Raw genomic sequence first — 72,089 nt, 5'->3', positions numbered from 1 at the left:
GTTAGTCTACCAAGCTTTTCGTTACATATTTCATAACGTTTTTTTTTTGTTTTTTTTTCCTAATGTTTTGTTCACATTTGACGTAATATATATCTTCTATCTTCTATCTTCTATATATATAAAAGGCAATGTGTGTGTGTGTGTTTGTTTGTTTGTTCTCTATAGAAATCCAAACCGCCGGACCGATCTCGATGAAATTTGGCATGGGGGTAGTCCTCGAGGGGGAGAAGGTTCTTAGCTGGGTTTTGACCCCGTACCCCGATCCCCGGGGTCAAGGGGGCCCAAAAATGGGCCCCCCTGACCCCGGGGTCAGGGGGGACCATTTTTTGGGCCGATTTTTTAGACCCATTTTTGGGCCCATTTTTGTGTACAGATATCAGGTAAGCCAGTTTAAATATTGGCCCGGGCAACGCCGGGTAACTCCAGCTATATATATAAAGGGCAATGTGTGTTTGTGTGTGTTTGTTTGTTTGTCTTCTCTTCTATATATATAAAGGGCAATGTGTGTGTGTGTTTGTTTGTTTGTTCTGTATAGAAATCCAAACCGCCCAACCGATCTCGATGAAATTTGGCATGGGGGTAGTCCTCGAGGAGGACAAGGTTCTTAGCTGGGTTTTGACCCCGTACCCCAACCCCCGGGGTCAAGGGGGCCCAAAAATGGGCCTCCCTGACCCCGGGATCAGAGGGGACCATTTTTTGGGACCATTTTTGTGTACAGATATCAGGTAAGCCAGTTTAAATATTGGCCCGGGCAACGCCGGGTAACTCATGCTAGTAATTTACATATTTTTCAAATATAAACAAGGCTTCGAAAAGAAGATCACAATGATCTTATCGTCAGAAGTCTTTTACAAAAGAGAGAACGTAAAATATTATAAAATCCCCTTTTTACAATAAGAGTACGTAAGAAATAACATTAAAATAATAAATCGTACTTAGATAAATGAAAATAAATTGTAAACAAGTATAAAACAAAACTTGAACATACATGACAATAAAAATTATTTTTTATCACAAGATAAATTAAAAGTATTCAAAGATATTTTTAATAGAGAGAATGAAATCTTTTATTTTATTTTTAAAAAACAGGATAAGTTAGGGGTAAGTCGAAGTTAGGCAAAATAATTTTGTTCCAGAGATGAGCTGCACGATGAGTGATACAAAATTGATTAAATTTTGTTCGACTGAGTGGTTCATTTAAATAATTATTGTTCCTCATGTTAAACTTACTTAATGGTTTCAAAATAAAATGGTCTTTAAAAATTGAAGGAGATAAATCATACTTCTACATACAAATAAAAGATAAATTTTTATATGCGTTTAGTTCATTTATTTATCGAGGACTTTCATTTGATTAAAAAATATTGAGGAACGTGCGAACCGATCCGCAGAATTAATAAACGGATCGCATGTTTCTGACGGCGATAGAGACAATGTAACTTGCTTAGTGCTACCCCGGGCAATAACTGCATAACTTATATAACTATGAATAAAAGCGTAATAAATTTTACTTAAATTATTTTTATCTAAATGAGTTTGCGCCTTATATAAAATTCCGATCCTTTTTGAAACTTTCAAAAAGACATAGTTAATATGATGTTTTCATGTGATGTTTTTGTCAATGAAAACCCCTAGGTATTTAGTTACAGAATCTCTTTTTATTTCAATCTGGTCAATAAAAATTTTTGGTAGATTTGGGAGTAGAGAACGTTTTTTGGAGAGCGGATGGAAAATAATTGATTTTGTTTTGCTTACATTTAATGTTAATTTGTTACTTTTAAACCATTAAAGTATGTTTTGAGGTTCTTTGTTCATCATGGAGAATAGTAGATAGATGTCACTGTTAGAGAGAAATAATTTTTGTCATCCGCAAACATAATACTTAGAAGAACTGATGCTTTATGCAAGCCGTTGATATATATTAAAAACAAAAGAGGGCCTAAGATGGAACCTTGCTGTGTTTTTTGACGTTCTTTGTTCTTTTCACCATAGAAAACATTTAAAAATTGTTTATGATTAAGTTCATTACAAGAAACAAATTGTTTTCTGTTAGGTAAATAACTTTGAAACCATTTAATTACTCTTTCATTTATTTTGTAATAATTAAGTTTATAAAGCAAAATATTATGACCAACAGTATCAAATGCCTTTGAAAGATCGATAAAAATTCCTAACGCTAATTGAGATGTTTCAAAAGAATAGGAAATTTTACGTACTAACTGAATAATTGCATGCTCAGTTGAGTTATTTTTTTTAAAACCAAACTGATCGTTGTATATTAAATTATTTAAACTAAAATAGTTCAATACTCTATTGAACATGATTCCTTTAGTATTTTTCAAAATATAGATAATAAATTCAAAATATAGGCCGGTAATTACTAATGTCAGATTTATTACCACCTTTGAATAGTGGAATAACTTTAGCTATTTTCAATTGATCAAAAAAGACTTCTTGTTCAATTGATGATTTAAAGACTTTAAAAAGAATATATTTTATTTGTTCAAAGTAATCTAAAATTATGTGACCATTGATTTCATCCGGTCTTTCATACAGCTTAACTTGTTGTTATAACAAAAGTTTTCATACAGCTTATAAGCTGTATGAAAACTTTTGTTTGCACTGTACATAAAAACATTCTCTATAACCTTGCAACATATCTCCAATATAATTTTTTTTTATTTATCATTAAAAAACTTTTCCTTATTCCAAAAATGTAAAAAAAAAACTTTTTTTATCGGGGGCCAAGAGAGAAATCACGAAATCTAGGTGAGTGCCCAGTATTTTTGTTGTTCAAGATAGGTAACTAAGAGCCATGTGGCATGTTCAATTTTTTATTATGTTGGTACTGGTATAAAATGAGGATGGCTTGCAAAATAGTTTAGGTAAATGGAGCAAACCCAACCCCGTCCCAACCCCTAATTGCCCCCTTCCTTAAACTACGTTTTCTAAGGTCATAAATAAAATTTTATCATATGAATAAGATTATTTTATATGATTAAGATTAAATTTCATCAACAGATTTCAAGTTTTATCAAAAAAATTTCCTTTCGTTTAAAATTTATGACCATAAGAAGTTTAAAAATCCTCTTATTTACCCCTGAAATAACTTAAAATGGTCGTAAATTTTAGGCGAGAAAATTTTTTTTTGACGAAATTTGATAGCTGTAGATAAATTTTGATCTAGTTTAATATAACAAAAAAAAATTGAAAATTCCCTTTAAGAAACATACCCTAGGGATGGGCTAATAGGGGTTCAATAGGATTAGCTATAACTATTTTATCGCTGTAAAAAAAATTTTTTGGGGTTGATGAGGTTACACTTTAATTTATATTTTCATGTCATATCATCATATCATATATCAAAAAATTATGTTAAATAATTGTTCATAGGAGGTTAATATTGTACTTTTTAAAAAAAAATATTTTGTCTACAACACCGAAAAGTAATGTAGACCGGTAATATTTAGAAGCTTTATTATAATCTGCAAAAAGATTCTAAAGAACAATAATCAGCTTTTTGAAAGTTAGGAGATGCAAAACAGACAAGGGTGTTTTGATATTTGTTTTCCAACCATTTGAAGATAAACTTTTAGATTTTTCGATACTGTGTAATCTAAGGAAGAAATGTTTAATTTATTCAAAATTATCTGCAGATTGTGGTATTTTTTGTTCAATTAAGACAAAATGGCTAGTATAATAGTTTTGTGTACACTTGAAACTTTGAACTCTTTGAACGCATATTCGTCACACTTTTTCAATTTATTTGGAATTTTATTATTTTCTAGCTCTGGTTTTTGGTGTTTGATAAAGTAACTTTAAGGAAACTCTGCCCTCCATCTACACCTAATTTGATATCAACATTATTTGTTTTCAAATGTCTGTTATGAAACACCATTTCTTTAAGCTCTTCAACGTCATTGAAATACACTATAGGAGTATCTTTTCTACCAAACATACATGCATAAAAAATCAAAATGAATGATACAAGTCGCATTTTAGTTATTTTAAAAAAATTTAGGTAATAGATTACTTACCTATTTGTTTTCATTTACTCCTAATAACAATTGGAACTTATCACAGTTAAACATTTTTCAATCAGCTTGTTGTTCTCAGTTAGTTTAATATGGAAACTAGATTCCACATTTTTCCGTTCTCCTTCACTCCTCAGAAAGTGTGCAACTTCAATCATATTGCGATTACCTTGAAGTCATAACAAAATTATTTGAAAAATTGGCTTTAAACTCAAAAGTAAATTATTAAAAAAAATTTAACCATCAAAACCTGACATGTAGTTTTAGTTAAAACTTGTTCAATTTATCCAAAAAAAAGAAAGGTTTCTTAACCTCAGCCTTTCCGACAGAGACAACAAGTTGCTTTGAACCAAAAGTTTTCAAAGCCAAAGTGTTCCCTGATTCATTTGTGCTCAAACTTTTGATAGAACTGGACAGAACTTTTCCTTGCGTTGTACAGGATGTTGATCTTACAATGACCGTCAAGTTCTTTTGTCTTTCTAACTACGCACAGGAATGTGGAATTCCTTGTGACACTTGAACATAGCAATGTGGACAAATAAGTCATTTTGCGGGTTTACTTGAAACATCTTCGGCGCCTTTTAAAACAGGTTTTCCCGAAACAAATTCAACTATCGGGGCCAATATTTTTTCCATTCTCAATTTGCGCCGATTTTCACAAATAAAACATTAACACTTTTTGATAACTCTGATAATCAGAACTAAATTTCACAGCGTATGTCTAGTAATTATAGTTGCTAAATAACCTTTTCTGAAACAGCCAATGCAAAACATTTTAACAAAATCAACATGTTCTTTTCCATGATTAGAAATTTTAAATAAATGCTTCAAATAAAAACTTCTGATATGCATTTAGAATAATGGCATGATATATCGGCCCCATTAATTAAATTTCAATGTAATGATCCAAAGTATGTTTTCAGTTCAGTTTCATAACAATTAGCAACGGCTTGCCGTTGCTAATTGTTAATGATTGAAATAGTAATTGTAATAGCTAAATTCTAATAATAGTAATAACTGAAATAGCATTAGTATTAAGTAATTAATAATATAGTTTAGTTTGTAGTTTCACTTTTAAAACTTGAAATACATGCTCACAGACATGATTTTTTAAATTTATTTTTGTGGAGAGAAGATCCTCCCAGCTCTCTAATCATCCCCTTCCCAACCCCAAGGGTATGGTTCCTAGAAGAAATTTTTCAACTTTTTTTTTGTTTTATACGAAATTTATTAAGTTTTATCATAAAAGAATTTCTCGTTTAAAAGTTACGACCATTTAAAGTAATTAAGGGGGGTAAATGAGAGGAATTTTCAACTTCTTATGGTCATAAATCTTAAACGATAGGAGATTTTTTAATGAAATTTGAAATCTGTTGATAAATTTTGATCTTACTCATGATAGAACTTTGAAAAAAATTTTTATGATGACGCAGTTAAAGAAGGCAATTTAAGGGGCAATATGGGGCAGTTAAAGGGGCAATAAGGGGCGGGTCGGGATTAGGTTAGTTTTTTTTACCTAAAACTTTTTACAATTCATCCTCATTTAATACCAGTATCAACATACTAGAAATTTGAGTATGCCCCATGGCTCATAGTTGCCTATCTTGTAAAACAAAATTTCTAGACACTCGCCCAAAATACGTGATTTCTCCGAAGGCCCCCGAAAAATAAAATTTTTTTACATTTTTGGAATAGGGAAAATTCTTCTGATGATAAACAAAAAAATATTTCTGGGGATACGTTGCAAGCTCTTAGAGCATGTTCCTATGCACAATGTTTGTTGTGCGTTGAAAAAATTTAGATATGAACAGGTACTTAAATTTTAAGTTAAGACTGCCTTAAAAGCAAAATTAAAATAATTATGTTATTTATATTAATTATTTCTTTATAGTTTGATGATATAAAGATCAATTTTAATGACTCCAATGAGTCGTAAGATAATTTTTTTGTCAAAGACATTGAAGGCTTTTAAAAAAACCAGTTGGATTTCATAGTTGATTATCACCAGTGACCAACAAATATATAAAAGTGATCTTAATAGATATAAATTAGAAAAACAAATCGGAGATTAAATAAAGCGATAGAAAGTAATTTTAAAAGCTTTCTTAACGTCACACTATTTCTAGTTTTAAAAAATTTAGCTTTGAAAGGATAAAATATTATTACCATTGCTCTAATAATAGCTTTTTCTGTTCATTATATAGTTGATAGCAAATACGTGAAAATTATAAGACATTGCATTATCGCTAACTAACAGTTTTTTTCAAAATTAGTTAAACCCTGAATATTTGAATAACAATTGGTCATTATTTTAACTTTAAAAAACAAATTGGTCATTATTTTAACTTTACCGTTTGAATCTATTCCAGCCATTCGTCATCCTAAACATCAGCTAGGTCTTACTTCCATCTTTCCACGGTTATCACAGCCTACTTTTGCAGATAAGTAATATCCTATTATTTGATATCATATCAGTTTCACGGGTTATTATTCATATACTCATTAAAGTCTATCGTAGAGCGATTTTTTGTAATGCAGTTTGTCTGGATAATAGCAATTCGTTTTTTATATAGTTTTTTCTTTCTGCTCATTAAAAATCAACTATTTTAACTATTTAAAGCTTCTATTCGGCAAATTTCCGATGTCCGGTTGTTAAGTTATTCCTGGGGTAATACCCAGTTTAAATGTGAAAGGAAATACTTCCAAAGTTTCACAAAAGTTATTTAAATGTAGAAGTGCTAAATTTTTGAAAGCTACACACTAAAAAAAAAGTACAAATTTCTACCTTAGGGTAGGATATGTGATAAACCCTTAGTAAGGTATAATTTTGTACCTTTTAAGGTAGAAAATTATAATAAAAAAAATTATTTGTCATACAATTTTGTACCTTAAAAGTATAATTTTCTACCTTAATAGGTATAAAATTACCTTACTAAGGGTATATCCCATATCCTACCTTAAGAAGAAATTTCTACCTTTTTTTTTAATGTGCAGGTGCTATCCGTTTGAGTTTAAATAACTAAATTGAATAGGTAGTCATAAGATTTATGAGGTAACTTCCGTTTCAAGCCAAAAAAATCTCTGTTGGTTCATAACGCGTTTATAGGATCTTGGCAAAAGCTTGTAACTGTTTTACTTTAGAAAACTTATTAAATTTATATAATTATTGTTTTTTAATAAAAATACACTTGTTAAAAATATATTTGTTTAATTGTTTCTTTTAACAGTGCAATTCAATCGCCTAACGAATAGTCTTCATTTTGCGCGGTCTAATGGCTCAGCTAATAATGCACTTCGGTATAATGGCATACAAGATCCAATGATTCAATTGGGTGTACACTACATAAGTTCACACTGTGAGCAAAGCAAAGAATGAAAATTGTTTGTGGATCATTCTGTCTAATCAAATTTTAACTCCATTGTAGATATCTGCAATATTAGCGCCTTTGTCTTAGCTTTGACTACGACAATTTTTAATGTCAAGCTTATTTTTTTCCAACACATTTATCTAATTTTCTTTACTAGCTCCCTTCTTCTTTTTGAAATTTTTTAACTTTAGGAACTTTTCTCTGACCTCCCATAGCAAATAATTGCTGTAATTGAAAAAATGAAAAATAAAAATAATTTGTTTGCTGTAGAACGAATCTTGTAACATTTTGTTGTGGCAAACAAATAATTTAGGCGGACCTAGGAAGTTTTCATTTCCATTTTTGCACAACTTTTGGTTAGATCCTACTTGCTAAAAAACAAAAAATACTGAAAAACATTACGAAAAACACAGAAATACTAAAGCTCAGGAAAACGCGCGGTGTTGCTGTGGGAGTCGCATATTGTAACGAAAAAAAATGTGCGGAACTTGTAGACTTTATTGATGAGCTTATTCTATGAAAATAAAAGAGAAACTTGATTTTCCAAATATTGTTTACTTGTACTTGTGAAAGTAACTTCTTTCCCAAGACAACAAATGTAAACTAAAAAAAAAAAAAGTCAAATGTGCTGAGTCAATGTCACTCTTTGTTATATTTTTTAAGATTCTTATATTATATTAGAAAACTTCAATGTTCGAATTTCCTGGAGTCTTAATTTATTGCTACGGAGAGAATAAAAAAAAAGCATTATATATATATATATATATATATATATATATATATATATATATATATATATATATATATATATATATATATATATATATATATATATTTATATATATATACATTTATATATATTTGTGTGTGTGTGCGTGTATATATATATATATATATATATATATATATATATATATATATATATATATATATATATATATACATTTATATATATTGTGTGTGTGTGCGTGTATATATATATATATATATATATATATATATATATATATATATATATATATATATATATATATATTAAGGTGCATCACTTTTCAACAATTTTTCAAATTAAATCCGAACTAACTGGGTTAGTTGACCGATTGGATAAAAATGATTTTACGCTCAAAAAAAATTTTTGAAACGCATTTTTAAGGTAGTATAATCTTTAACAATCTGTCACCGAACTTTCCTTTTTTTTACAATTTGTTCCCCCCCCCCCTATTTTTTTTAATCAAAAGAACTAAAAGAAATAAAACACCAATTTTTTTTTCTATAAACTCTAAAAGACCTAAATATTCATTTGAAATTGCTTGGAAAGTTAAGTTTTTAAAAAAGTGCATTGGTTTGACCCTGGAAAAATGGGCATAACGTTCTAATTTTAGGTAATTTTATGGATATTTTGTTTGACCGTTTTTTTATCTTTCGAACTCTCCGTGACAAATTTTATCAAACTCTTGTTTACGAAGGTTAACTTAAGCCAAAAATCAGTTTTTAAAATAATTTCTAGTATGAGGGGGCTATAGGAGGGCTAGTGGTGGGTGGCGAAAGGTTTGTATCTCCTCCCCCTCCATCTATTTTACTTATTTTTTTCTACAGAATATTTATGTACCATCTGCCCTGAAGTTTATTTTTACATGACGCTTGATTAAATTTTCATGCTGCAAAGTTTCAAAGAAACAATTTTGTTTTGCTTAATCTCATGTAGGTTAAAAAAATAAGAATATTGATATTGGATAGTTAAAAAAATAAGAATATTGATATTGATAAGGTAAAAAAATAAATTTTCTGCTAAGAAAAATATATAACGACATTGTTAAGGTCAGCAATGATAAATTAGTAAGCAATAAAGAAATATTTTTCTTTATTGTTTACTAATTTATCATTGCTGACCATAACAATGTAAAACAGTTTATAAAATTATAACTTAACAAACCTTTCTTCATGTTTTTGGTAAAAAAAAAAAAATAAGCAATTAATTATTCTCTAAATTACGCTTTGTAAACGCCTCTTTTTTTGCTATGCGCCGTTGTTTTTACATTATATCTTGCTTGTCCTCTTTATTGTAAACAGAATTAACAAACTCTAACACAAGCCTACTTTTCTGTCTAGAGCAATTGTTGATTACATTTCAACGAACAAATTCAATGAAAATTTTAAATTGATCAATAAAGCCTCAAAAAGGAGAAGGACATTTGAGCCAAGATTTATCATTGTCTTTTACTCAAATTTGACACCCTGAAAATAAACCACTAGTTTCTACCAACCAACTGTGACAGGTTTCTCCTGAGTGAAATCTAGACCTTTTAGAAGGGTTGGATTCACAGAGTTCTCATAGTGTATAGGAACAGGTCGTGAGAAAAGAACTTTTGCAACTTTTTCTTTCTCAACATCATCGAGATCTTTTTCTGTGAAAGATAATGGAATCAAGGTTTGATCCAAATACCACGTATATCTCTCCATTGATTTCAATATTGTATCAGTTCCTCTTGTACATTAGCTCCTGGATCATAAGATTCTACCCAACTTTTATACTTGACCATCTGCCAGTATCTGCATTTATATCTTGAAAAGGTGCAAAGGAAACTATAGAGGAACGCACAAACCACTCAGTATAAAATAAAGAAATAAATTCTGACATTTTACTATTTTCTTTTTGTAAACTAGCTGTCAATTGGTAGAGGAACAGATTTCTTAAAACATGAATTTAAAAATAATGTATAGATTTTGCCACAAAACGTACATGGGAAACTGATCTGGACATAAGTAGGTGAGTGTAAGTTCTACTAGTTCCTTATAATCACCTCTTGGAAATACTAAATTTGCAAGTGCATAATTGCAAAACTGAACAGTTTCTTCAATCTGTTTTTCTAGATATATTCCTTTAACTGCAACTTTGTCAAACCTTTTGAACTTTGATTTATCCATAATTTCCTGTGTTGCGTTCCAATTAGCTTGTAAAACTTTGAACATCAGATTTTCAGGAGCATAAGTTTTACCAATGTCAAAATTTTTTCCGAAAATGTTTACTGTGAAGCTCGTAAACATGTATTTGGCATGCAAGCTGTAATATAGTTGAACTGTGTGTTTGACAGAACCTAATGCTTGTGCCGGAATATTTTTCTGTAATAGTAGCAGTTGTGTCAAATCACAGATCCTTTAAATAAGTTCTTAGCTTATATTCATCCAAAACATTTACTAAAGTATCATATTGGCATTTTCCAGTACCGTGTTTAATTGCCAGAATGCCAAGAAGCTTTAAATCACAATTGATATTTACAAGAACAGATTAACGATTTCTTTTTTGTTTTGTTCCGTTAGAAATATACTGAAAAAATTTTCCTTCAAAGTATGCGATTATTGGAAAATTAATTTGACTTGCAGCTTTTATTAAATCTTCTAGATATTTAGAAGCACTTGTACTTACTGTTTTCTTTTTTGCGTGCCTGATGGTGGATTCAGAGAGCAAACCTGTCAAACTGTCCCCAGAAGTAACTACTATGTAAGAGAGCAAGTGAATCACATTTCTAGATAAAATGTTTTTAGAAACATCTGTAATTGCAACTTCTTTTGCAAATTTTTTAGGTAATACTGTTAAAGTTCTAGTACTTGATTTTATTTCGTTTTGAAAGGAAAAGACCTTACTTTGTTCTAATGATAAAAACTTAGCTTTCTCAGTTTGATCCTCTTTTCGCTCAATAAATGTTAAACATCGCAATATTCTTTCCTCCATCTTTTTCATTTTTCGGCAATATGCTAAATCTTTTGAACCAAGTGTCATTTTACGTTTCGTCATTTAATCTTTTAAGAATTGCTTTTCTGAATTGTATGAATCTAGGTTTTTTCCATGTTTCTTCTTTAAAATAGAACAAATATCAAATCTGAATAACAAAAATGAATAACAAATATCAGGTTTTCCAATCCAAAAAACTTTCTTAGCATTTTTTAAAAAGATGTTTTTAACTAATTCTGCTGCGTTGCCTTTTTTATTTTAATTTTTTTTTCAACGTTGCCTAATTTTCAACTAAATCATTTAATAGTTTTCTTGAGCACATGATTTTTATTAAATTTTTTTAATAAATATCATAAGTGCTTTAAAACTTTTTAATGTAGTTTAAATACCTGTAATGAAAACTAAGAATTATCCTCCTCATTTGTGGCAAACTTTGTTTCAGAAAGTTTGTTAAACATTTTTTTTATCTTTGAATAAAAATGTCTTTGAAAGTGATCTCGTAATTTTTGGTAGCATCTTTACTTTTTTATAATGAAAACAGTTTATAATGAAAAAAACATTCTTAGCTTAAGTAAAAGTATGTCACGAATTCCTTTTTTAATCTTTTTTAATTTTTTTGAAATAAATGGTTTGAATAGTAAAGTTTGTTTTTGTTAGTGATAGACGTGAGTTATATTTGATTACAAGTCTTTCTATTTAAATATATTTAAAAATTCATAGCTTCATAACTTTTTGGTTAAAAAAGTGGGAGTTTTGGAGCACAAATTGTAAAAGCGGGGACCTTAAATATGGATTTCTAAATTTTTTTTTCAGAGTAAAATTATGTTTATTTAACCGGTCAACAGACTCAAGTGGTTGGGATTTAATTTGAAAAAATGTTAAAAAATGACGCACCCTAATATATATATATATATATATATATATATATATATATATATATATATATATATATATATATATATATATATATATATATATATATATATGTATACAGTGCCGTGCCTAGTATGTATGGTCGCCCTTTGAGGTAACAAATATCAAAGAAAAAAAATTAAAATTTAATTTTTAATTTATATTTACAAAATTACATGTAACATTAACATTTACATATAAAAATGAAATTAAAAATTAACCCAACGATGGAAGCAAATTGTTCAATCGCTTTTTGAATATTAAACGAACCAGCAATAACACTTTCTATCGCAATTATTGAAACATTATTGCGATAGAAAGTGACATTGCTGTTTCAAAACTGAAAATAATTAAAAATTACCTGAGGGCATCCATGACACAAGAACTGAGACGTTCTTGTGTCATGGATGCCCTCTGGTAATTTTTAATTATTTTCAGTTTTGAGAAACTTCACTCTCCAGAAGAAACGGAAACTAGAATTGTTAGAAAAAGTTTTAAACTCGTGGCGACATTTGGAAGAGACGTCTCCAAGTTGTATTTATGTAAAAAAATTTAGGAGTTCTTTTTGTCTTTTACGATTATTTTCAAAGAAACCATTTCTTCATACAATTCCGGGATTCTCCATCTTTAAATTATTAACAATTAATTTTTATTTCTTTATTTTCCATATCAATAATTTTCTAAACAATTAATTTTTATTTCTTTATTTTCCATATCAATAAATTTGTGGAGAAATCCAAAACATAGTTCAAAATTTGACAAACTTCAAAATGGGTGCTAAGAGATGAAATAGCTGTATCTAGTATTACATAATAAAATTTTATTTGAAAATTTTCTTTTGGAGTAAATTGAATATCTTTTTCTCCCTCATAGCTAAATTGTTTTCGGTGACATCGACGACGTACACTAATTTCAGCAGAGAAATCCGGTTCTATTTCGACTGCTTTTACAAATTTTATTAGAAATATTCAAATAATTTTCGAAACAGTTATTGTTTCTAATGCTTTTGAAAAACTTTAAAACTTCTATTATTAATTCAGCACATAAACTGATATTCCAAGAAACTTTCTGCATCATTTTACTAATGACATCTACCTTTACCAAGAGTTCGTACCATATTAATAATGAACCAATAAATTTATAAGATTCAATTTTCATTGCCAAACATTCAGCCTTATGTCAAACTGTTGGCGTTGAACATTCTTCAGCTATTTCTATAAGGCTATCGTAAATTTCACCTAATTCATGTCGCAGTGGTCTAATCGCTTTAATTCTTTCTTCCCACCGAGTTTGACTAACCTGTTTCAATGTTAAAGATTTTACATTTTTATTTAAAACTTGCCATTTAAATGGTGAATCACTGAAGAAATTATATCTTGATGATACAGTTTTAAAAAAGTCACCGTTGGAAAGGAAACTTTAGCTGCATCATTAATCGCCAAACTTAATGTACGCGCGTTGCATGGCATAAACAAAGTTAGTGGATAACTGTCCAAAATTCGTTTTTGCAATCCAATATGTTTTCCGGACATATTAGACCTATTGTCGAATCACTGGCCCCACATGTAGTTAATATTTAGTTCAAGATTAATTTTTGAATAAGAAATCATAAAAAGGTTCACCAGTAATTTTTTTAGCTTGATAAAAACCATTAAAATTTTCTCTTACTTCAATTTTATTATTTTTAGTATGTACATATCTGAAAATCATTGTAATTTTCTCGGCATGTCCAGCATCCAGATACAATCTAAAATGACTGAAAAATATTTTGCTTTATTAATTGATGTTAATATATATTTTTTAATTTGATTTGCAAGGATAGCGATAATTTCATTTTGAAAGCGATTTCCCAGATAATGTGGTATGTGGTTCTTTAAAGCGATTGATTTTTGTAGGTGTTATATGTCGTCTGTTATTATATCAACAAATTTTCCTTTCATTTCAATTGCTTTTAAAAAAATTTCCATTATTTTTTTTGTTCAATTTGCTGGAACCTCTAAAAGCTAAACACTGCCCTACTAGAAATTGTACCACAGATATCATGCGTGTGACAATTTGACATCATCGTTTTTTCTCGGCATCATAATACCGTTGCATATTATAATCAATTGTAGTTTTTCTTTTTAAATTTAATTCCAATTCTTTCCATCGAGTGCAGTTTTTGATGTGCATCGATGTTTTTTCGTGACGAGATAAGTTTTCAGATGTGTGTTGCCAATTGTTGAAGCCTTCATTAACTAATTTTATTTCTTGTTAGCTAAATAATTTACAACAGAAACAAAATATGGCATCATTTTTGGGAGAATAAGTTAACCACTCACGTTTAAATTTTTCACCATTTGGCATTTTTCTATAGAAATAAACCTTTGAAAAAGATCTTCCCAATTTATTTTCTGGATATGTAGATTGTATATTTTAAATAGGACCTTTTTCGATTAAAATATCCGCTATTTTATTGGTAAGCGTTAACGGCCAGCAAGCTGGATCATTTAGTTTCAGACACATAGCAGAATATGCCTCATCAATTTTAGTGATATCTTCGATATTTGAAACTGCAATATTGTCACTAGCATTTGTATTTTCGGAAAAATCACTACTTGAATTTGCTAGGCTACTGCAAGTATTTCCCGTGACATCTTCGATATTTGTAACTGTATTATCTTCTATTTTATCGTTACTAATAATATTGTGATTTATATTTTCTGCTAATAATTTATTTTCATTTTTATCAGAAGAAATTTCACTGCTTAAATTTGTTTGGCTACTACAAGCATTTTCCGTCTCTGATGGTTTTGCTTTTCCAAATATTTTGTTAGTGAACCAAAGACTTTTTTAGCTTCATTTTATTTTTCTTCTTGCTTTATTTTATACTGTGCTCCGAACAATCTTTTCGTTTTTATTTCAGACATTCTAAGGATTTTGACGAAAATATTTAATAAGAATACAGTACAATCTCTCTAATTCGAATCTTTTTCTCCTTTCGAAAACCTCCGTAGTTCGATTAAATGCAAAGTCACCGTGAAAAGCGCTTAAAGAAACTCTTACGTCAAACTTTCTATAATTCGAATCTCTATAATTCCACAATTCGAATGGATTTTTTTGACCTGTCAGTAAGATTCTCTCTGTAAATCAAACTTTTTTAACTTCTGACGTGTTAAAAGCTCATTAAATCATCCAAAATCTTTTTTCAAATTTTGAAAGTTGAGAGTTTTTGAAAACCAGTAGTATAAATTATCTTCTACTGTTTAAAAAAAATCATAGCATCAAAGAGACATAAAAAAAATAATTTAAAGCGGAAATGAAAAATGAAATTGAAGAAAGGAAAAACAAGTAAAGATGTTTCGAAAATTTTTAATATCCTACCAAACACTCTTTCAACCTGGAAGAAGAATAAAGATAAAATTTTTGACGCTTTTTGTCAAGGAAATTTGACCAAACGGGTGAAAGTTTATTCTCTCTAATTCGAACTTTTATTTTTGCCCATAAAATTCGAATTAGAGAGATGTACTGTACAAATATATAAATATAAAAATATAAAAAATACATAAATATTTTTTCAAAAAATTAGTAATTAGTAAATAATTCACTTATATTATTAATTTTTTGGTTTATTTCTGATTAAATATTAATAAAATGTATATCAAAAATTATCATTTCTACTTAAACATAAAGAATTTAATTAATAAATATCTTTAATTATTAGTACTTACTTTTTAATGATGCTCACTACACACACAAAATATACAGAAATGAGCATGTGAAGTAAAATTAAAGAAATAGTATAGTATTAGCATTGAATTTAAACATATAAATTCAATGGTATTAGTGTGTGTAACATATTCGCTGCAACTGGCTCCCATAGATTGACGCCGGCAGCAATTTTAGTGGCATGTGCGCAAAAACAAAATAAACAGTTTAATTAACGTAAAATAAAAAAAATAATATCAGCAAGAAAGTGGTAATACTGATATTATACGTAACCTGTATATATATATATATATATATATATATATATATATATATATATATATATATATATATATATATATATATATATATATATATATATATATATATATATATATATATATATATATATATATATATATATATATATATATATATATATATATATATATATATATATATTCAAGTGTGAGATAGCTTGCGCACTAACCTAACATCGATTTCGAAAAAATTTTTATAAGCCCATTTTAAACCTCTTGAGAAGAATGGCAAGCTTGAAGAAACATTACTTCCCGTTGATAAGCAGATCGATAGTTTCAATTAGTGATCGACTGAAATTAAAATTTTTCCGGAAACGAACCTAAAATTGATTTTCATTATTCATAACCGGAACTGGAACAGAAAATAAACCCAATCCAGAACAGGAACCGAAAATCAATAATATATATTGTTTTTTAAAGTCAGTTTTAATTTAAAAAAATTTTAAATTAATCAAAATAACTAATAACAGAATCCAACAACTGGAAGATTTTCCCTACAAAAAAGAAGCTTTTTCCAAATTTTCTGGATGGATTCTGTTTCTTTCGTTTGAGAGAATATCTCCAACTGTAGAAAACAGTCTTTCAACATCTGTAGATGTTAGAGATGGTGTGAAATACTTTTTTGCCACTTTAGTCAACGCTAACTTGATTTTGGAGTTTTCACTTTTTTCATAGCTTTTCTATAACACAAGGCATTGAGAAGCTATTCGACTATCCAAAAAATAATTCAACGCTTCTTTTATCATTGGAAGATGACCGTGCATTTGGTTCTATTTGAAATTGAGATTGCGCAATAATTTTTGACATCGTATAAACAAAGGATGCGTTTTTTTCACTGTCGCCAGATAGAATTTGAGTTGCAGGAGCCAATTCATCTAGAGGTTCAAAGTTGTACATTTGGGACATGACAACGTGTTTAGCATTTTGAAAAGCTCCTTTAGATTTGAAAAATTACCATTTGTTTCGATCGAGTAGAGTAGCAACTGAATAATTTTCTGTTTTTTCAATTGCTGAAAAATGTTTTTCCATTGCATTTTTCATTATAATTTTCAACTCCTGAACACTGATATCGCTAGAAGTTGTTTCCAAAGCTTTAATTATTGTTGTCACAATTGGAATACAGGAACTGATGCAAGAGTCAACACCTGACAACATTTTTGTTTTCTCCTCAAAAACACTTAAAATGTTCACCATTTTTTCACAGAAGCTCCAATCTTGAACAGAAAATTCAATTCCCACTAAAGGAAATTTGATTTAGGTGGCAGCAATAGCTGGCTTCAGGTTTAAAGTTCTCTCAAGCATATAATAGGTAGAGTTCCATTTTGTGGCAACATCGCTTTCTAAGCCAAGTCTGACTTTTTTATCCATTCGGATTCTTGCTTTCTGTAAAGTTCAGTGTAGAAAACAGTAGAATGGAATGCGTAAGAACAGAGTTTTTGTTTCTTTGCAATCAGTCCGTCTATGATTGATGTGAAAATAGTTCTTTTTTGATGACAAGTTAAAAGGAGTGGTTAGGGCATCTACCTGACAGATAATTACAGCTTGGTTCATTAAAGGCTGCCTTTACATTTGCTGCATTGTCTATTAAGCAAACTTCAATTTTTGAAGAAATTTCCCACTCCTCTGCTGTTGTTTCAATCTTGTTGAAAATGTTTTTTGCAATATGCCTTTCATTAAATTTAGAACAAGATATTTGACACAGTTCCAATCTTTGGTAATAAAGTAAACCGTCATCCCCAGGTAGCCATGATGAAATGAGAACCATGCATCAAGACAGACTTTCAGCTTCTGATTGAACCAACTTTTCCCTGAGAGGTTTTTAGAGAAGAATTTCATTTTTTCATAAGTTGGATCCAGTAAACTTCTGTAGTATTTTTTGCTAGCAATTTCTTAATTAGGAGCAACAAGAGCATGGTGCCTCAAAAACCCAGCATCGATGACAATAGACCACGGTTAGGGGTCAAAAACCATCATTTTGAATATTGACTAGTGAAATATTAGGCTTTTTTCAGAATAAGAGTCAATGTTTGAAGAAGCTTGAACCCAGTTTGGAATTGCAAATTTTAACATGTCAATTCTTTGTTTTTTTGATCGTATAGTGAAGATGGGAACTGTCTTTCTCTTGTTTAATTTCAATTCAGCTTCATCGTTGGCTATTGGATTTCCTGAACTTTCTGGCGTAAGTTTGATGTCAGGATGATGATTCTTCAGGTGTGACGTTAGCCCGTATATTCTTTGTTTTTTGGGGTCGTCTGATCCTCTTGAAACTTTGCCGTTGCATATTTTGCAATGAACTATTCTTGGATTGTTTGCTTCAATTATGAAGTATTTTCATGCTAAACTTGTTTTTCTTTTTGAATCCATTTTGTTAGAATGAAATATAGGACGGTTTTTCGATGTTGCTGGTTTGCGTCAAATACAAATGTTAAAAATATAATTGACAAGTTATTTGTTATTTGTATTTCCAATGCTTATTGTAATGATTGCTACACAAAAGCTCCCTTTGGACAATAATTAACAATATGCTCTATTTGAATGAATATTAACGATTTCAACGTTACAATTCCCTGAAGGAAATTATAGTGTTGAAATTGTTGTCCAATTGAAATAGTTGTCCAATTGGACATTGCGTTCCAAGGGAAATTCTCGCGTGAATGTAATTAAAAACTGTTGCGCTAAACTTAAAAAAAAGTTGATTGAAGAGTAACAACAGGTAATTTAACACTATTATATAAAATTAGGATAAAAGTTGGATTTTTTTAATTAATTGTAGTATTTAATATATATAACTCTTTATATAAAAGTTATACTCATAACAACAGTATTATCTTTCAAATAATAAAGATAAAAAACTTGACAAGATATGAATATTAATTTAAACAAGAAAAATATTTCGTTTTCAAGCTAAGCAAAATCTTAAATAATACCGGAACAGGAACCGAAAAATCCGGTCAAAGTTATGGCCGGAACCGAACCGAATTTCGGTTGATCACTAGTTTCAATTGTGGTTTGAATGAAATGCCTAATCACTATATGAAATGTTTAACAGATGCTCACATATATCCCTTTACAACGCTCAAAAATGTCGTCAACGTTTCATGCAACAAATTTTTTTTATGTTTTATTTTAAGATAAGGGAAAGTCGGGTAATATGGGATAGTGGGTAATATGGGATACCCCTATTATCTACATATAGGTCAGTGCTATAAAATATTTGTTGAATTGGAAACGAGGCTAATGTCAGGAGGTTACTCCCGCAAGTATAAGTTGTTCTCTTTCGAATTATTTGCGTCTGATAAAAGTCTTGCAAGTTTTCACCAGTGAACCTTACATAACATCGACTTTGTTACAGGAGGCTAAAATAGTCTAAAAAGGTAAACTATCTCACTATATTTAGAATTTAATTAGTAACTGACCAATTATTAAACATAAAATACCTTTTAAGGGTTGTCCATTCCACGTGGTACATAAAAAAAAAAAAATTAGAAGTGTGCTATATAGTGGGGTAATATGAGATACCTAAATGGGGGTAATATGCGATACTATTCCATATTACCCACGTTATTTCCAATATTTTCTTTTCATCTTGTTATATTTTCAATGCTAATTCTGCTTTTATTGTATTGTCAGTATTGAGCTAGCCAGGAGTTTCATTGACATTAATTATTAGTCTGGGTGTGTTAAGTATTAACTTGAGATTAAAAAATAAACAATTTATAACCAATTTTGTTATTCATGATAAAAAAAAGCCTAAAAACTAACAACAGTTTCTCATTAGTATAAACCACCTTAAGATCCAACAGTTCTGTAAAAATGTTCAGAATTTTAAAGTGCATTAATTAAATAGACACTAACAACTTCCTTAAGTCATATTACACTGTAAACAAATAAAATTTTACTGTGCATATCTTGTTAACTAGGTGGTTTTTTAAAACAAATTAAATATGCTGATTTCAAATATGCAAACCATTTTTCAGAAGCATATTTTCATAGAGATTTTAAAAATGGTATTTGTTTGTAATAAAAATAAGTACTTTTTGTATTATTGCTGAGAAACATTTTGAAAATTTTTTTAAAAGTCTTTAGCATTTTTTCACATAATTTTTTTTGTTAATAAATTTTAAGTAAAAATATTTATCTTTTCTAAAATCTTTATGAAAATACGCTTCTTTTGAGACCCAGGTTGACATACTTTTGATTAACTTTTTTTTCGACAATATTAGGGACTTTACCTTAAATACTAAAGATTTGAACCCAAATATTTTTACAACTTGACGTGATGGTGAAAAATGGTTTGCATATTTGAAATCAGCATATTTAATTTGTTTTAAAAAACCACCTAGTTAACAAGATATGCACAGTAAAATTTTATTTGTTTATCAGTGTTATTAGTCATAATGATAAATGTGTTAATTTTTAAAATTTCTTTTTACGCTAAAAAAACTTTATCATTTTTAGATATTTTTTCTTTCATACATCTTTGATTGGGGTCGCATTCAGGAATAGCACTTTGAAAATAGACTCTTATGTGTTCAACTCTTTTCAATATACATTTTTATGTTTTTATTTTATAAACCTTTAAGAGGTTTAAAATTCTGGAAAATAAAACGTATAATAATTCTCACTCTTTTTTTTTTGGTTATTTTTTTAGATGCCGAGAACATTTGAAAAAAAAAAAGTGGTCAGCAACAGTGGTCAGCAGAAGCTATGACAGCAGCTATTAATGCGGTTAGAAAAAAAGAAATGGGCTATCTAAAAGCTAGCAAAGTCTTTAATGTCCCTCGGTCAACTCTGGAACGCAAGGTAAAATGCAACGATCATCCCGTACAAGAATTGACCAGTCTCCCACTTGGACGATAACCCATTTTCTCTTACGAATTTGAATCAGATCTGGCTGATTACATAGTAGAAGTGGAAGCCATGCTTTTTGGTCTTACCAGCGTAGATGTCCGTAGACTGGCCTTTCAGCTTTCAGCAAAAATTAACGGTATTCCCAACCGTTTTAACTCTGCAAAAAAAGAGCTGGGAAAGACTGGCTAGCATTGTTTTTAAGACGACATTCACACTTATCTATAAGAACCCCAGAATCCACTTCCATTGCAAGAGCTACAGCATTTAACAAAGTAAATGTGGGCAAATTTTTGACCTTTTGGAAAGGGAAATTGATGAGAAGAAATTTAAACCTCATCAAATTTTTAATGTGGATGAAAAGGGCATTACCAGTCCAATAATACCAAAATAATAGCACTGAAAGGGAAAAAACAAGTTGGCATCCTTTCTTCAGCTGAAAGAGGACGGTTGGTTACTACAATACTTTGCATGAGTGCATCTGGGACATATATCCCACCTATGTTTATTTTTCCTCGGCAGCGCATGAAAATAGAGTTAATGGACGGCGCACCAGCAGGATCTAATTATGCCTGTCATAAGACTGGCTAGATTCAACTTGAATCTAGCCACAAGTTCCCCTTACAAACAATCGCTTAGTGAGTAGCCTGAAAAACAATGACGACTGCGTTAATGGTTGATAATGACACTCCATGCATATACTGTACTGGCTTATTCTCGGAAGATGGCCAAGGAGAGCAGTGGGTCATGTGCCAAACTTGCAGAAAATGGGCCCACACAGAATTTGCAGCGGCTGATGAAGACGAATTTAAATATGATTTATGCATTGACAGCGATTAAAAACTGAAATTCTTTTTTATTAATATTTTCTTTTTTTTGTAATATTAAATCTGTTTTTATTTATTTTTATAAATTTTTGTTTTGTTTCATTGATTTATAAGATCTTGTATAACTTATTACCATCCTTAGCTGACATTGACCAGGTGTCCCATATTACCCCACCCTTGAGGGTAATATGGGATACCCAAACATTTTCTGTTTATTAAATTTTCTCAAAGGGTATTTAAGCTTTTAGACTCATCTTTTAGAGAAATGATATTTGATAGCTATTAAAACTAACTGACTATTAGCAACAACATTAATTTTTTAAATTTCATTTTTATAGGTCGTTAAAATTAAGTATCCCATATTACCCCACTTTCCTCTAAGCTCTTTATTTGTAAAACGAAATTTATGGTTTACTTTCATTTCAAGTTTCGTAGTGATTATAAAATTTTCCCTTATAGTAACAGATTTGTTAAGCTTTGCGCTTTTAGCGTCTATCGCTCTTAAAAAATTTATTCAATAATATTTTTTACAAGTGATATTTTAAACGTTTATAAAGTAAAATATTTGCGTTGATTACAAAATACGAAAAAAACCTTTTGCGATTCATTTATCCTTTGTTTACAAACAATACAAAAAATGCCTTGTGCGATTCATTTATCTTTTGTTAAAGAAGTATATAAAAATTCTTTTGAATTAAAATCCTTTACACGTAAGTTTAAATATAAAAGTGTTGCATATAAACCATTTTAGATTTACCATTTTAGATCGTTTAAATTTTTTTAAATTTTTTTTATTCAGGCACAAGTTACACTAGAATACTAGCATTGTGCAAAACTTCAATCTTAAATATTGATGTAAACTTAAAAAATTTATGTTCTTGACACGTTAACTTTGTTTTGCATTTTTTTGCTGAGTCAGCGATTATATTTTTTTTAAATTAAAAAATCTTTTTGCAATACCTTTTAGATTTATATCTAATATGCTAGTAATTCCATCAAATATATTTATTATAAGTAAAATATAAGAAAATAAAAATGATGCCAGGATACCACCTTAATCTTGTCATTCTTTAAAAATAAAATTTGTATTACAAAAATTTACAGGCCGTAAAAACTAAAAAATTGAAGCGTAGGAAATAGATTTTTTCTTAAAGTTAAAATATACTTTTTTAATTTATCAACCATTTTATAATAATATTACCTTTATAATAACATTTTATATTCAACGCAATTGTTTGTGTAATATACTTTTTGACTTTTGTTTATTATAAGAAAATTTTTAATTATGAGCTCACAATGAAATAGATTAAAAGTTTTAATTAAAAAATAAAAATAAACCATTACTAAACACGTTTGTTCCATCGTTTGTATTTTTACAATGAAAATCTTTAAATATATTACAAATAATTTTTTGGCATCACATATTTAGTTTTTAGAAGTAAACAAACTGTAACATCTACCTACAAACTCCCTTTCTACTCACCTCTCATTTTCAAACTGAAGCGATTTAAAATTCTGAGGAGACTTTTAATTCAATTAGAAAAGATTTAAATCGTCTACGTTATTTCTTATACTTATAATTTTTAAGCACATGACAAATAATAAAGTTAAGTTAATTTAAGTGTCTCTTTGAAAATAAGAAAAAAAGGCAAGAAAAAAAGGTAAAAAATGCTCGTGTAATTAATGAATGAAAAAGCTTTTAAAAAAAGACGCCTTTTTAAATTTTAGCAAATTTAAAGCAAATTCTGATTAATCTCTTGAAGTTCTCATTAACTTACTATCAACTGAAAATGAGACAAATAGGGGCGGGAACTATCTTTAACTAAAAATGAGATAAATGTGGGCGGATAATAACTAACTATCAACTGAAAATGAGGCAAATAAAGGCGGTTTAACTTTAATCAATTCAACACAATGATTAAAAGTTAGATAACTTTTTTCATAGAGATCATATTAAAAAAAAACGCATTTATAAAAGTGGCATCATCAAGAAAATGAAACTCTCGTAGTGCTTTCATAGAAATCAAATCCTCATTGTCATAAAGTTGTCATAGAGATGAAGTTCCAAATAATCATGATTTTTGAGTTTACTAATATGCAAGTTCATTTACAATTTTTATATTTTTTTAAAATGGTTTTTATTTCATTTTGTTGATAAATTTAGTTACTTATAAACATCATAAATCATTAATTAATTAATTAATGATGCAACATTAATTAAATATCATTAAAAAAAAAATAGTTATAATATTATTATATACAATTAAAAGAAGAAAATAAATATCAAAAGTTGAAAATTAAACAATATTATAATACTGAAACAAAAATTTAAAACAAAATTTATATAAACAAGAAATTATATTACAAAAATGCGATATAAAGAGAAATGATAACTCATTTGTAGTATTTATTTTCCTTTTTCTTCATCCGCTTGCTTTTTCCCTCTGTACCCTTTAACTCTTTTCCATTTCATCCTTCTATTTTGAAACCAAACTTTGACCTGTCTTTCACTTAAACTCAAACTGACCGCTATTTCATAACGCCGAAGCCTCGTCAAATAGTTGTTTCGCGCAAATTCATTCTCGAGATCACGGATTTGATCTTTAGAAAACGCCGTTCTTTCTTTACGAGGTTTTATCAAACTTGTTGTCGCCGTAGTATCTGCATAAATTCTTTATTAACAATATTCTGATTTTAAACAGTAATAAGGAAACAAAATAAGGAAAGTGCTAAATAAATACTTTTTCAATAAAGTTTTGAAAAATAAAATTTACTTTCAACTTTTTAAATATTTTGAGTTTAAAAAAAAAAACCCTTACCACAATATGGTTCTGAAAATGGAGAACATTCTGGGTTATGTCTGAAATCTAACATTTCTGTGTTTACAAGCGCGTTACAGTAGCTAGAGTTACTAAAATAAGGCGTCGTTCCAACGGAGATTTGATTTTCCAGAAGTTTATATGATCTAACCATGTTTGGATTAGCTTCATTTAACGAAGTCAGAAAAATATTATCAGCTTCGTAACAATATTTAGAAGTAGGTGATGAAGAATATATAGTAGCAAGTGTGGTATTTGAAATTAAATCGTAAAAAGGCACTTCAGTTTCGTTTTTCATTGAACGCATACGCTCTTGGGGATTGTAATTATACATAAGAAAATCATGGGGGGAGATGTAATACCTGTTAAGAGCGTTGATTTCATGAAAGTTATTTTTAAAAAACCTATTGAAACTTGAATGTTCAGGAAGGTGTGATAACCGGGGTGGTTTTTTATCATCAGTACGATTTCCATCATTGTCGGCTAAATACATCGTTTGAATGCAATTTTTTTCCGCTTTTTTAGCTCCTCTTTTCTGCTTTTTGATTTTTTTTATTTCTTCTAAATCTTTTTTTTAACTCTTTAAGAAAATAGGTTTACTATGGTTTTATGATAAATATTTTTTAATAGATAGTTCATAAGTGGTATATATTTTATAATATGTCAAAATCTATAGCTGCAATTTTCATTAGTGCATAAATGAAACAAATGAATAAGGTTTTAATGTCTAAAGAATTATTTTTTTTCGGATTAAGCTATCAAGAAATCAATTGTTACAAATTGACCTTTATTTTGATTTGATCGCTATTTCTATATCCTTTTTATTTATAAACTTTATTTTTAAAACGTAGTGTATTCACTTTAATGGACACTTTAAAAGACAAAATGTACACGTTTGCCATTGAAAGGAGTGTAAAGATTGATGAAATGTATAAATTTTTTATGATGATCATTCCAAGAATTGATTCTCAATTATTATGATTTAAAGGGATAACCAATATATGGTTGCTAAACATTTATTGGTTAAAAAGACAAACAGTCAGATTGTTATTTATGTTGAATAAATTACAACCTGAATGGCTTTTTTAACCAATAATATAATAATAACCATAATAAAACCAAAATAAAGTTTGAAAAACATCATCATTATTTTCTGAGACTAATAAATTTTTTTTCAACATCGTTTTTTAATGATAAACAAAAATAAAATGATTAGTAGCTCAAAAATCTTTTTTTAATTAATCTTTTAAAAGTTTTTTGACTTTAAAGCAGCAATTTATTTGCAAAAAACTACGCGTCATTTTTAATGGTTGAAACTAAAAATTTTAATTTTAATTTTATATTGCAATTTTATAGCACAGTTGAGAAGAGAAATGATTGAAAGTAGTCACAAAATAAGGAGATATATATCATAATATCTTATAGCAAAGCAAGTTCAAAGCATCATGGGATGTTATTACATCTTGCTAGTTTTTGAACAAGATGTCAAAACAATACACGTTTTTAATAAAAGCTTTTAAATAATAAGAGTTAAAACTCGTTCAACTTAGTCAATCAAGTGTCACGCAATAACGGATGCATTGCGCTATTAAGATAACGGAGTCTATGAAATTAAAGAAGAAAGACTTTCTCACCGAGTAATTATTTTTACATTACTTTTAAATCTAATATTAGTCGGAACAGTATTATTATAATAATAACAAATAAATAAAAAGTTTTGAATTTCTGATAACAAAAGAATATAGTAACAAAGATAAAAATAAATTACCAAAAAAAGTGATTTTTATCAACTATATAGTTAATCTGTCAAAGTAAACAATTTTTGAATGAGATTAAAATCTCATTAAAAAATTTTGTTCTACTTAAATTTATAACGTTATTGGTTACAAGTCGTACATGTTATTAATTAAAATTGCACAACGGTTTTACTTTATAAGGCAAATCAAAAAGTTTATTAAACAAGCTTTCAGTCAAAAGTAGAAAATTTTTCAATAAAAAAAAAAGTTGCAGCAAAAATGTTTGAAGAAATTTACTTAAAAAAATCAGAAACGTTGTTAGTAAAAATGACTTTTAAAGTGTTTAGTAAGATAACATAATTAAAACACTTTTTAAAATATACAACAGCTAAAATCGAAAAATTGTTTAAAATGTTTAAGAAATAAAAATGTTAAAGAAATCAGTGGCGGACTCATGATTTTTTCATGTTCTATTAATGACTTTATCAAGCGTTGTAAAGCTCAAAATTTAAGCATATTCACATTAATGTCAAACAAAAATGTTTTATAAAAAGTCGCGGAGATAGGAGCCTGGGACAAAAATACCAGAAAGTTTTGCAGCCCCAACCCTAAATTATCCTTCATTTATGAGGTTCCGGTAACAAAACATTAAAAGTATTATTATTACCAGGCTATAATCAACGCAATTTGATTGGAGCCTGGAACCCCTAAAATATTAGATTTAAAGATTTTAAAATTATTTTAAAATAACGAAAACCTTTAAAATGAAAAAAGTTTTTTTTTTACCAACAACTTTAGCACAACCTAACGTAACAAAAAGGTTCAAAAGTAATTTTTTTTTTTTTTTTTTACTAACAACTTTAGCACAACCTAGCGTAACAAGAAGGTCCAAAAGTAATTTTTTTTTTTTACCAACAACTTTAGCACAACCTAACGAAACAAAAAGGTTCAAAAGTAATTTTTTTTTTTTTCTAACAACTTTAGCACAACCTAGCGTAACAAGAAGGTCCAAAAGTAAAGATTTTTTTTGAATTTTATTTAAAAGAATCCATTTATTATATTTAAAAACACTAAAAAAATGTGAACAATAATACGATAATAAAAAAATTTATTTTTTAATGATATAACACTATAAATATAGCGATGACTCATTCATGCTTGTTGTCACTACCTTTAACCACGTATATTTATGTCTACTTATTATTTTGACGTTTAACTTTAAACGTTATATAAACGTCAATATTTGACTAAGTATTGACATTTAGATTCTGACTAATTTGCAACCTGTTGGTTGTTTTCTTATTAAACATTAAAAATTTAGAAGTTACACAGACATCTTTTTAACCCATTCTAAGCATTGATAAATGATTAAATTCTTTGTTTGTGGAATCTTCAAGTGTTTTGTCTCTATTATGCATCATAAGTTTTAACAATTTGACAAAAAGAATTTGGACGTAAGAAAGTCGATAGAAATTTGTTAAATAATATCTTGTCACAAAATTTTTCAACAATAAATTATTTAACAAACTTCTATAGTTTTGACGTTCAAATTAATGTTATAAAAATATAACTAACTAAATTTAAAGCTTAACTCGACAAAGTTTTTAATTTTTAATACACTCGAATGTTAGATTTGCTGATGCCAAATGTTTGACGGCGCCTGTTGCTCGACAAGATTAAACGTTGAAGACATTGAAAACGTTGAAAACTTATTTTTTCACTTTAAAAGGGGAAATAAAATTTCTTCATACTTTTATAGTTACATTTTGATTGTAAAACTTTTTGATTTTGAGTATGAATTTTTTGGCTGATTTTTTAATGAGTCCTAAAGCTGCGGTCATTTTTAAATTATTCTTCTAACATATTAAATTTTTTGAGGGCTGGTTTTTTTAATGAGCTTCTTTCTCTTTTAAACCTTGTCTAAAAAAGAGAGGATCTCATTAGAAAAGCCAGAGCAAAACGATTGCAGTATTCTATATAAGGGCGAATAAAAGTTTTAAAAAGTTAGGTAATGGAATCAGTTGTAAAAATATGACGAGCACGATAAAAAGAGGTAGATTAACAAGATTAAGAGATCGAATATATGGTTTCCGTTAGAGGTCAGTAGTGAATGATAATTCAAGAAGAAATAGATAAGAGGATTTAGTAATAGCGTTGATTTTTTCTATAATCAATATACGAATATCAACTATATTGCGATAAATAACTTAGTTTTGCTTCAGTTATAATTCAAAAGCTATTGCCAGCCCGAAGGTATCACAATAAAGCGATCAGAAAAAAGGTTTCTATAAGCATTTAAAAAATGACTTTTTGTCAAAACTGAAATATATAGTTCATCATCAGCATGTTCTAGATCACTGGCCAGTTTAGACCTAAGATTATTAGCAGATTATTTAATGTTCTATCCTTATTAACACAGGCCTAAGGATAGAACATTAGATGCTACCGCAAAATTTACTGGAAATGAAGGAAAGTATTATTAATTAAGTACAACTTTAATACTGCACTTGGAACGGAAAGATTTCATAGATTTTAAAATATTCCTAGATACATCATATTAAGCGAGCTTATGAAGAAGAACATGTGAAACTGTATCAAAGGCATTAATGTATCAAGTGCAACAAGTCTTGTCCTACCGCTTTCAGTGTAGAACATTTTTTTAATAACGGTTACGAAGTCAACAATTGAACAAGAAAATTGAAAGTCATATTGATTGCCAGTGAGTAAGTTGTTAAAAAAACTTCAAATATCTTAAGATTAGATGAAATAATATAAATGTAAATAAAATAAATAAGACCAAATTAAAAGAAGTAACTTTTATATGTTCCAAGGAACTGGTGTATCTAGTTTTACAATCATATGGAACACACTTGTTAACCATGATATTTTTCTTTTTTTATAGTAAATAGTTTAATACTATTTTATACTATTTTTTTGAAAAAAATAAAATCATAAAATTATTAAAAATGCTAAAGTGGGCAAAACTACGATAAAAATAGACCACCAATGAATGGAAACGTGGATCAACGTGTTTAAGTTTTAAATCTTTGGTTTCAAGATGATAAAACAGTGATAAAACAGTGCGTATTATCAACTGTAAAATATGGTGAATGTACTGTTACGGTGTGGGACTGTTTTGGTTGGATGCCACAGGTGTAAAAATAGGGAAAATAATGACAAAAGTAGTTTATTTTGGTATTTTAAAAAGTCATGCTACATCTTTGAAAGGTTAGGTTAATGGAAAGATATTCTTTTTTTTAAAAGAAAACAATCCAAAGCTTATTCCAAAACATATTCTTCAAAATATTGTAGTAGTTATGTGACTGAGTAAGAGAATGAATAAACATTCAACGTTGATATAAAACGTTAAAAAAATAAAGGGTAAAGTAAGGTATTGGCAAACAGCTAAGCTGCAAATATTTATTAACAATTAGTCTAACTATTCAGTCAAAAACTCTCAAAAGCAATTTTTATAAATCTTAATATAAAATAAAATTTTACGGCAAAAATTAAAGCATTCGTGTTCAGAATTACTCTATGTACGTCGGGTAACTTCGAACACGCCGTAGAGTAATCACAAAAACTGTAGTAGAATAATAAAATGCCAATTGTAATAATTAAGTGCAAAAATCACAGATAAAACCTTGGGATATGCTCATTTTTGCCAGGCCTTACAATTGTAACACATAATCCAGTCTTCCATAGGGAGACCATGAACCTTTCATCAAAACTCAATACAGCAACAGTCTTTTAAAATTAATCTTTTATTTTTTACGTGTTAAAATTAAAGAAAAATTGCAAACAAATACCACAAACAAAACTCCGGGACATGCTCTCACCAATTGTGCACTTCTCGTGCAACCAGAACTTGCATTTATGAAACATAGTCCAATGTTCTGTTGGCGGATCGTGATATTTTTCGTCACTTCGGGCACTCTCTATTTCTTTACATGATTATCTCTGACTTGTTAAAGTTCTTTTTTTCTATTTTTACTTTTACAAGCATTCTTTACTTCTTGTTTATTCCTACCTTTTTTTTGCTCTGAAATATTTCTCATTGGCGAACTAGTAATAATGGTGAAGTTTTTCATTATTAAACATGCTTATTTGTTTTTTGGTAAATTAGGTATAATGATAATATGTGAATAATTTATCTATTAAAATCAAACAATTGAAATATAGTTAATCTATTGAGGTTATACTAACATGCCTAAAATAAAATACGTGTTTAAAACACTTTCATTATGATACTATGCAACAAGAACTAAAAAAGGAGTAATTTTATATCCGTAGTAGCTACAAGAGAAATGTTTCTTAAAGTTTTTGAAAAAAGTTACATAAAATAATCAGAAAAAGCTAGAATCAACTTATTTTGAACAACAAGCGCAGCTTCATTACACTATGAATTCAAATTGGCTATATTGAAAATTGATTTTCTATTTTTGACAAAAGATGAACCGAAAAAGAGCACAATCGCTAACAACCTGAAAAGACATCTCTCTACTAGAGATGTCACTTTGTTTTCCCTCAGTAAGGACTATTGATAGGTATTTGGAAGACCCATCTTACCTCAATGTCCAGATGACGGCAAATTATCTTCTCAATAAAGACCCTAGTGATGTTGATACCGTGTGCTTAGACGATACAACCAAAGCTGTCAGTTACAAGTTGTACGATATTAAGACAGATCACATTACAATCAGTAGTTCAGACAGAGAGCAGAGAACATTGACCAAATATTGAGCATACTTCTCATTTAAGATCTTAGGGTGCAGTAGCCTGCGAATTTAAATTAAAGTTTTGCGGTGTTGTCGGACTCTGTGCTATAGATTTTTGGATGTCAGATTGTTTCGAGGATCGTAGCATATTGTTAAAAAACCTAGGTGCTAAAGACAAAAAAAAATTTTAAATGTTGTGCGCATTTAATACTGGGCATCGATCATTCTGTCGAGAAGTTATTTCGCGACACCGAGCAGAGAATAGGAGTTGAGAAACTGCCGGACATATCATATGGACAGAAAGCAATCACGTCTCCGTCAACTTCAATACACACTCTTGGACAACACCGTAACCAAGTTACTCTCGCCAAGTTATGCTAGTCATACACAGAATACAAAGGACGGATCTTTAAAACACTAAACATTGCGGATTCAGAGGTTTTGTTTCTAATTGCTTTGGGCGCATTGCTGAAATAGCGAAAGAGTTTGGAACCAGGAGACAATCAATCCAAGACCTTTTTGGTTTATTCTCTGTTCAGAAGTATATGCCGAAGTTGACGAGATGGTTATTTTTCCTACAATAGAATTACACGGAATTGACAAGGGAAGAACTGACAAACCGAGAACTACTAAATATGATTCAACACGGAGCGGTGTGCGAGAGTTTTTTAAAGATTATCACAACTGAAAGAAGCCTGAAGCAATACTGACTTAAACTGTGGCAGAGAAAAGCCTCTTACTGCTATTTTGGCTGAAATTATAGACACATTGATTCGACAGTTAAAAAAGAACGATTTTTTTTCTTCAGTCAATAATCCAGACTCTAATAACGTACAGAAAGACTCTGATTTTGAAAGTGATAGAACAGACGGCAAAATGGAGCACGCCTCACTAATAAATCTCGGATGTGAACCGGAGTTCGCAAAGCTGAACAACCGCATAAAATATGTGGTAGAACTACATCAATACAGACCGTCTCTAGAAAGAATGTAGTAACAACTAATGCTTACTTGGGTAATTCAGATTTTTTAGAATTACCTGGAAGTGAGAAGAAGAAACGTTGGAAATGGGCAAGGACTTCCTGCGAGGTAGGACAAGTCATGAAGCTGAAGCTGATTTCTTAGCTATTGCGAAACAGGCTTGTCAACTAGCGGTGAATAAACGTAAAAAAAATGAAGGTAAAAAAACATGGAAAAACTTTAAAGCTTCTTGAAAAGTGCAAAGAACACAACGGTCCCATAACTCCAAAAGCTGTCGATATTTTGGATTCGCTCAACGAGAAACAGCTGATCAATGAAACTTCATACATACGTCTTACGATAGCGCCTGAAATCAAACAGGATGACGAATAAAACTTTATTCTGGAAAATTCAAAATAGTGAATTTTACAATTGACGAACTAATATGTTCCATTCGTAACGCAATAAAACCAGAAAATGAACTTTCGGACAACATTGGTACACTACTCAGTTCAGTCCTGTAAAGAGTGATGACATGTGATTGTTTGTTCATGACATTGATTATTAAAGTGGTCCGAGTTTATGATTTTTAAACAGTTTGCAGAATTATTAGTTTATTCAGATGATTTGTGAGTTAAGTTACAAATTGTCGATGGAATATTTTATTGGCGCCTCATCTTTTTTAACATTAAAAAGTACAGATTATTACAATATCGGGCTTGTGATACTTTGTATGCATAAAACGCAGAATTGAATGTAGCAATCTCGAAATCCTATAAAAATTGGAGACCATAGTTGTGGCCGTGAATGGAGACCATGGTTGTGGCTTCAGTACTTGAAGCTTGAGGCAGCGGCTATTTTTAACAGCCATTTTGAAAAAATGCACTTTTCCTACATCGTCATGCTAGCTACTATTTTTTTCCAGAATTGAATTCTGCGTCAAGTTTTTCCTCAGTAAACACTTGATAGCTTTAACTTTTTTAAAAAAGTTTATTATCTGCCATTCTCTAAAATAATTGGAATTTTTCACGTGTGAAACAAAATGACTGAAATTTTTAAATTAAAAGATATCGATGTGAATGAGTTTATTACATTTAAATCTAAAAAATAAGTGCACAAACTTTGTGCAAATCTTCGCTTGAAAAAAAAAATTAATAAAAGAAATGAGGGATTCGTTTTGCGTAACTAAATTTGCAAAATAACAACTCAAACATGGTTTCTATGGCAATAAAAAACAAAAATTAAACAAAAATTTATTTAATTTTGAACTATTTAATCTTCGTCTTCTAGTTCAAGATCATCAAGATCTTGAAATAACGATTCATCTACTTTGATACCTTGATCGTTTATAAATAGAATATCAGAGTCAATCAACGAAGAATCTCTTTCAAATAATTGTTTGCCTGTTAATTTTCTATTTTTTTCAAGTAACTCTGTTTTTCGTTTTCCAATTATGCGCATCTTTTCATCAAACTGTATTTTCCAAGCTAAAAAATTCTCCATTGTTACCGGAGTACCTTTATACTAAAAAAATAATTATTATATCATATCAATAACAGTTTAAAGATTCTGCGGTCAATATTTATTGTATGATTTCAATATTATTTGTTGAAAGATCATATGCAGTCTTCACAGTGATTCCACGTAACTCATTATTTTTTTTATATCGTCAATAGAAAGTTTTATATCGTCAATAGAAAGGAGAATGGAGAATGTTAAAAAAAAAGTTTAACTGTATCATATTTAGGTAAGAAGTTAAATGATTTTTTATATGAAATTTTTATAATTCTTTTCCTTATTTATAATTTGAGTTATTGCTTAAAATAAGTGCGCTACGGCGTAATAAATCGGTATGACAAATCGATACGTGACAACAAACCGACTCGTGCCAACATATACAGACATATCGATATTACGCTTTAACGCAACTATTAAAAGCAAATTTTCAGAAATAAAACAAAATTATATATTTATTTTCATTAAATTTTTAGGTGATTAAAAAGTTAGTACAAAGTTTTAATTTTTAAAATCTAATTATCCTAAATTTTGATATTGATTAAAAATTATCCTAAATTTTGATATTGATTAAAAATTATCCTAAATTTTGATATTGATTAAAAATTATCCTATATTTTGATATTGATTAAAAAACGTATAAGGTGATGAAGTTATGAATTCGGTTATTCTGAAAAAAATTTGGAAAACATCTTTCAACAAACGTTAACAAACTGATTTAAAATAAATTTTTTGAGCCACTCAACAACAAGTTGAAACACGCACATTCATAAACACATACACACACTCACGCACAAACAAAAATAGTGAAACCTTCGTGAAATTTTGAAATTAAATTGTAACTTTTAAATTCTCAAATCTAAAAACAAAAACATAAATAAAATAAATAACTCGAATAAAATTTACTTTGATTTCGTCTAAACGTTCTTGCTCTAGTGCAATTCTGTCTTTTTCAAGTTGAATATCTTTTTTTATATCTTGAATAAAATCAAGAAGACGTTCTTGAGCTTCAGAAACCAATGTAAATATCATCACTGCTCCTAAATTTTCTTCTGCCTGCAGAAGAGGAAAAAAAAGCAAACCAAGAAAAATACATTAAACACAAAGTAGTAGAATGAGAAAAAGAAAAAAAAAATATATATATATATATTTTAAAAATGCTTTAGCGAATCGTAATAGTAATTAGTCTTCACAGTCGGCGTATGGAGGCTGTTGATCAAAAGGTTTAGAACCTTACAAGTTAACAATGGGCTTATAAGTCTTTTTAATTAATTTAAATTATATAATTTAAATAATAATTTAAATTATATAATTTTATAATTTTAATAATTTTAAATTATATAATTTTATAATTTTAAATTATATAATTTTATCTAAATTATATATAATATAATTTAAATTATAATTTAAAAATATTCCTATTGGTAATTATCAATAAGAAACAATTATCAAAATGTTAACCCTAATCATAATAGACTCCTAACTCAAGTTATAATAGGAGTCTTATTATGGTTGAGGCTAATATTTGACTGGGGCTAATATGGTTGAGGCTAATATTTGACTAATAGATATGTCATATCCCTATATACATATATATATATATATATATATATATATATATATATATATATATATATATATATATATATATATATATATATATATATATATATATATATATATACACACATATATATATAAATATATAAATAAATATACATATATATATATATATATATATATATATATATATATATATATATATATATAAAATATATAGCAATTTTGTCACTAATCATTAATTTTATTGCAGCAGTCTAACAATTGTAAACATATAAACTTGCCCTGTTCATATAATCAATTGTGAATATATGAACAGAACATTCATTAAAATGATTAGCCTGGGTAAAAATTCTACTATTATTTTTCAGACTATATTTTTCAGACTGGGAACAACTCGGAAAGTGAATGCTCTACAGCTACAACATTTTTTAATGAATGATTTCCATCTTTTATAGCTATTAATAAAAAGAATAATAATATTAATGTCAAATTAATAACAATAAAAAAAAGTAAAACAAATGACTTTGAAAATTATATTAATGAAATTTTATGCATTTATTTATTTGTATAAATTTATTGACTTTATTAAAAAAAGTAAAACAAATGTAAAAGTAAAAAAAGTAAAAAAAAAAGTAAAACAAATGACTTTGAAAATTATATTAATGAAATTTTATGCATTTGTTTATTTGTATAAATTTATTGACTTTATTATATTTATTATTTTTTCAATTATTCATAAATTCTATTCAAATTCTTTTTTTTTTTAAGTTTTAAATATTTTTTTAAAGCAAAATAGATTGCTGTTTATATTCATTAGCTTTACGTCTATAAATATCTATAATAAATAATCAGCAAAACAAATATTTTATTAAGATAAAACTAATTACATGTAACAGTTATTTCTATTTAAATTTGATACTGCATATTATATTGTTGTAGACAATGACCAAAAAAAAAAAAAATTTCAGTGTTCTGGGATTATTTCACTGTTGCCTTAGGACTTTTAAAAATGTAGAAACAAAAGCAAAAACGCAAGAAAGAAAAAAAAGTAATACAAATAATCAGACATTTTGATTTCCTGCATCATCAAAACATCATTTCCCTTTTGCAACTTTTTACTATTAACATAAGAATATAGTTTTTTCAGGATTTGATTTGCAGGCATAAATAATATTAGTTTTGAAATTTAAAATAACTTCTATGACAAGCTTTTTTAAATAACGGTTCTGTTTGTTCCAGAGAAACATAGCTTTCCAAATAAATTGAATTTTTCTCTTATTGGCTCTTTGATAATAAAATCAAATCATTTTAGATTGCATTTTCTAAACAAAAGATCACTTAAAGATATAAAGTTGGCATAATGAGCTGTATGTGTTTCTCAGTTTCAAGGCATTCCTTTGGCTACAACAAAGTGAAGGACTAACATAAATAAAATTATTATAATATTTCAAAATACTTGATTAAACCATTTACCATTTTTACATTGACACCTGTCACTGTCACCTGTCACCTGTCTGATATCACTTTGATAAAAATCATCAGCAATCAAATGCAAACACACGCAAATTTGGAAGCATCAACTTGAGCTATTTGATTGACTCATTGATATGTAAATTAAACTATATTGAGTGAATCAATGGCAATAAATATTATATAATAAAACTATATAATTAAACTATATTGAGTGAATCAAAATAAATATTATATAATAAAGGAGCAGCAACAAAACATTCTAACAAAAAGCCATGCCACCTTCATGAGTTGTTCTGTTTCAAAAATTCACAGTGTAATTGTATAAAGTGGTTTAAGATGTGACTGTGAACCACGTTTCTGTAACTGAAATAATGTGAGGGGAATTAGGTGATGCTATTCTAGTTTGTAAATTATCTCATTGGTTTTCCAAAAAAGTTGGATTAAAACAAAGACATTTGAGTTCAGATAAAAAAAGACTTTAGATAAAGAATGAAAGAACGAAAGGAATGAAAGTGTTTGTAGTTTCATTCCTTTCATTCCATGGATTTAAATCAATCCATTGAATTCAATCCATGGAATGAAGCCATGAGGTGACTGATTTATCTGTAGTTCACACTGAAAACTTTTGACTTTTATCTATTTATATTTATTTTTAAGAAAATCAACTTCTATTTGTTTTGTTTTTGTTTTCTATTTCTAAAAACCCAACTCTCATAATAAGAGATAACCAATGATAATATTTTCCACACCAAACATGTAATAATTTTAAAGCTGATATCTTGCTAAAACTCTTAATACCAGAGGACTTTTTTGTTGTTGTTAAATGCACTTACTCACTTTAGTTGACAAGGCTACTCAATTTTTTGTTAAAAACTTCTAAATCTGAAAATAAATAAGGGTTAACGGTTAAAGGTCTCAACTTTTAAAAACTCTCTTTAAGTATAAGTGACCAACCTAAAGTGACCTCTTATAACACTAATTTCATAGTTATCTCACTTTGATGTTTCAATTTATATAAAATTTTGAAATATACCAGAATTTAAAATAAGCATTTCTGAGATTATTATTGGTTAACTTTGTAAGCATCAAATACTCTGATTCTTTAAAATTAAAAACAATGAATTAATCTTATGTACAACAATAATAATCTTTAAGTCCTGCCTAAAATCTATGCTGATGACACATCTAAAACTTGTTATTTAATTAATGATATATTAATGGAAAATTAGATTGTACCAAAAGAATTAATTAATTAACAAGGCGCATTGTTCCTTAGGTAGAGAATTTGTTTTTTTACTTTATCAAGAATTTAAATTGCTATTTTATTTATTATAATAAAAGATTTATGTCCATTTATCGACAAACTTATTTATTGCATAAAAATTGTTTAAACAAATTATTGACTGCAGAAAAAGCACAACAATAACAGATTATAAGACTATTATTTAAGGTAAACATTAAAGATTTATAAAGGGTTTGTCACACTTGGAGTTTTAAACCAACTCTTGTTATTTTCAAGAATAGAAATGCACAAAAAACAGAGTTTAAGTTGAAACAAATAAAAATATATTTTATTAGAAAACAAATTCATGATGGGGCCTATGCATTTTAATCACTGTTAATCATGAAACCAATTTTAATTTTTTAATCATTTTTTAATCATTTTTACCTCAATCAAAATGAGTTTTACCTCAATGAAAATGAGACTTACCTGCAAATCATGGAAAATACCAAAACCATCAAAATATTTCTATTTTCCATGTAAACAAACAGAAGAATTGTCATACATGATAATTGTACTCACTTTTTTTTCAAGAAAGGCTTGTAAAGAATTAATGCGTTCTTCAGTCATTTCATCAGACCAATTTGTAACTTTAATTAATGGTGCAGCTTCAGGATAAGTTTCCACAAAATTGAACTGCAACTGTATGGAAACTAAATACAAAAAAATGAGTAGATCGTACCTGCCCAAACCAGGTAATATATATATATATATATATATATATAAATAAATATATATATATATATATATATATATATATATATATATATATATATTTATAAACAATTTTAAAATGTATTCTACAAAATAGAGTGCTCAATGCTCTTAAAAGAACAGAGCAATAATAAATTGGTAGAAAATCACTTAACAAAAATTTTTCATTTAACACTGTTTTATAAAAAAAGACTCATAAGAAATCTCTGATAAGCCTTTATTGATGAAACACAGTGTTAAATGAAAGATTTTTGTTAAGTGATTTTCTGCAAACTTTTAAGTCGACATTTGGCAATGCCAACTTAAAAGAGTTTAAGGTCAGTAAAAAATCGCTGACTTCAATTCTATGTTTTATGGTATCCCATTTGTGTAAAATTTTTTTTGCCAACTTTATGCTGACCTCTAACAGTTTGATGTTGGCAATAAATTGCTGACCTTATTTTTCCTAATTCAAGAGGGTTGATATATATATATATATATATATATATATATATATATATATATATATATATATATATATATATATATATATATATATATATATATATATATATATATATATATATATTAGGGTGGTCCTTAAGATCTATTTTTTCAGAAAAGTCTGCTTTTACCCACTAAAAGTTTTCTATATTTATTAAAATAACACTCAATTTAAAAATGTTTATGCAAGAACTTTGAACATTTAACAGGTCCCTAATATAATAAAAAAAAAAAAATTTTTTCAAAAGTATGTCATGTTGGGTCTCAAATGAAGCAAAGCTTTAAAAACAATTATTTTATAAAAAACATATTAAAAAAAGTTATTATCAAATTATCCCATTAAAATGGATATTTTTTATTTTTAGCTAAAAAATGTCATATTTTATGCAAAAAAATCTAAAATATTAATTTATCTATGAATGCGGTTTAGAAAGGATATCTGATGTCACACTGATTTATATATATATATATATATATATATATATATATATATATATATATATATATATATATATATATATATATATATATATATATATATATATATATATTTATATATAGAACTCTTATATGTTGTCAGAAAGTTTTTTCCATATTTTGTTGACAAAAAGTAAAAATTAAACTGCAAGACCGAAATTTTTTTTTTTATTAATTGATAGACTGCCTGCCCCACTCTCTTGCGGGTCAGGCTAAAAGATAATAGATGTACCAGCACTCCGTTGCGAGTCAGGCTATTTGTCAGTTGATATAGCAGCACTCCCTTGTGAGTCAGGCTATTTGTCAGCCGATGTAGTGGCATTCCCTTGCGAGTCAAGCTATAAGATAGTTGATGTAGCAACATCCGCGCATGATTTACAGTAAAAAAAATAAATAAATAAAAACATTTCATTAAGAAAAAATAAAAATAAAAACATTGTTTATATTGTTAAAAACATTCAGAATGTTTCAAAAACATTTAGAATGTTTTTAAAAACATTCTGGTCAATTAAATTTGTGTTTTTGTGGTTTTTTAAAAAAATAATTAATTTGTAATTAAATTAATGGTTTTAACTTTCTGACAACACGCTAATGTTGGACGAAAGTCAAAAGTAATTAAAAGTGACATAAGTGTTGGGGTAAGAATCATTTTTTTCCTTCCGCTCTTCCCAAATGCAACCAACTATAAAACTATATATATATATATATATATATATATATATATATATATATATATATATATATATATATATGTCTATATATATAAAATATATATATGTCTATATATATAAATATATTAGTGATATGCCATCGGCTAATGCCGATTGTGGCTAATAATAGGTTTAATATATTTATTTAAGGGTATTATAATAATATTAAGGATTTAAATTACATATTTAACAAGTTCCTATTTATCAGAAGTGACTCGACCTACTAGCCTATGCTATTGGTAACCAGCAACCAATTAATCAGCTAAACCATTGGCCGATTAATCGGTTGATGGCATCGGTTGATTAATCGGCATTGGCCGATGCATTGGTATTGACGTTTCAGCCAAACTAAACAGGTGCATAGGCACACCTTATATATGCAAGTTGCATACCTAATATTAAGATATTACTTTTATATACATTCATTAAACTCTATAATTAGCCTTAATCGGCGATTGCCGATGGCACATCACTAATATATATATATATATATATATATATATATATATATATATATATATATATATATATATATATATATATATATATATATATATATATATATATATATATATATATATATATGAAGGATGCAATGGGAAAACCAGCGATGCCACATTTTTGGATTTTTCGAGTTATTCATATAGCAAATATGTTGCTGAATCATTGCAATTAAATAAATCATTAAAAAAAAAAGTAATAGATAATACTAAATTTAAAACCTAAAAAGAAATTATGAAACTAAGCATAGCTTCTTCAAACTTTCTTTTGTCGTTTTCTTAAAATGAAAAAATTGTGAAATCACCGGTTTTCCCCTTGCACCCTTCATATATAAATATATATATAAATATATATATATATATCTATATACACTGCCGCTCACGGAAGTTAGGGCAGTAGAGATTTTTTCGAAAAAGCAAAATTAATATATAATTACGTTATACAATTTTTAATTTATATTTATAAAAATTATATTTTTTATACATTTTCAATATAAAATATATTATTAGTCAGTTTTATGAAATAAAAATGTAAAAAAACCATTATAATAATTAGATTTTTTTTTCGTCAAAAAAACCACCCTTTGATTTAATAACTGCTTTAACTATTCTCGGCATTCTTTCAATTAATTTTCTAATTTTTTTTTTTTTGAATATTATTCCATTCCTGTTCTATAATGTTCCATAAATGAGATTTTAATGTTGGACAGTTCTAATTTTTCTATCCAGTTCATCCCATAGTAACTCAATGGGGTTGAGGTCTGGGCTTTGGGGAGGCCAGGTCATTACACGTAATACATTTTCAGCTTTTTTTTATTCTAAATAATTTCTACATAATAATGCAGTATGTTTAGGGTCATTATCATGCATCAGAATAAAATTATCTCCGATTTATCGAAGTCCCAAAGAGATTGCACTTGTTTCCAGGATATCTCTATAATGTTCTGCTCTCATTATACCATCGATTTTATGCAAATATCCCACTCCATCCAGAGAGAAATAACCCCAAACTATCACCAAGCCTTCACCATGTTTTACTGTTGGAACCAGACATTGAGTTAGCATTTTTTCTTCAGCAGATCTTCTAACGTAAACTCTTCGCTTATTTCCGAAAACTTCAATTTTTGACTCATCGGTCCAGAGTACTTGTTTCCATTCATACATTGTCCAATTTTTGTAGAGCTGTGCCCAACGGAATCTCTTCTGTCGATTAACTTTTCGTAGATATGGTTTTCGGATAGCAACACGACTATGCAAATTAGCTTTTTGCAATTTTCGTTTGATTGTACTGACAGAAACTTTTTTTTCTCAATCACAGTTGAAAATAGCTGTTATTTGTGAAGCAGTTAACATTCGATTACGCTTACTGATGATTTTTATACGTCGGTCATCAGTTTTTGCTGTTATGCGAGAAGGACCTGGACGATTTCTGTCTTCCAAACTTCCAGATTCTCGATATCGACGAATCGTATAGCTAACTGTTGATTTACTCAGATTTAGTTTTTTAGCTATTTTTCTAACTGTATAGCCTTCTTGAAGCAAAGTGAGTATTGCTGTCCTTTTTTTAACACTTATTGGCTTACCTTTAGGCATATTTTTTCAATATTTTAAATTTACACTAAAAAAATAATTTTTAAATTTACCTTTGAACTTCTGCACTTGAAATTTTTAAAACACTAACACAAAATACACAAAATATCTGCAAAAACACAGTAAACAATAGAAATACTTGTTAAATGACAAACTTAAAAGATTTGAGTTGATAATGTAAAATACAGATTCATACGTGACCTTTAAAATGTTTCTGCGTTCTCTGTTTATTTATTTAAAATGATAAGACTTTTACTTGTGAGTACAATTTATGTTATTTTAAATGTTAGTTATTTTAATATATTTACAATAAAATAACTTAATTTAGAATTTTTTTGATACAAATTTTATTTAACTTGATTTATTTTTATATAAACATAAATTTTACTAATATAATTAAATAATTTTATAACGTAATTACATTTTAATATTGTTCTTTTGAAAAAATATTTTCTGTCCCAACTTCCGTGAACGACAGTGTATATATATATATATATATATATATATATATATATATATATATACACACACACATGTGTGAAAAAAGCTTCAAATTTTTTATGTTTTGTCTTAAAATTTTGTTGATTTGTGTGTGTTTATTACACACACATATGCACACAAACTTAAAATTTTTTATCTATATATGGCTTTACATATTTTTATTCATATAAATTGTATTTATATATAATTAAATTGTATTTATATATAATTACATATATGTATTTATATATAAGTACTATAATATTTTTTTTAAAAAAATTCATGCTCAACATTTGTAAACTTGGTGATTGTAACTAACAATAAGTTATTATTAAAAATATCATCATAACTAATAATAATTTAAACAATTTACAATTGCAGAATCTTTATTAAGTTTGTAAAGCTTAGCTTCACTTTGAAGAATCTTCATGTTTGAAGAATGTTCATCTTCATGTTTGAAGAATGTTCATCTTAATGTTTGAAGAACGTTCATCTTAATGTTTGAAGAATGTTCATCTTGATGTTTGAAAAATGTTCATCTTAATGTTTGAAGAATGTTCATCTTAATGTTTGAAGAATGTTCATCTTGATGTTTGAAAAATGTTCATCTTCATGTTTGAAGAATGTTCATCTTCATGTTTGAAGAATGTTCATCTTCATGTTTGAAGAATGTTCATCTTCATGTTTGAAGAATGTTCATCTTCATGTTTGAAGAATGTTCATCTTAATGTTTGAAGAATGTTCATCTTCATGTTTGAAGAATGTTCATCTTAATGTTTGAAGAATGTTCATCTTCATGTTTGAAGAATGTTCATCTTCATGTTTGAAGAATGTTCATCTTCATGTTTGAAGAATGTTCATCTTAATGTTTGAAGAATGTTCATCTTCATATTTGAAGAATGTTCATCTTAATGTTTGAAGAATGTTTATCTTCATGTTTGAAGAATGTTCATCTTAATGTTTGAAGAATGTTCATCTTCATGTTTGAAGAATGTTCATCTTAATGTTTGAAGAATGTTCATCTTAATGTTTGAAGAATGTTTATCTTAATGTTTGAAGAATGTTCATCTTCATGTTTGAAGAATGTTCATCTTAATGTTTGAAGAATGTTCATCTTCATGTTTGAAGAATGTTCATCTTCATGTTTGAAGAATGTTCATCTTCATGTTTGAAGAATGTTCATCTTAATGTTCATCTTAATGTTTGAAGAATGTTCATCTTAATGTTTGAAGAATGTTTATCTTAATGTTTGAAGAATGTTCATCTTAATGTTTGAAGAATGTTCATCTTAATGTTTGAAGAATGTTCATTTTAATACGCTTTAACTCAGCAACAACCCAGATTTAAGTTTATAGCTAAAAGCTTTTCTATTAATATTTTCATTAAACAAAAAATTTTTTATCAAAATTGTTTCCCTTCAATGTTTTTATTAATTTATAATAAATTTTGGTTAAATAGGAAAATAATTTTTTTTTTTTAATTATGTTGTAAACAAAATAAAAACACAATTAAAAACATGTTGATACAATTGTGTTTTTCTTCTTTTTTTTTATACCTGATTCTTATTTATGAAAAAACAATTTATGCTAAACTTTAACTAAAAATGTTGAGCTCTTCCTAAGATGCCAGAATTACTTGGTTTCCCAAAATGAATCAATTTTCATGACATGTACATTTTCTTTAATAAAATAAGAAATAATAATGACAAAAATACAAAAAATAAACATTTTGAATGCTTTTGATGCAGATTTAGAAAAATGCACTTAGTTGTATTAGTTTATATTGTAAATTATTTATTATTTCAAATATCAATAACGTCGTGGTAGGTAATGGCAACAAATAAATATATATAAAAAAAGTTTTGATAAAAATTAGACTTAAAGCTATTCATGAAATACCATCTGTAAGATCATGTTAAAATTGAATTAAATTGAATAAAAATTGAAATAAGCTTTAATTAAAAAATTTTTAAAAAGTCTAACAACCTAATCTCAGCTGATTGTCTCAAATATGATTTAAAACTTTTTGTTTACTTTTTAGTATTTGTTCAAGAATTCTTTGAATGTTTGCGTTTATTTTATTAATATCAAATTCATTTTGCTGAGCCCATTATTTTCATATGATTGTTATATATTTCATTGAAATATACAACAATGTTACATATTTCAGTGAAAATATTTGTCAATTTTTCATTTATTATTACTTTTTTATGCTATGACAAAAGATATTTAATTTTAATTATAATATCTTGTTGTTGTGTTGTTTCTTTAACAATCTTAGAAAAAACAGACATTTTGTAATTAAAAATTTTTTTGGCACCTTTTATTTAACATGCATATTTAATGTCAGTGTCAATTTATTTCTTCTGCCTAAAAATTGAATTTGGTTATCTAATTCAAGTTGATTCAGTTGCTTATAAATTTTTATTTTATGTAAAGTTTAACATTCAGCTTCATAAAATTGGTCAACAGTATATTTTTTATAACTGAACTTTTTTTTTTAGATGCATTTCCTATGAAAAGATGCTGATATTTCTTGCACCATTAATAGCTTTTGTGAAACTTTTGTCTTTTTTCAAAAAAAATTTTTTCAAGAATATCAATTTCAAGAATATCATTTATATAACAGGATGCACAAATTCGATTTTCTGAATTTGCTAGTGAAGGCCATTATTCCTATCAAAGGGGGATTTTAGCTTGGTGGAATATTGTTAATGTTTCTGCAAAAAGGCAGAATATTAGACTAAGAAACCACAACTGATCTAAGCAAGATAAAAATTCAAATAATCTTTAAATGTTTTTAGAACTATTTAAATCTATGAAATCAGGGCATGGACCACAACGAACTCAATGTGTTACCCATAATACTAAAAAAGCCATTGTGCAAACCACTGAATGATTGATAGCTGTCTGTAAGCATTTGTTTTCAGTCAGTTTTGATTACATCTTGCTTCGTGAGCTACAAAGTGACAGAATTGAAGGAGAATTTTCTGTTTAAAAAACATCCATACCTGCCATAAAATGCTTTTATGGCAGTTATGGATGTTTTTTTAATTTCGAACAATAACACAGTCAGGGGACTTGCAGAAAAACAAAAGAAACCTTTACTCTTAGATTTACAGCACATTCAGATTAGATTTACAGCTTTCTCTTAGATTTACAGCTTTCTTGACAAACTTTATTTAGTGGAAAGCGCTCCTTGTACATATTGTACATTTTTGATAAGTTAAGATCCTTTGGTAAATATAGCTTTTTAGTGTCATGTAATGCATAATGACTTTTTTGTCCTTTAAAAGACTTGATATGATCAATAGTACTATTTACAATATGGTCTGAAAAGGCTAGAGGTTGATTTTTATGTTTTCCTTAGTGGTTTTTAGGAGAAACTCCTTAAAAAATAATCAAATATACAAGCTTTATAATGTTTTATTAACTTAACTAAGCCAAACTAATAACTTTCAAGCTTATATAAAATCTTTTTTTGCTGTTGTTATTTTTGAAAGAGAAACTTTGTTGAAATACATTTGTTCATTATTTATTTTATTTGAATTACTAATTATAAATAAATAAATGTTTATTTCTGTTTACTTACCAGTTTTGGCAAGATATCCTCTTATTCTTTCTATTCTTGATTTTCCAATTCCAAAAATTGATAAAATAGCATTGATGCAAACTGGAACTTAAACAGTATTATTATCTCGTGTCACTTTGATGTTATAAGAGAATGAGTGATCATGAAGAAATCTTTTTTCTTCGTTTTGTCGAGGTCTTCTTCGCTTAACACTTAAAACCTCAATCATTGAAGCAACAAAGCTGTCTTGTTGATCTTTATTTTGCATTTTGTTAAAGTTCAAAAGTAAAAACTCCCTCTCTTCTACTGTCATATTCTGAAAACAGATATAACGCTTGCAATTACATGGAAAGCCCATCATATGCAAAGATAACCGTTTATTTCTGTCTAGTTCCAACTTTCGACCAAGTTTTTTTCTATTCTTCGGAATTTCTGTAGTATCTGGAATTTGACATTAATCCACCATTTTTACAATAATAAAGTGTTTTTTTTTTTGCAAAATGAAATTTGATTGGGTGTTAGGCAAAGAATTGTAAAAAGCACTCCTATACAGCTTAAGCATCTCCAATTTACCCCTTGAACAATTTGGACATATCTGGTTTACCCTTTGCGATCCCTTTTTACAAATGGAAATGTAGATATGATCTAACTTTTTTTGTTGATATTCATCTTTTAAAAGATGCACTAACTTACCAATAACATCGTAGGGATAATAACTCAAAAATTATTAATATGTGACATCACTGGTTTTCCTCTTGGACCCTTCATATATATATATATATATATATATATATATAGATCTATAGTTTGTTGTCTTTGGGAAGAGCGGAAGGAAAAAAGTGATTCTTACGCCAACACATACGTCACTTTTAATTACTTTTGACTTTCGTCCAACATTTTCGTGTTGGACGAAACATAACAAAAAGTAAACAAAAAGTTTTAAAACATATTTGAGACAATCAGCTGAGATTAAGTTGTTAGACTTTTTAAAAAATTTTTAATTAAAGTTTATTTCAATTTTTATTCAATTTAATTCAATTTTAACATGATCTTACAGATGGTATTTCATGAATAGCTTTAAGTCTAATTTTTATCAAAACTTTTTTTATATATATTTATTTGTTGCCATTACCTACCATGACGTTATTGATATTTGAAATAATAAATAATTTACAATATAAACTAATACAACTAAGTGCATTTTTCTAAATCTGCATCAAAAGCATTCAAAATGTTTATTTTTTGTATTTTTGTCATTATTATTTCTTATTTTATTAAAGAAAATGTACATGTCATGAAAATTGATTCATTTTGGGAAACCAAGTAATTCTGGCATCTTAGGAAGAGCTCAACATTTTTAGTTAAAGTTTAGCATAAATTGTTTTTTCATAAATAAGAATCAGGTGTAAAAAAAAGAAAAAAAACACAATTGTATCAACATGTTTTTAATTGTGTTTTTATTTTGTTTACAACATAATTTAAAAAAAAAATTATTTTCCTATTTAACCAAAATTTATTATAAATTAATAAAAACATTGAAGGGAAACAATTTTGATAAAAAATTTTTTGTTTAATGAAAATATTAATAGAAAAGCTTTTAGCTATAAACTTAAATCTGGGTTGTTGCTGAGTTAAAGCGTATTAAAATGAACATTCTTCAAACATTAAGATGAACATTCTTCAAACATTAAGATAAACATTCTTCAAACATTAAGATGAACATTCTTTAAACATTAAGATGAACATTAAGATGAACATTCTTCAAACATGAAGATGAACATTCTTCAAACATTAAGATGAACATTCTTCAAACATTAAGATAAACATTCTTCAAACATTAAGATGAACATTTTTCAAACATTAAGATGAACATTCTTCAAACATGAAGATGAATATTCTTCAAACATGAAGATGAACATTCTTCAAACATGAAGATGAACATTCTTTAAACATGAAGATGAACATTCTTCAAACATTAAGATGAACATTCTTCAAACATGAAGATGAACATTCTTCAAACATTAAGATGAACATTCTTCAAACATGAAGATGAACATTCTTCAAACATTAAGATAAACATTCTTCAAACATGAAAATGAACATTCTTCAAACATGAAGATGAACATTCTTCAAACATGAAGATGAACATTCTTCAAACATGAAGATGAACATTCTTCAAACATGAAGATGAACATTCTTCAAACATTAAGATGAACATTCTTCAAACATGAAGATGAACATTCTTCAAACATGAAGATTCTTCAAAGTGAAGCTAAGCTTTACAAACTTAATAAAGATTCTGCAATTGTAAAGTTGTTTAAATTATTGTTAGTTATGATAATATTTTTAATAATAACTTATTGTTAGTTACAATCACCAAGTTTACAAATGTTGAGCATGAATCTTTTTATAAAAATATTGTAATTATATACTTTACTATAATTAATATAATTATATATACCATTAATTTAATTACAAATTAATCGTTATATAAAAAAACCACAAAAACGCAAATTTAATTGACCAGAATGTTTTTTAAAACAATTTGAATGTTTTTAACAATATAAACAATCTTTTTATTTTTATTTTTTTTAATAAAATATTTTTTTTTTTTTTTTAATAAAAAAGTTTTATTTTTATTTTTTTTACTGTAAATCATGCGCGGAGTGTTGCTACATCGACTATCTTATAGCCTGACTCGCAAGAGAGTGCTGCTACATCAACTGACAAATAGCCTGACTCGCAAGGGAGTGCTGCTACATTGACTGACAAACAGCCTGACCCGTAAGGGAGTGCTGCTACATCGACTGAGGGTTTGGTTGGGGCAGGCAGTCTATCATTAATAAAAAAAAAAAATTCCGGTCTTGCATTTTAATTTTTACTTTTTGTCAACAAAATATGGAAAAAACTTTCGGACAACATCTAAGGGTTATATATATATATATATATATATATATATATATATATATATATATATATATATATATATATATATATATATATATATATATATATATATATATATATATATATATATATATATATATATATATATACAACCCCTAAATGTTGTCCGAAAGTTTTTTCCATATTTTGTTAACAAAAAGTAAAAATTAAAATGCAAGACCGGAATTATTTTTTTTTTATTAATTGAGAGACTACCTGCCCCAACCAAACCCTCAGTCGATGTAGCAACACTCCCTTGCGGGTCAGGCTAAAAGATAGTAGATGTAGCAGCACTCCCTTGCGGGTCAGGCTATTTGTCAGTCGATGTAGCAGCACTCCCTTGCGAGTCAGGCTATTTGTCAGTCGATGTAGCAGCACTCCCTTACGAGTCAGGCTATAAGATAGTCGATGTAGCAACACTCCGCGCATGATTTACAGTAAAAAAAATAAAAATAAAAACATTTTATTAAAAATTTATTTATTTGTTTGTAATTAAATTAATGGTTTTTACTTTCGTCCAACACGCAAATGTTGGACGAAAGTCAAAAGTAATTAAAAGTGACGTATGTGTTGGCGTAAGAATCAATTTTTTCCTTCCGCTCTTCCCAAAGCCAACAAACTATAGATCTATATATATATATATATATATATATATATATATATATATATATATATATATATATATATATATATATATATATATATATATATATATATATATGTATATATATATATATATATATATATATATATATATATATATATATATATATATATATATATATATATATATATATATATATATATATATATATATATATATATATATATATATATAATAGGTTAAAGAAACATTTTACATTATTATAAAATCTAATTTGTTTATTCTTTGAAGATGAACTTTCAAAAGTTTTATTATATTGACTTTTTATTCTTTTTAAAAAGGTTTTCTCTTCCTTATTTATTTTTACTTTGTTTTAAGTTTTTGATAATACTAACTTATATTCACTGTAAAATTATTTTAATAGTATTGGTTTTAAAAAACATGTTTCGGTTAAATTTAAGTTTATAAGCATTTAGTAAGAAGTATTTAATGGCCTTCGCTAGCAAAATCAGAAAATGGAGTCTTCACATCCTGTCATATAATAGTCATTGCATTCTACTTATTTTTCTCTTTTCTTTTCCAAATATTATATTCTCATTTTTCATCTTTTTACTCTTAACTCATATATACTTTATATTTACTTAGGTATATGTTTAACATATATTTCGTTAAAGTTACTAAAAAATATACAAGATATTGGTTCATGAATGTACAAGAATTTTTACAGTATTATAAATAAAAATTATTTTTACTATAGTTGTATTAGTTCACAATATTGTTGCCAAGCAACTTATTCTTAGTATTTCTTTCTTACCAGATTTCAAAAAAATAGTTTCCTCCGGAAATAGGAACTAGAGTGAGCTTGTGGAACAGATAACTTATTCAGTATGTTTGTGTGAGCAATAAAACATTAGCTGTCTTGAGGAAAGTTAAAATATACAGACAAACCTTTTGGGTGAAGAAACTTAACTTCAATAACACCTTCTTCCAGGTTGCTGATGCTGGCCCTCTAATATTCATCATAGACTATCGCTACATAACCTCCCATGTTGCCTTTAAAGTTTGTAAACTATTACTTAGTTAGTGTCTGTACTACACCTATTTGCATCAACCTTGCTATCCCTAAAACCTGTAAACTGATAAAAGCTCTAAGTGCCTAGTGGAGTTGTAACACCATTTATCTTTTCATGTCATAATTCTTTTATATAAAAGTCTCATCTTTTTATATAAATGAAGTTAACATTTTTTAAACTTTCTTAAAACAAATTCATACATGACTTCTGACGTAAATATTTGGACTTTTTTTGATTTGTTTTTTTGTACACAAAAGTTACATTATGTGTAATGTTGTCCAATATAAAACGGTGCAAAATGTTTTTATATCTTGCTCATTTTTATAAATCACTAATGAGTTTAAGAATATTGTTGTGTGTTCTACTGATAGCTCTGTATTTAATTTTGGGCTATAAAAGAATAAATTTGGTATACTTGCATTATTGGTCACCAATAATTATATTGTTTGATCCAAATTTTTTTCTTCCTCCAACCACTAATTAAGTAAGAAAACAAAAAAGAGAGTTAAGACCAAAAAAGTGATTGCCAGATGACTTAAAAACTGAATTTATTAGGACAAATAAAAAGAAGAATAGAGAAGAGAAAGAGATGCAACCTTATGGTGAAAGGACAGAGGCTCAAGTTTAGCAGCAAAAACCTTGCAATGGATTGCATATAGTTTCCATGAGAGGTCTCTCTCTCTCTCTTTTTTATATATATATATATATATATATATATATATATATATATATATATATATATATATATATATATATATATATATATATATATATATATATATATATATATATATACATATATATATATATATATAAAAATTATATGTATATATGTTTTTATTTGCCGATTTTATAATAACTCTTTTAACTTAGCTTAAACAAAGCGCTGGAGTTAACGCTTTTATTTTAATTATTTTATTTAAGATTTTAATTTAATGTTTGTTTTTTTGGAAATGAAAAAAATTTGTTTTTTTATTTTTATTATTTTGTTTAACATTTATATAAAACATTTTTTGTTTTATTTTTTTAGCTGTATTAATTTTGTTTACTTTATTTAGAGCTTAAATAAAAAGTTTGTTTTGCTGTTCTTTTGTTTAATATTTATATAAAAAAAAAATTTTAATTATTTTAAATAGAATTTAAATATAACATTCATTTTGAAATTCTTTTTTTATTTATTAAATTTAGAGTTTATGCAAAGTGTTCTTTTCGCTGGTTTTATCTTAATTTAAATAGCAAATTTTCATTACTTTGTTAAATAATTTATTTACACACATTGTTAGTGGTGTTGAACAATTTACTAACACACATTTTTAGTGGTATTAAAAAAGCCTGTTAAAACATAAATTTTCTTCACTATTCTGTTTAAAATAATATGCACAAAAATCACATGAAAATAGAATAAAAATACAACAAAACTAAATCTGCTAACTCTAAACTCTGAATTTTCAATGCTTAAAATCATTATTGGTATTTGTTTCTATAACAATTCATACTTGTTACTTTGTGCTCATCTCTTGTATCTGCATTTGAACCTTTCACATGAATAAGAAATACATAAGGTTTTCGTGATATGACTAAAAAAGATTTACTACATAATTAAGCCATCAATAAATTTGAGAAAGTAAATATAATATATACATATATTCAAAAATCTTACTCTCAAATTCCTCCGAATATATAGATTCAAGTGCTTCAATTTCAATATCTTGTTCATCTTGATGGTCCATAAATAAATTCTTTTATGAGAATACATTTATAGAATTATATATTCTTATATAAAGAAATAAATTAGAATCATAAATACTTACATAATAATTAACTCATAAACAATACACCTAGTTTTATTAGTAAACTTGACAATATAAGTATAAAAATCTTATTGCTAAAATTTTTAAAGAATTTCAGTAATATTTTGTAAACAAAATTTAAAAAGATTAAAAATAAAAATTTAAACATTTTATTGTAACTTTCTTCTTCTCAACATAAGCTTTAACTACTTTCTATTCATTCAATCATTCAGTTAGTCATTCAAATCATATCTTAGCAAAATTAATATTACTGTTATTTAACCAAAAAATAATATTAAGCAACTAAAATAAATAAAATATAAAAATTTAGAAACTGACTAGGGACCAGGACTTGACTGTGGCCTCAGCTAAACTAGACCTTTTTATTATTATTCTATTATTTAAAGCCTAATCGTTTTTCATAAATTGTATTTCTGAGGCCCCCGATTCAGTAAAAAAAAAAATTTATTGTCGGTTTACTCGCAGGGGCTAAATTATTTTTTGTTAGCTTTTTAATCAATTATAGATATTTAAAAAACAATACGAAAAATATTTTTTTCATAAAAACAATTTATATTTACAAAACTTGAAACTCTTTTTGTTAATCTGAAAATCTCAAAATTTGTTCATAGAAAATACAAGAACCATCCAAAATGCAAGGATCAGCTATATTTAAGCTTTCTTGAATAATATATGAACAAATATCAACTTCATGTTTTAACTACACTATTCAAAAAAATGTACACATATACAAAATATTCTAAATGGATATTTTAAGATATATATTTATAATATATATAATATATATATATATATATATATATATATATATATATATATATATATATATATAAATGTGTAACACTAATCTAAGTCTCTCTGAGACCTAATAAATACTTAACCGTTCAGAATAAAGTAATACATAAAATTTCATGGATGTTGCCACATGAAATAAAGCACATAAATCAACTTGAAATAACCATTACTAGATATGCCTACATCTCCTGATGATGAATTTAATTTTAATTGATACTATACTTTATAGCCAAAGTATTTCAAATAACTGCCTTGAATACCAAAAGTATTCAATTATATAAGAGAAATTTTATTTATAAAAGACACCTTAAATACAGCAATATTTAAAACCATATTAAATCATATCAATATTGAAATTTATTTGACTTACAAATTAATGTTGCATTTGAAAGAACATTTTTTTTTAACAATGCAATGAAAAGTTAGTTTTTAAAACTATAAGTTATTTTGAGCTTATTAGTTTTTATTCGAAAAATTAGAAAAAATAAAAATTAGGATTATTTTAGGAAAAATAATTTTATTTACAGAATATTTTTTATCAACAGCTTGATTTGGAGTTTAACCAGTATTTTAAATAAGTTTGACTTTAAATAAGTAAACATATGTTTTCTGTATTTATATGTTATATATATTATTTAAATATATATTGAAATAACTGACAATAATTTCGTTTCAAACACTTTAGATCCTTGATACTTTTAACTTTTTTAAAAGATGAAGTGAAAAGTTAAATAAATAGTATATAGTAAATTTTACTAATAAAGATTACAAATTAAATTTTACAAATAAAGAACTAAAGAAATTATTTCTAAAAGATATTAATTTAATTTTTAGTGCATTAACACTGTAATGGTTAAATTAATTAAACTATTTGATCAGGGAATATTGAAATTGAAGGATTGATAAATGCATCAACTTGCAACAAGTAGGATAGAAAGAATTGTTTTATAAACTTTAAATAAACTAGCCTTACATGATTCATTCAAATTTAAGAAATGAAACAGGAAAAAGTGGCAAAACTTGATTTTATATATACAATATCAAATGATGATTTATTGAAAAATAAAAAAAATATATAGATGAATTATAGCTATAATATTATATACCAGTATATAACTGTACTATATACTATTTAGCTATAATATTATATAGTAGCCTGTATTACTACTAAAAATGTAGTGCATTTACTGAAATGTTTTAGCAAAAGCAAGTTTGTAAATGTGATATGTAATAAATGTTTAGTATTAATTTAATGCTAAATAGATTTGAATATGATTCAACTTGAATATGATTTCTTGAATAAGAGTAAAATACAATTAAACATATCATTTTATGAAAACATTTTTATATAGAAAAATACTAAATAGAGTAAAAAATACATCAATTTGGAATCCTAGTTGTTTAATTAATTCAATGAAATAATCCTAATAGGATTGTTTTATTGAATTAATAGCATAAGAAAATGATTAAAGATTTTTATTTTCAAGAAATACACACATGAAATGTAAACTTTTAGTAAAACTCATCTAAAAGTAACTTTGTCACAAAGTCACTTTTATGCCTAAGTGGGTCTAAAATGTCAATTACAACAATGTCCTGTATATTGTTAATCTCTTCTACCAGAAAAAATTTGCTCTTTCACATTTACATAAAAAAAGCACGTGAAACTAATTTTCTCAAACATTTAATTCATTTATTTATTATTAAACTTATTGAATGTTGTCAATTAGCGTTATACTTTATCGTTACGGTTCATTCCGCTCTGTATTTTGTTCACTACGCGCTGTCACATTGCTTCATTGTTATACCAGCATATGAAATCCTATTAGAATTATAATAACACAGCTGTTAGAAAATGCGCATTTGACCGCAGGTCACCCTTGAATTAAATAGTTTTATGAATGTTTTGTAAAAAATATTAGTTTAGATTTATAAACTGAATTTTTTTAATAAAAAATACTTATATTGTAACATGGGAATCCCCCCCCCCCTCTTTTTATAAATCCCCTACAACGCTTATTAGATCTGTACTAAATTTTCCACCTCCCTCCTTTTACCATTCCCTACTTGTATTAAGGACTCGTAGGTGTTTCAAGAAATCTTTGAAATTTTAAAAATTATTTTCTTACAATTACAGTCCTGCATTGGTAAAAACTTGAGGTGTTATGAAAAACATTCAAATGAGTTAACACCAATTAAAATAAAGTTAAAATGTTATTTAATTTTGAAAAAAATTTAAATTCAACTTTAAAGAGCTAGTAATTAAACATTTAACAAGGCTTTAAGAAAGTAATTATTTTAATGCTGTGGTGGATTTTACTTTAGAGGGAAAGTAATTTTTATTACAATCACAATTTTATTTAAATAAGAGCCGATATGTATAATAATATGAATTAAAAAACTACGTTAATGTTGTAAAAGCTTTTTTTGTTTTTAATTTTTCTAATTTTGTATCTTCATGTATCCAAGCTAATTTTTTAATTGTGTATAGCCGAAGTTCTTAATTGTACAACGGTGTATAATTTATTACAACATCAGTCCACAATTTTTATGTAAATTAATTTTTTTCAGATCATGTGCAATAATTAACCTTCTCAAATTGAGAATGGTTCAAACTTTATATAATCTTAAGTTTTAAACACTTAAAGATTATTCTCTAAATTTATCGATGAATATAAATTTAGTTAAAAATAAAAAAAATATTATATTAAATTGTTGCTTTCATGGTTGGGGTAGGGGAAAAAAATTTTGGGGTTTTTTTGTTTCCCGACTCCAATAATTGCAACTTTTTGAAAACGTCCTTAATTGACATATAGCAATGTCATAATTATCTTGTTCTATCTTTACATTTTTGACTTGAGCATCTTAGATGGAACATTCCCGTCATTTCTAAAAATGGCGGATGTTTTACCGTGTCTTAAAAAAAATGACCCAACAGATAAGGCTAACTATCGCCCTATAAGTATCCTACCCGCTCTCTCCAAAGTTTTTGAAATTATCGTTTATGAACAGATTTTATTATTTATGGAGCCAAAATTTAACAAACTTTTGTGTGGTTTTCGTAGAGGTTATAGTACTCAGCATACACTAATTTTTTTACTTAATAAGTGGCATGAATGCATTAACAATGGAGGTATTATTGGAACATTATTAATGGATCTATCTAAAGCGTATGATTTTATTCCGCATGACCTACGTATTGCTAAATTAGAAGCGTATGGTTTCTCTAAAGAAAGTCTTAAATTTCTTATATCATATATTAGTGGTCGTAAACAAAGGGTAAGGATAGGACCTTCTGTTTCTAATTGGGTTGATATTTTGTCGGAAGTGCCTCAAGGTTCCATTCTTGGCCCCATCCTCTTTAATATCTTTATAAATGATATATTCTTCTTTATTAAAGATACTGAATTGTGCAACTTTGCAGATGATAATACGCTGTATGCCTGTGATTACAGCTTCGATTGCAAAAAGAAGCAACTAATACCATTGCCTGGTTTAAGTTTAACTCGATGGTTGCCAACCCTGATAAATTCCAATTACTTTTAGTTGGTTTAAAAAACACAAAAAATCAATACCTAAAAATAGGTAATATAACTGTTTTTGCCTCTGATAGGGTGAAACTACTTGGTGTTACAATTGATAAGAATCTAAATTTTGGAGAACACATTAAATACTTATGCAGTAAAGCTAATAGTAAATGTTTTGCTCTTTCACGCATAAGAAGTTTTTTATCCCGTAATAAAGCTACATTGTTGTTTAACGCCTTCATAATGTCAAATTTTTCTTATTGTCCCCTAATATGGATGTTTTTTTCTAAATACTATGACAACCTTATAAATAAAATTCATAAAAACGCTCTTTGTATTGTCCATAAAAGGTTTGACTTATCTCTTGATGAGTTGATAAGTTTTGATAATAGTCCGAGGATCCACTTAAGAAATTTGCGCTTTCTTATGATAGAAGTTTTTAAATCAATTAATTGCCTAAATCCACAATTTATGAAGGATTTATTCAATACAAAAAAACTTCCTTTTAAACTTCGTTGTAGCAAAAAAATGATTCTACCTTCAAATTGCTCCAAATATAAGGATACATGTTGTACTATATTTAGAGCCATTTCGTTATGGAACACTCTAGATAACAAGACCATGTCCTCTAAAAGTTCTGAGGTGTTCAAAAAACATATTAAAAATTGGTATGCAAAAGTTTGTTATTGTAAAATCTGTCGTTTTTAATTACTATTTTTATATATTTACTTATTTTTCTGTAATGAAACGGTTGTAATTTGAATTTGAATTTGAATATTTTTAATGTTATTTGTAGTTTATATTATAATTTTGTAAATTGTAGTTTGCTTTTTGTTTTTAAATACTTTTTAAAAGATTAATCGAAAATTGACTATATATATGTGGACATATATATAGTCAATTTATTTATTTGATTTTTTTTTGGTTTATTTATTATTTATTGTTTTTAACGATTTTCATGTGAGTGTGAATTCACACTCAGGGTTAGGGTTAGGGTTAGGGTTAAATGTGTTGATTTTAATTAGTTTATTCTTGTTAAAACTATTGTAACCATCAACAAAAAAAAAAGTTTTTAAATCAAATTAAAAAGTTTTGAAATAAAAATAAAAACTTTAGGAGACGGCATATAAAAACATTTTTATAATTTATATTTTCTTATGAAGTCAGAATAAAGAGGTGAAATTACAGGGTTAGACGTCAAACTCATTAACTAGTTCAGTATTTTTTTAATAACAATATCCTTAGGCTATGATATTATTTATTATGAATTTGAACCTCTTTGCTCTAAAACCAAAACACTTTTTTTTAATTATTATAAGTCGTACTAATGCCTATGTTAATGTACACAAAACACTTCATAAAAAGTTATAAAAACATGCATTTGTCTAATCAGACAACTAAAACGGTAGAGTCTCGAGAAGCTTGCAACAAAGATTTTCATCGATTTCGTGAGAATCATACAAAAAAAAACTTACGCATATAGATTTGCTCAATATGTTTTCGGTAACTTCAGATCCTGTCATTAACTCATGCAGAGTACTGTCAAGAACTGTCAACCGGGAAGAAGTTTTGAATTTAATTACCCCACATGTAATACACCCGCATTAGGTTGGCAAAACAGTAGAATCCCGTTAACTCGGATTCTGAAGGTGTGTATATTTTTTGTCCGACTTAACGAATGTCCGAATGAAGCAAAGCTCTCGTTAAGTCGGGCTTTTTCAAAATGCCCGACTTATTGAGATTTTGAGACTTATCGAATGTTCTTCAATACAAGAATATTATATACATATATATAGAACAATATAACCTTATGTGAAATATATATTTTTGTATATATAATATATACTATAAGCGAAAAAAGTCCGAAATTGATGTTTATTTCAGTGATTCGCACAATTCTTTTTTAAATAGCTTTGAAGTATTCAAAACTACTCTTCTAATTTCAACACCCTGAGTAAAAATCGAAAAATTAACAAGGGTATCAATTGTATTACGAACTTCTTCAGTCGCTGACTTTTGTCACCGACATTTCGCTTCCTACTTGCATTTTTTCTTTAACTACCTTAATGTTATCTTGTACAATATCTTCATCTGTCATCACTCCTCTTATAATCAATCCTGCTTTGTGGAAGCAGTTAATAATAGTGGTTTCTAAAACTTCATTCCAAAAATGAACAAGCATTTTCATAGCATCAAGTATGGAGGTTGAAGGCATTTGTTTTTATTATCATAATTTAATTAACAAAATCATAAATGCTATTGAGATAATGCCATTATCTCAATAGCATTTATGATCTTAATTAAATTAGTTCGGTACTTGCACTTCAACGATCGAATGACTCCTTGATCCATCGGCTGCAAACATGAAGTTGTGTTTGGGGGGAAAAAATAGAGAGTGAGCAATTTAAGATTTTCAATATTCGGATGGGGGATGTAAACTTTCTCGTTTTCTCCTCAAATAGTTCAGAGGTCATCCAGCTCTTTTTTTGCGCACGGTAACAATATGGAGTGCTTCTAATTCCTTTAAAGCAACGGGGTTTGTTTGATTTCCAAATAACAAACATGAAAATTTTCTACACACATGTTAGCTGCAGCAAGCCCAGTTAGTCGTATTTTGCAACTCTAATCTCCGCTACATTTCTCGCCTTTTAAATGCATACTTTTTTTGGAAGTACTTTATAAAACAAACCGAACTCATCTGCATTGAATATATCACGCAAGTTATAACGAGACAATATTGTCGGCAAAGCTATTTCCCTCCTAGGAGCGGTCATTTCATTAGTAACATCTTGACTTTCACCTATGAAAAATAAGAAAAGCAACTTTAAAATCGGTATAAGTTTTATTAGCTATGGTTTATTTCCTTTTCATGCAGTGCGTGGTAATAAGCCAAAACGTGGTAATGACTTCAAACAAATTAAAACAAAAGAATTGGATTGGTAATATATTGGTTAAAAGGCGATGGAACAGAAATGAGAGTTCCATGCTTATTATCTTTTAGACAAATGCCTGAAAAAGTGTAAATATCAAGGAAAAAATAAAGTGATGAAGTACCTGATATTGTTTGAAACGATACATTGTTTCTTTTTTTTTTTTCATCTATCTAACCACCCATTGGATGCTTGAAAGTTATCACAACCAAGTTCTTTTGCAAAATGCAAAGCTTTGACTTTCAAAATGGTTCTAGGCGAAGGAATATTTTGGTGTTGGGTGTTTAAAAGCCACATATAACATGCTTTATTCAAATCCTCATTTTGGGAGAAACGAATTCGCACTTTTCGCAGAAGTTTTATTTTTTTTTGACTTCTGAATATATTGTGTTTTTTTCTTTTAACCATTCAGACCATGGGTCGGGAACCTTTTTTATCCTAAGAGCCATAACGGCTAAAAAAAATTCAAAATAATAATGAAGAGCCACAAAAATACAAAATTTTAGGTTTTTTTTTATTAACTTGAAATCATAAAATGAAATTCACATATTATATTAAAAAGATAGAAAAAGCTATAGTTAATAACAATTATTATTGGTGAAATGAAGTTTAATGTGATTTCTGGATTTGAACTTTTTTTGATAATTTGGTTAAATTTGGCTGATATTTCGTTGAATGCAACTGTAGTAGAGCCTGCGTACTTTCATCTGTTAACCTACTTTGGTATTTATTTTTAATAAAATTCATCGATGAAATTGTTCACAATTATACGTTGAACTAAAAATGGTTAATAGACCAAAAGCAAGTTTTTTGGAATTTATATAAGTATTTGGCAGTGAAGTCCAGCATTGGAATATGATATCCTGTGGCGTATCTTTAATGTTTTCTTCATAGATGGCGATATGTGCAAGTATTGCTTCAAATTTATTAGCTCAGATACTTTTATTATGATTCTCGACAAGCTTCAAGTGTAAGTCTGCTATATTTATTTCAGGAAATGCATTTAAATCCATCAAAGTCAAATTGCATTTTAATGACAGCATTACAAACTTTAATGTTTCCTAATATTTCCTGAAATCATGAAATATGCTTGCAAATTGGTGAACAATTGTAGTTGTTATCTCAAAAAATTGTTTACAATCAACCTTTTCTGCTTCTGAAATTATTTTCATCGTGAAGTTTCGTAAATTATTAAAGTATATAAATTGGTCTCCTGAAATATCGTCTAAAAATAACTGTAATTTTTTTTCAAAAGTAATCAGTTCTTCCAGTAGCTGGGCAGATATATTTCATTTTCCTTGCATCTTTAGATTAAGTTTATTAAAATGTTCTGTCATATCAAGCAAAAAGAAAAAATTCTGCAGCCATTCTGAATTCTTTAATGGTTTGCAATGTTCTTCATAATAATTTTTAACAGCTATTAATTAAGTTATTTCACTTAAGCATTCAGAAAGTCGTTTTAAACTTTTTCCTCTTGACAACCAACGTACAGCTGTGAATGTAACTAGTTCTTTATGTATAAAATCTATTTCTTCTTACAATGCTGTAAAGATTCTGTGATTTAACGATTTTGGTCGGATGAAATTTACTATGGGCACAAAGACTTCCATTACATTTTTTAGCTGTGGTATTGCTCCTAAAGATTTTGCAACCAAAGCTTCCTGATGTAAGATACAATGAAATAAAATAATTTCATGAGAAATATGACTGGAAAATAGTTTGATAAAGCCTTTGTTTTTTGCAATCATAACAGGTGCTCCATCAGTTGCAACGGATACTATACGCTCAATGTTTATATTTTTTGTTTTCAAACATTTTAAAACTGATTCTGCGATATCTTCCCATCTCGTTTGTCCTTTCATAGGCAACAATTCAAGAAGTTCCTCTTGTAAACCGGAAGCTGTTAAGTATTTGACCATTACGCAACATTGAGTTATATCAGTGACATCTACAGGTTCATCAATAGCCAGGGACAAAAATTCAGCCCTTTTAATATCTTCTATTTGTATGTTTGAAACCTCTTCTGCATTATTCAAAATTTGTTCCTTCATGGTTCTAGCCGAGAGTGGTATACCTTCAATCTTTGATAGTATTAAATCCTTGTTTTTAAAATCATTATATAGAATTCCAGAATTAGTATACATGCAATCCTTCAAAAACTCACCATCTGTAAATGGTTTACCAGCTTTTGCAATTTGCAATAATAGTGCAATGCTTGCTTCAGTTGTGGTCGACCCGGAATGAATATAATTTGAAAAGCAATTTTGTTGAATTAATTGTTTTCTTTGCAATTCATTAATAGCTTTTTTTCTGCATTCACTTTCGGGATATTTTTGGGCAAATTCTTTATGTTTTCCTTCAAAATGTCGTTCAACATTGCTTGATTTATTATTCTGAAGTTTCACAGAACATATTAAACATAGAGGATTACCATCACTTTCTATAACTGCATATTTTTCAGTCCATAGTTTATTAAATCTTCTATTTTCATCCGCAACTTTTCTTTTTTTGGTGCTCATTATGATCAACCAGTTTTAATGCGTTAAAAAAAATTAAAGAATATAATTGAATACTAAAGCTAAAATAAATAATAATTAACTTACCAGTCTTAATATATCAAAAAAGTTAAAATTAAATTACAATTACAAAATATATTTGAATAATTGAAAGTCAAAATAAATAATAATTAAAATAAGTTTTATATATATATATATATATATATATATATATATATATATATATATATATATATATATATATATATATATATATATATATATATATATATATATAATATAAACTCGAATAATTGTTCAAATATATTTTTTTCTTTTGTACTTTGCATTCGAAGCACCATCGCATCAACGATATGTTTCTTTTTCATTTTTGAAAAAATTGGCAAATAGGCTTATACATATGTAGTCCATAAAATTATGTGCATAAGAATTTCAAAAATGATTATTTTTGTCCTTCATTTTTGTAAATTTGGACATAGTAGACACGTAAAAGAATAGTGCTTCATAATATATGAAAAACTAGAAAACATAGAGACAAAAAATAGTGCATAGATATAAGGGGGAAAGGGGGGGGGGGATTTAGTAATTTTCTAATTCATTTTTGTAAAAATTTTCTCTAGAAAATACAAAAGTAAAAATGAAAAGAAGTTAAAATTTTTAACATTGTTAATCTATATGAGAGCCACATTTCTTCAACAAAAGAGCCGCAGGTTCCCGACTACTGATCCAGACAATCTCTGCTTTGGAATGCCATATTTCTTTGATATAGATACAGATGATTCTCTTTTGTCGAGTTCTTTTAGTATTTTGTATTTTTCTGTTATGGTTCTACTTGATAGCTATCTTTTAACAACCTTCGACATTTTTAGTAAACAAAACTCGATCAAAGTATAACCGAATCGAAGATATTAGTGAAAATGTTTAGTTCGTTAAATTATGTTTGACGCAAAAATAAATTATTTTTCGAACTTTCTAAGTTTTGAATTTTAATTGATGTTTTTGAATTTATAATGTTATAGTTATTCACAAATACAATTTAATTTTTTATTTTTTTATTTTTAGGTGCCCCAAGAAGTCCAAACGGTCTTGTCACAGGGCACCGCCCAAGTGCATTTAACCGGGAAGTTCACGCCTCCTTCCTTACCATGACGCGAAAATTTGTCCAGAGCTCGTTTCGAACCTGTATCTCCTGGTTATAAAGCAAGCGCTCTAACCACTGCGCCACGGCCGTAGTAATTGAAGTTTAATTGAATCGAAAGATCTCCGTGAAAATGTTTAGCTATGTTTAATTATATTTGACGCAAAAGTATTTTATTTTATTTTTTTTTATTTACACTTTTGCCGATAAAAAAAAATTTACAGTCGTAACTTATAAAAAAATAATTACATGACCGGGGCTAGAAGAAGACAAATTTAGTCTTATCATTAAGCCCCAAAAAATGCGTCATTACTAGACAAAATATAGTTTGACAATAAAATATAGTTTCAATGTATATATCTCTGATATATATTATAAAAGAAAATTTAAATATATCGCATATCGTTTAAAATTTATAGTTTTTCAAAAAATAAGATATAACAATTTCTTTGTAAAATAAAAGAAACAAAATTTATTAAAATATTAAATGACAAAAATAACATTTAAGAATTGGTTCGAAAATCAAGAAGATATGATTTTATATAAAAACATTTTATTGGTAGAACATTTTATAGTTTAACTTATTTAATTATATTTATAATACTTTTCATTGCCAATTAAGTAAAAGCAAATAAACAGTATAAAATAAAAGTAAAAGATTAATAAATAACGCAAAAATAAAAAATAAATTTCTCAAAAAGAAGATTATCATTTAAAATGATAAAAATATATGTACAAGTATTGATTAATTATGTATTAATAATCTAAAGTAACTAATTAATTAACTATTAAGTATTGATTTCTAATATAAAGAAGTTTTATTAGAAAAAATTTAATTCATTTTCAGTTAACAAAAGTAATTGCCTAAGTTTTGTTTTGAATTGGTTTAGAGAATAATTAGTTTTCATTTCATTATTTAATATTATGTTCCACAACTTTGGTCCTCGGTTTACAATTTTAAAAGAGAATTTAGTAGCGGAATAATAAGTTTTGGATTGAATGTAGTTGTATTTTGAAAATCTAATTCGATCGTTTAAAGTTTGGAATTTTTATTGAAGTATTGGAAGTTTTGTTATTATATGCACTTATACGCAATTCAAAATAAAATTCCTCGTTAAGCGAAGTTTTTTGCCGAAAGGACCTCAAAAAACAGTACGTTGCACCGTTGTCTGGAAATTTCCTACGAGTTAGCGAACGGTCCGATTTAACCAGGGTACGACTTAAGTGGAAGATTTTACAGTAAGTTGATAGAAAATGTTCAAGGAGAATTGAAAGCCTGAGTTAACGGGATTCAACTGTACAATTATGTGTGATGATGAAAGATGCGTAAGGTCCGATTTGTCGGATAGTGAATGTAACAACGATTCATCTAATGATTATTATTAGGAATATAACATTTGCTTTATCAGCTATTCATTACATTTCATTTACGAGGTTAATTTTAAAATTAAGTATTTATTTTTACTACATAATTAACTTTTTCAATACTAAAATTACCTAAGCATAAAAGTAATTAAAAAAATGATCTAATCAAAAACTAATCAATTAAAAATAATGTTAATTATTAAATTCTTTGCAATCATATTGGAGAATAAATACCATTTAGCTTGTTGGACACGATTAACTGAGCTGCGCCACGGTTGCATTATCCTTTTGAATAAACATCGTAAACAGAACCTAATTTATAACTTTCTAAAATGTCAGATAATGACGACTTTGATATTCAAACCACAACTTTTGTATTTTATTATTTACATTTAACTAATCTAAGTAGTTTTTCTAAAAATGAACTACTAAGTTTTTAACTTACTGAGATTTCAATCAACATTTTTTTTTATCGAAATTTTAACTTATTGTATTTTCGATCGGCTAAATTTCAAGTTACTGTAACTTTGATTAACAGATTTTTCAACAAACTTTTATTCCGGTATACACTTTGTATATTTTTCATGCAACTTACAACCTTTATTCCGGTATACACTTTGTATATTGAGAGACTCATGAGAAACTTAATCATCTTGGCTTTACTTGGGGAACAAAAAAATCAGTTTTTGCTTCACTTAATAGAACGAATATTAACAATAGAGTATCAAATTTCCAGGCAACGGTGCAAACTCTGAATCAATCTGGAATCCGGTTTGCACATCCAAGGTCTATTATCCACTTATATAAATCATTAGCAGTTCCGACCCTAATCCACGGTCTAGAGCTCTGTGTAAATAAAGAGTCAACAATAAAAAGACTCGACACTCTTGGAAGGAACGCAGTTAAATTGATTTTTAATGTCTCCAAATATAGTAAAAACTATATAGACTCTCTATTTAAAATTAAGGAGATGTCAAATTATATTCACCAAAACAAAATAAATCTATTTATACGCCTTTTAAAGTAACCTTTGAAATCATTAATTCCCAACTTATCTACTGTTCAGTTAAATCTTCTTTTTTAGAAGATATAAAAGAATTATGTTATATTCATAAACTGAAAATGAAAACCTTAATTCTGATTAAAAAAAATTAAAACATAGAGACTCAAAGAATTTCTAAAGCTACTCTTCATATTTTGGTACATGCAGTTCCATGTTGGAATGTAAAACAACAGCGATCAATTTTCTCTTTTTTCTTAGTTTGTATTTTTACCTTGTAAATATAAGGGTGATTAACAAAATAATAATAGTAATATATATTTGAATTTAAAAGAAAAAAATTCGAAACCTGAAAAAGAATTTTCTTTTAATTAAAAGAGTGCCTGTCTAAACTAAAATTTTTAATCGATATATGTACACTCTGCTATGCTTATGGTCGAATCAATCGATATTTGAACACTACACCTATGGAGCATATAAAGTATTTATATATAATATATAAATATTTTAACAATTGTTTATATATATGCCTATGGAGCATATAAAAAAATTTATATCTAATATATAAATATTCAAATATATATATATATATATATATATATATATATATATATATATATATATATTATATATTTATATATATATATATATATATATATATATATATATATATATAATTGATTTTTCGACAAGAGTAAATAGAAATAGCTACATAGTTTTTACTACTAAAAGTTTCATGCGTTTATGAATAATAAGGTAAAAATAAAATTTTTTTTACCTGATGATTGCTAAACGCATGAAACTTTTAGAAGTAAAAATTATGTAGTTATTTTTATTTAATCTCTTCAAAAAATCAATTATATAGCTCTGATATCATTCATCGAGCACTCTTGCTGAATATATGCTCACAGCAAAATTAAACTTGAAAACAATATCGACTCAGTAGGACATCTGAGAATTGTTTCCACTTTTTGGTAAATTTTTTTTTTTATTAATGAAATTTTATTAATGAAATTTTATTAATGAAATTTTATTAATGAAATTTTATTAATGAAATTTTATTAATGAAATTTTATTAATGAAATTTTATTAATGAAATTTTATTAATGAAATTTTATTAATGAAATTTTATTAATGAAATTTTATTAATGAAATTTTATTAATGAAATTTTATTAATGAAATTTTATTAATGAAATTTTATTAATGAAATTTTATTAATGAAATTTTATTAATGAAATTTTATTAATGAAATTTTATTAATGAAATTTTATTAATGAAATTTTATTAATGAAATTTTATTAATGAAATTTTATTAATGAAATTTTATTAATGAAATTTTATTAATGAAATTTTATTAATGTAATTTTATTAATGAAATTTTATTAATGAAATTTTATTAATGAAACTCTAATAATGAAATTTTATTAATGAAATTTTATTAATGAAATTTTATTAATGAAATTTTATTAATGAAATTTTATTAATGAAATTTTATTAATGAAATTTTATTAATGAAATTTTATTAATGAAATTTTATTAATGAAATTTTATTAATGAAATTTTATTAATGAAATTTTATTAATGAAATTTTATTAATGAAATTTTATTAATGAAATTTTATTAATGAAATTTTATTAATGAAATTTTTTTAATGAAATTTTATTAATGAAATTTTATTAATGAAATTTTATTAATGAAATTTTATTAATGAAATTTTATTAATGTAATTTTATTATTGTATTTTTATTTATGAAATTTTATTAATGATATTTTATTAATGAAATTCTATTAATGAAATTATATTAATGAAATTTTATTAATGAAATTTTATTAATGAAATTTTATTAATGAAATTTTATTAATGAAATTTTATTAATGAAATTTTATTAATAAAATTTTATTAATGAAATTTTATTAATGAAATATAATTAATGAAATTTTAATAATGAAATTTTATTAATGAAATTTTATTAATGAAATTTTATTAATGAAATTTTATTAATGAAATTTTATTAATGAAATTTTATTAATGAAATTTTATTAATGAAATTTTATTAATGAAATTTTATTAATGAAATTTTATTAATGAAATTTTATTAATGAAATTTTATTAATGAAATTTTATTAATGAAATTTTATTAATGAAATTTTATTAATGAAATTTTATTAATGAAATTTTATTAATGAAATTTTATTAATGAAATTTTATTAATGAAATTTTATTAATGAAATTTTATTAATGAAATTTTATTAATGAAATTTTATTAATGAAATTTTATTAATGGAATTTTATTAATGAAATTTTTATTAATGAAATAGGTTTATGTTTTTATAGATTGAATAATGTGGCACAATTAAACCCGTGTACTTTATTTCGGGACCAAATTAACGCTTTACATCGATATAATTCTCAAGAACTCTCTTCAAAGATAAATAATAGCTTGTTCGATAGAATTTTAAAAAAATAATAATAAAATAAATAAAAAAAATAGATATAAAAACAGAAATTTTTTTTTTGGCAGACTCGAAAAAAACCATAGCGGGAATTTTCCAGATCTGTAAAATTTTTTTATTGTAAAAGCTTTTGAATGCTATTTTTAAGTGAGGACTTTGCTCGGTGCAAACATGTTTGGACAATAGAGTATTCCTCAAGGTGCAAAGATGTTTGGACAATAGAGTATTCCTCAAGGTGCAAAGATGTTTGGACAATAGAGTATTCCTCAATTTGAAATTCAAAATTTCAAAATTTGAGTGAAAACATTAAAACTTTGGAGTGGAGAACATTAAAACTTTAAGTGAAAAAAACATGTCTTTTACGAAATTTATGGTTTTAAACACTTACTTTAGCTCATTTAATCTACAATCATATCCAAATTAAGGACATTTTCTAATTTTATTAAAAAAAAAATTGAAGCAAACCGACTGAGCAAAATCTTTAAGTTAAAAAAGAGAACCTTATAAAAGTCTTAGCTTCTGCATTAAAAAAAAAATTGAAAAAATTTTTACGAAACACAAGAAGTAATTGTATTAAATAAATCTTTATTTATTTTATTTAAAACCCAATTTATAAATTGTCAAAGATGAGATCTTTATAGAAAATTTCGATTTGAGTTTTATTAATTCGCCGTAACAACGTTGAGTAGCTGATAACAAAGTCGGTTAAAAAATAAATTGCTTTTTAAAAAGGGTAGGGTATGTTTTTATTAAAGGTGCTAAGAATAATATTAGTAACTTATGTAAGCTGATTTAACTAATACACAAAACATTTTGAGATCTCGGAGAATTTAATTACTTTTCCGTATGTCATAATTAAATTTCCTTATTGTTTAACTTTCATGCTTCATAAACGATATATCGGTTTTTGCATTTAATCTGATGGTTTTTTGCATTTAATCTAGTGGTTTTTCTTTATCATGATAAATAGTTTTGTTTTTATTGCTTCATTTAAATCAACTTCCTTATATACAATTTAAGCCCGTTTTCTCTTTAATTTTTTAAAACTCTAAAATGAATAACGCACGAATACAATGTTCAGAAATTAAAGTTGAAGTAAGAAATTTGATCATTATTCTTATAATAAATAAAGGGAAAAGTGTAAAAGAAGTATCGAAACTCATGCATTGAAGTCTATACGACGCCTGGTCCATCGATATATACCAACAGGTAATATCAATCCTGGTATTAGAGGTGGTTTTCGACGGTCAGGTTGTACTGAGGAAATAAGAAATAAGCTACATGAGTTAATTGGAGAAAACAAAATCTATAATCTACAGGAGATAAAGTTAGAATTGGGAATTGATGTTAATGTCTCTACATTATGGCGATGGTTAAAAAGATTGAATTATACGTACAAAATATTAAGACCGATTAGTGAAAGACGCAATACTGCAGAAGTAAAAGAAGAAAGAAAAACATTTGTTTCACGGTATTTAAACTTGACATTGCAACGTTACAGAAATATCATTAATATTGATGAAAGTCCGTTTAACTTTTATATGATAAGAAACCACGGATACAGTCTCCGAGGAACAACCCCAAATCAACGTGTATTGTCATCAAGAGGCCGTAACATAACTATGGTATTAGCATTAAATTGTTTAAACATAGTCCACATTGAAGCAATAATTGACGTAGGGGTGACAGCAGATATCTTTAAAGGATTCTTAAATGCACTTGAAAGCATTTTGGGGGAGAAAGAAGGGTTTACCTTGGTGATGGACAGCGTTAAGTTTCGTCATTCATTATCAGATTTTTAGGTGATACTCACCTTTTCTAAATCTTTGTGAAAAGATATTTTTGAAAATTAAGAATACTACAAGAGAACAAATAGCTCCGATCAGAAATAACGATTAGTTGGAACGAATGAGGAACGGTTATGAGCACGTTACTGAACATGATCTTTCAAACTTCGCGAGACACTGCGAATCTTTTCCTACGCAATGTGTTAATGGAGATGGCATTAATAGAGAATAAAGCCGTAATTTTTTAAAAGTTGTTTTTTCGAACTTGTATATACATATATATATAATTTCTGAAAATATCAATTCTTTCTAATTAGTCTTTATTGAATAAACACAGTGTAAAATAAAAAAAGTTTGATAAGTGATTTTTTACTAATGTGTGTGTATATATATATATATATTATTGTTATTTTACTTTAACTATTATTAATATTATTATTATTCAATGCTATTGAATTATACTATTTGTTACACATCTAAATATACTTTTAACTGGAATATGTAGAATATTTTTTATTACTAATCATTTAAGCAATTCATAACATGCATTATAAAACTGATATAAATTTTAAAACCGCCATATTGAATACAAAAAACCGCTAGATTAAATGAAAAAAAACACCAGATTCGTGCAAAAATCAACCAGATTTTTTGTTGTTGAAAACGCAGATACTATTTTGATATTTTTATTATAAAATTACAGATATTATTCTGATATTTTTATTTTAATAAGTTTAAAAATATTTGTATAGGTACTTTTTTCCTATAAATATTTAGCTCTCCTGCCCGTACGCTTGTCAAATATTTAGCTCTCCTGCCCGTACGCTTGTCAAATTAACGCAAAAAATACGAAACCTTTTATGAACATATTTCTTATTATAAAAAAACTTTTTAAAAATAAAATTTTTCTCTTAAAAATAAATCATTTTAATTTTATCTTAAAAATAAATTATTTTAACTAAAAATAATTATATGTATTAATTTACTAATTTTAATGAAACTGATTATGGATACCAAAATAAAGCCTAATTACAATTCGTATATTTTCGTTTTGCAATTCCTTCTTTTTTCTAACTGTTCTTCTGTTAAATTTACTTTTCTGCGCGTTCTTTGGTGAGCAAAAGCTGATTGAAGTTTTTGGTGAGCAAATGCTGATTGAAGTTTGTTGCGAAACTCAGGAAGCTTCTTGAGCGAATTCTTAAATTCCAAAATATGAGCAGGATTGTCATTTTTTTGCGACTTAGTCTTGAGTTCATCTGGACTTTCGCGTAATGATATATCTCGAACTTTAGGAGCAACATTAACGAGGGCAGACTTGGTTTTTCGAAGAAAAGCATCAACGCGGGAAGACGTAAAAGTTTTAGCAATTTGATTCGCTAACTCTCCTTCGCTGTGAGATTTGACTATAGTGATTTCTGAAGTAAGATTTTTCTTTGACTCTTCTAAAGTCGGAGTAGTGTCAAGTAAGTTTTTTTTTATGTCAGGTTTCGAATCATTTTCGAGTTGTATAAGAGGATTGTTTACATGATTTTCACATAAGCCATCATCAAGCTTTAAGTCTTCGTGAGACTTTAAGCGACTAGAATAGCTTAAAGTACGTTTAGAAGACAAAGGCTGAATATTTAAATGGCTCTTTGAACGTTTTTTATCGAATTTTACTTCATTTATTTTAAGGGCAAGCCCTTCATAATGTGCAACAGAAAGAAACATGTCAGCTATTGATAACAAAATACCTAACAAAAATAATTTTAAAATTAATAAAAAATATATAAAATAATAAAATATAAAATAATAAAAATATATGAAAGATATTTGTATTGTTTAAAA

General features: G+C 27.0%; 4 protein-coding genes across 4 annotated transcripts in view; all 4 read right to left on the bottom strand.

The window, feature by feature from the left end:
- Window positions 1-24,003: 24,003 nt before the first annotated feature.
- On the bottom strand, window positions 24,004-25,229 carry LOC100214554 (homeobox protein pnx). The gene is made up of 2 exons (XM_065791963.1): window positions 24,546-25,229; window positions 24,004-24,387 (listed from the first exon to the last, which is right to left on the bottom strand). Exons 1-2 carry the CDS (start codon window positions 25,036-25,038, stop codon window positions 24,134-24,136), a joined length of 747 nt encoding a protein of 248 aa, XP_065648035.1. The 5' UTR covers window positions 25,039-25,229; the 3' UTR covers window positions 24,004-24,133.
- A 7,972-nt stretch (window positions 25,230-33,201) lies between these two features.
- Window positions 33,202-52,746, bottom strand: LOC100210990 (RWD domain-containing protein 1). Its single transcript, XM_065793944.1, has 5 exons — window positions 52,599-52,746; window positions 52,435-52,515; window positions 38,314-38,444; window positions 34,380-34,529; window positions 33,202-33,482 (listed from the first exon to the last, which is right to left on the bottom strand). The coding sequence occupies exons 1-5, from the start codon at window positions 52,666-52,668 to the stop codon at window positions 33,231-33,233; spliced, it is 684 nt and encodes a 227-aa protein (XP_065650016.1). The 5' UTR covers window positions 52,669-52,746; the 3' UTR covers window positions 33,202-33,230.
- An 8,790-nt stretch (window positions 52,747-61,536) lies between these two features.
- LOC136078822 (SCAN domain-containing protein 3-like) lies at window positions 61,537-62,520 on the bottom strand. The gene has a single exon (XM_065794637.1). It carries the CDS (start codon window positions 62,518-62,520, stop codon window positions 61,537-61,539), a length of 984 nt encoding a protein of 327 aa, XP_065650709.1.
- An 8,632-nt stretch (window positions 62,521-71,152) lies between these two features.
- LOC101239667 (phosphatidylinositide phosphatase SAC2) overlaps window positions 71,153-72,089 on the bottom strand; it is a 65,118-nt gene continuing 64,181 nt past the window's right edge. The window contains exon 24 of the mRNA XM_065793943.1: window positions 71,153-71,995. Coding sequence (XP_065650015.1) covers window positions 71,292-71,995 — 704 coding nt within the window. The 3' untranslated portion in view covers window positions 71,153-71,291. The remainder of the gene's footprint in view (window positions 71,996-72,089) is intronic.

The sequence above is a fragment of the Hydra vulgaris genome, chromosome 03, assembly GCF_038396675.1.
Source record: "Hydra vulgaris chromosome 03, alternate assembly HydraT2T_AEP".
Classification (NCBI taxonomy): Eukaryota; Metazoa; Cnidaria; class Hydrozoa; order Anthoathecata; family Hydridae; genus Hydra; species Hydra vulgaris.
The sequence above is the reverse complement of the archived record's forward strand: the minus strand, read 5'-3'. Positions and strand labels throughout refer to the sequence as shown.

Coding starts and splice junctions, on each gene's coding strand:
- LOC100214554 (XM_065791963.1), bottom strand. CDS start 25,038: ATGTATTTAGCCGACAATGATGGAAATCGTACTGATGATAAAAAACCA. Junction 24,388..24,545: donor ATTTTCAGAACCATATTGTG/GTAAGGGTTTTT, acceptor GAATTTATGCAG/ATACTACGGCGACAACAAGT.
- LOC100210990 (XM_065793944.1), bottom strand. CDS start 52,668: ATGGACCATCAAGATGAACAAGATATTGAAATTGAAGCACTTGAATCT. Junction 38,445..52,434: donor AGATGAGCACAAAGTAACAA/GTATGAATTGTT, acceptor TTTTGTATTTAG/TTTCCATACAGTTGCAGTTC. Junction 33,483..34,379: donor AACGTTTAGACGAAATCAAA/GTAAATTTTATT, acceptor TTATTTTTTTAG/TATAAAGGTACTCCGGTAAC.
- LOC136078822 (XM_065794637.1), bottom strand. CDS start 62,520: ATGAGCACCAAAAAAAGAAAAGTTGCGGATGAAAATAGAAGATTTAAT.